The sequence below is a fragment of the Lolium rigidum genome, chromosome 4, assembly GCF_022539505.1.
Source record: "Lolium rigidum isolate FL_2022 chromosome 4, APGP_CSIRO_Lrig_0.1, whole genome shotgun sequence".
Classification (NCBI taxonomy): Eukaryota; Viridiplantae; Streptophyta; class Magnoliopsida; order Poales; family Poaceae; genus Lolium; species Lolium rigidum.
The window spans coordinates 1,587,060-1,640,331 of NC_061511.1; the positions used below are offsets into that span (position 1 = coordinate 1,587,060).

A 53,272-nucleotide genomic window follows, 5' to 3' on the forward strand; every position below is an offset into this window, starting at 1 on the left:
TCTTGTGAGCTGCCTATCATGATCAAGATCATCTATTTGTAATCCTTCATGTTGTGTTTGTTGGGATCCGATGAATATTGAATACTATGTCAAGTTGATTATCAATCTATCATATATGTTATTTATGTTCTTGCATGCTCTCCGTTGCTAGTAGAGGCTCGGCCAAGTTGATACTTGTGACTCCAAGAGGGAGTATTTATGCTCGATAGTGGGTTCATGCCTCCATTAAATGCGGGACGGTGACGGAAAGTTCTAAGGTTGTGGATGTCGTTGTTGCCACTAGGGATAAAACATCGATGCTTTGTCTAAGGATATTTGTGTTGATTACATTACGCACCATACTTAATGCAATTGTCCATTGTTTACAACTTAATACTTGGAGGGGTTCGGATGATAACTTTGAAGGTGGACTTTTTAGGCATAGATGCATGTTGGATAGCGGTCTATGTACTTTGTCGTAATGCCACTGATTAAATCTCATAGTACTCATCATGATATATGTATGTGCATTGTTATGCCTTCTTTATTTGTCAATTGCCCAAGCTGTAATTTGTTCACCCAACATCTGCTATCTTATGGGAGAGACACCGCTAGTGAGCTGTGGACCCCGGTCCTATTCTTTACATCTGAAATACAATCTGCTGCAATTGTTCTTTATTGTTCTTCGCAAACAACCATCATCATCCACACTATACATCTAATCCTTTGTTTACAGCAAGCCGGTGAGATTGACAACCTCGCTGTTACGTTGGGGCAAAGTTCTGTGATTGTGTTGTGCAGGTTCCACGTTGGCGCCGGAATCCCCGGTGTTGCGCCGCACTACACTCCTCCGCCATCAACCTTCAACGTGCTTCTTGGCTCCTCCTGGTTCGATAAACCTTGGTTTCTTTCTGAGGGAAAACTTGCTACTGTGCGCATCACACCTTCCTCTTGGGGTTCCCAACGGACGTGTCAACTACACGCATCAAGCATTTTTTTCTGGCGCCGTTGCCGGGGAGATCAAGACACTCTGCAAGGGGAGTCTTCCACTTCCAATCTCTTTACTTTGTTTTTGTCTTGCTTTACTTTACTTTATTTACTACTTTGTTTGCTGCACTTAAATCAAAACACACAAAAATTAGTTGCTAGTTTTTATTAATTTTAAATACTTGTCTTGTTCTCTATATTAAAAACACAAAAAAATTAGTTACTTGCATTTACTTTATTTAGTTTGTTTTTATTTACTACTGCTAAAATGGGTACTTTTGAGAATACTAAGTTGTGTGACTTCACTAGCACAAATAATAATGATTTCTTATGCACACATATTGCTCCACCTGCTACTACAGCAGAATTCTTTGAAATTAAACCTGCTTTACTGAATCTTGTTATGAGAGAGCAATTTTATGGTGTTAGTTACGATGATGCTTGCTGCCCATCTTAATAATTTTGTTGAACTATGTGAAATGCAAAAGTATAAGGATGTAGATGGTGACATTATAAAATTAAAATTGTTTCCTTTCTCTTTAAGAGGAAGAGCTAAAGATTGGTTGCTATCTCTGCCTAGAAATAGTATTGATTCATGGACTAAATGTAAGGATGCTTTTATTGGTAGATATTATCCTCCCGCTAAAATTATATCTTTGAGAAGTAGCATAATGAATTTCAAGCAATTAGATAATGAACATGTTGCTCAAGCATGGGAGAGAATGAAATCTTTGGTAAAGAATTGCCCAACCCATGGACTGACTACTTGGATGATCATCCAAACCTTTTATGCAGGATTGAACTTTTCTTCGTGGAACCTATTGGATTCAGCTGCTGGAGGTACCTTTATGTCCATTACTTTAGGGGCGGCAACAAAGCTTCTTGATGATATGATGACAAATTACTCTGAATGGCACACGGAAAGAGCTCCACAAGGTAAGAAGGTAAATTCTGTTGAAGAAACCTCCTCCTTGAGTGATAAGATTGATGCTATTATGTCTATGCTTGTGAATGGTAGATCTAATGTTGATCCTAATAATGTTCCTTTAGCTTCATTGGTTGCCCAAGAAGAACATGTTGATGTGAACTTCATTAAAAATAATAATTTCAACAATAATGCTTATAGGAATAATTCTGGTAACAACTATAGGCCATATCCTTCTGCTAATGGTAATAGTTATGGTAATTCTTATGGGAATTCTTACAACAATAATAGGAGTGTACCCCTGGTCTTGAAGCCATGCTTAAAGAATTTATTAGTACACAAAGCTGCTTTTAACAAATCGTTGAGGAAAAGCTCGATAAAATTGATATTCTCGCTTCTAAGGTTGATAGTCTTGCCTCTGATGTTGATCTTTTAAAATTGAAAGTTATGCCTAATAGGGATATTGATAATAAAATTGTTACTACAGAAAATGCCATCCAAGTTCGAATTAATGGGAATATTAGATTGATGGCTGAACTGCATCCTAGGTGGGAAAGAGAAGAAAATGAAAACCTAGCTAAAGAGAATAATATAGCTAAAGTTTGGACTATTACCACCACTAGTAATGTTAATGATTCACATGTTGCTACACCTCCTATTATCAATGGTAAAATAATTGGTGTTGGCAATGTTACTACCCCTAGTGCAAAGCGTGCAAAATTGCCTGAAACTGCCAAAACTGCTGAAATTGATAAAACTGCTGAAATTTTTCAAAATATTGGGGATAATGATCCCATTGCTGTAGATCATAATGGTTTAGACTTTGATGATTATCACATCTCTGAAGTTATAAAGTTCTTACAAAAGCTTGCTAAAAGTCCCAACGCTAGTGCTATAAATTTGGCCTTTACAAAACATATTACAAATGCTCTCATAAAAGCTAGAGAGGAGAAACTAAAACTTGAAACCTCTATTCCTAGAAAGTTAGAAGATGGTTGGGAGCCCATCATTAAGATGAGGGTCAATGATTTTGATTGTAATGCTTTATGTGATCTTGGTGCAAGTATTTACGTTATGCCTAAGAAAATTTATGATATGCTTGACTTGCCACCATTGAAGAATTGTTATTTGGATGTTAATCTTGTTGATAATGCTATAAAGAAACCTTTGGGGAGGATTGATAATGTTCGTATTATGGTTAACAATAACCTTGTCCCCGTTGATTTTGTTGTCTTGGATATTGAATGCAATGCATCTTGTCCCATTATATTGGGAAGACCTTTTCTTCGAACTGTTGGTGCTACCATTGATATGAAGGAAGGTAATATTAAATATCAATTTCCTCTCAAGAAAGGTATGGAACACTTCCCTAGAAAGAGAATGAAGTTACCTTATGATTCTATTATTAGAACAAATTATGATGTTGATGCTTCGTCTCTTGATGTTACTTGATACACACTTTACGCGCCTAGGCGAAAAGGCGTTAAAGAAAAGCGCTTATGGGAGACAACCCATTATTTTACTTCTGCACTTTATTTTATATTTGAGCCTTGGAAGTTGTTTACTACTGTAGCAACCTCTCCTTATCTTTATTTTATTGCATTGTTGTGCCAAGTAAAGTCTTTGATAGTAAAGCCAATACTAGATTTGGATTACTGCGCAGGAACAGATTTCTTGCTGTCACGAATTTGGGCAGTAGTCCCTGTAGAAAAATTAAAAAAATCTGCCAATTTACGTGCGTGATCCTCAGATATGTACGCAACTTTCATTCAATTTGGGCATTTTCATCTGAGCAAGTCTGGTGCCACTTTAAAATTCGTCTTTATGAACTGTTCGTTTTGACAGATTCTGCCTTTTATTTCGCATTGCTCGTTTTCCTATGTTAGATGGATTTCTTTGTTCCATTAACTTTCGGTAGCTTTGTGCAATGTCCGGAAGTGTTAAGAATGATTATGTCACCTCTGAATATATGAATTATGCACTGACCCTCTAATGAGTTTGTTTCGAGTTTGGTGTGGAGGAAGTTTTCAAGGGTCAAGAGAGGAGGATGATACAATATGATCAAGAAGAGTGAAAAGTCAAAGCTTGGGGATGCCCCCGTGGTTCATCCCTGCATATTTTAACAAGACTCAAGCGTCTAAGCTTGGGGATTCCCAAGGCATCCCTTCTTCATCGACAACTTATCAGGTTCCTAGTGAAACTATATTTTTATTCCGTCACATCTTATGTGCTTTACTTGGAGCGTCTGTTTGTTTTTATTTTTGTTTTTGTTTGAATAAATCGGATCCTAGCATTCTTTGTTTGGGAGAGAGACACGCTACGATGTTTCGTATGAACACATATGTTCTTAGCTTCATCTTTAATGTTTATTGCGAAAGTTGAACTACTTCATTCATTGTTATATGGTTGGAAACGGAAAATGCCGCATGTGGTAAATGGTTTAATGTCTTGAATAATGTGATACTTGGCAATTGTTGTGCTCATATAGATCTTGTTTAAGCTCTTGCATCATGAACCTTGTACTCATTAATGAATAACTACATAGAGCTTGTTAAAATTTGGTTTGCATGATTGATCTCTAGAGTCTAGATATTTTTTGGTTGAGGTGTTTGAACAACAAGGAGACAATGTAAAGTCTTATAATAGCTACAATATGTTCATATGTGAGCTTTGCTGCACCTTTTATACTTGAGTTTGCTTCAAACAACCTTGCTAGCCTAGCCTTGTATTGAGAGGAATTCTTCTCGTGCATCCAAATCCTTGAGCCAATAACCATGCCATTTGTGTCCACCATACCTACCTACCACATGGTATTTCTCCGCCATTCCAAAGTAAATTACTTGAGTGCTACCTTTAAAATTTCTATTCTTTACCTTTGCAATATATAGCTCATGGGATAAAATAGCTTAAAAACTATCGTGGTGAAGAATATGTACTTATGTGTCTTATTTCTTAGTAAGTTGCTTGTTGAGCGGTAACCATGTTTTACGGGGACGCCATCAACTTTTACCTTTGTTGAATATCATGTGAGTTGCTATGCATGTTCGTCTTGTACTGAAGTAAGGGCGGTTTTCAAAATCAAATGGTTTGAGTATGCATACTTGTTAGAGAAGAACATTGGGCCACTAACTAAAGCCATGATTCATGGTGGAAGTTTCGAGTGTGGACAACTAATCGTCAATCTCTTATGAGAATATTAAGCTGTTGTTGAATGCTTATGCATTAAAGAGGAGTCCATTATCTGTTGTCTATGTTGTCCCGGTATGGATGTCTAAGTTGAGAATAATCAAAAGCGAGAATCCAATGCGAGCTTTCTCCTTAGACCTTTGTACAGGCGGCATAGAGGTACCCCTTTGTGACACTTGGTTGAAACATCTGCTATGCAATAATAATCCGTGTTAATCCAAGCTAATTAGGACAAGGTGCGAGCACTATTAGTATACTATGCATGAGGCTTGCAACTTATAAGATGTCTTATACATAACTCATATGCTTTATTACTACCATTGACAAAATTGTTTCTTGTTTTCAAAATGAAAAGCTCTAGCACAAATATAGTAATCAATGCTTCCCTCTGCGAAGGGCCTATCTTTTACTTTATTGATGAGTCAGTTTGCCTATTCTTCCTATCTTAGAAGCAAACACTTGTATCAACTGTGTGCATTGATTCTTACATGTTTACTTATTGCACTTATTATATTGCTTTGTGTTGACAATTATCCATGAGATATACATGTTGAAGTTGAAAGCAACCGCTGAAACTTTATCTTCCTTTGTGTTGCTTCAATGCTTTTACTTTGAATCTATTGCTTTATGAGTAACTCTTATGCAAGTCTTATTGATGCTTGTCTTGAAATTATTATTCATGAAAAGTCTTTGTTATATGATTCATTAGTTTACTCATTATCTTCATCATTGCTTCGAATCGCTGCATTCATCTCATATGCTTTACAATAGTATGATCAAGATTATGATAGCATGTCACTTCAGAAATTATCTTTGTTATCGTTTACCTACTCGAGGGCGAGTAGGAACTAAGCTTGGGGATGCTTGATACGTCTCAAACGTATCTATAATTTCTTATGTTCCATGCTACTTTTATGATGATACTCACATGTTTTATACACATTATATGTCATTATTATGCATTTTCCGGCACTAACCTATTGACGAGATGCCGAAGAGCCGATTGTTGTTTTCTGCTGTTTTTGGTTTCAGAAATCCTAGTAAGGAAATATTCTCGGAATTGGATGAAATCAACGCCCGGGGCCTATTTTTACACGAAGCTTCCGGAAGACCGGAGGGAGACGAAGTGGGGCCACGGGCGCCGCCACACTAGGGCGGCGCGGCCTAGAGGGGGCCCGCGCGGCCCTAGCGTGTGGGGCCCCCGTGACTCTCCCGACTCCGCCCTTCCGCCTACTTAAAGCCTCCGTCGCGAAACCCCCGGTACCGAGAGCCACGATACGGAAAACCTTCCGGAGACGCCGCCGCCGCCAATCCCATCTCGGGGGATTCAGGAGATCGCCTCCGGCACCCTGCCGGAGAGGGGAATCATCTCCCGGAGGTCTCTTCATCGCCATGATCGCCTCCGGATCGATGTGTGAGTAGTTCACCCCTGGACTATGGGTCCATAGCAATAGCTAGATGGTTGTCTACTCCTCATTGTGCTATCATGTTAGATCTTGTGAGCTGCCTATGTCAAGTTGATTATCAATCTATCATATATGTTATTTATGTTCTTGCATGCTCTCCGTTGCTAGTAGAGGCTCTGGCCAAGTTGATACTTGTGACTCTGATACGTCTCCGACGTATCGATAATTTCTTATGTTCCATGCCACATTATTGATGATATCTACATGTTTTATACACATTATATGTCGTATTTATGCATTTTCCGGCACTAACCTACTAACGAGATGCCGAAGAGCCGATTCTGTTTTCTCGCTGTTTTTGGTTTCAGAAATCCTACAAAGGAAATATTATCGGAATTGGACGAAATCAACGCCCGGGGTCCTATTTTTGCACGAAGCTTCCGGAAGACCGAGGGGAAAGGAAGTGGGGCCACGAGGCGCCGACACAGCGAGGCGGCGCGGCTCGGCCCTTGGCCGCGCGGCCCCGGCGTGTGGGGCCCTCGTGTGGCCCCCGCGTTGCCCTTCCGCCTACTTAAAGCCTTCGTCGCGAAACCCCCGGTACCGAGAGCCACTATACGGAAAACCTTCCGGAGACGCCGCCGCCGCCAATCCCATCTCGGGGGATTCTGGAGATCACCTCCGGCACCTGCCGGAGAGGGGAATCATCTCCCGGAGGACTCTTCACCGCCATGGTCGCCTCCGGAGTGATGAGTGAGTAGTTCACCCCTGGACTATGGGTCCATAGCGGTAGCTAGATGGTTGTCTTCTCCTCATGTGCTTCATTGTCGGATCTTGTGAGCTGCCTAACATGATCAAGATCATCTATCTGTAATTCTATATGTTGTGTTTGTCGGGATCCGATGGATAGAGAATACTATGTTATGTTGATTATCAATCTATTACCTATGTGTTGTTTATGATCTTGCATGCTCTCCGTTATTAGTAGAGGCTCGACCAAGTTTTTGCTCTTAACTCCAAGAGGGAGTATTTATGCTCGATAGTGGGTTCATGTCTCCGTTGAATGCGGGAGTGACGAGAAACCTCTAAGGTTATGGATGTCTTGTTGCCACTAGGGATAAAACATTGATGCTATGTCCGAGGATGTAGTTATTGATTACATTACGCACCATACTTAATGCAATTGTCCGTTGTTTTGCAACTTAATGCTGGAAGGGGTTCGGATGATAACCTCGAAGGTGGACTTTTTAGGCATAGATGCATGCTTGGATAGCGGTCTATGTACTTTGTCGTAATGCCCAATTAAATCTCACAATATTCATCATGTCATGTATGTGCATTGTTATGCCCTCTCTATTTGTCAATTGCCCGAGCTGTAATTTGTTCACCCAACATGCTATCTTATGGGAGAGACACCTCTAGTGAACTGTGGACCCCGGTCCATTCTTTACATCCGAAATACAAATCTGCTGCTATTGTTATTTACTTGTTCTTCGCAAACAATCATCATCCACACTATACATCTAATCCTTTGTTACGACAAGCCGGTGAGATTGACAACCTCAGCTGTTTCGTTGGGGCAAAGTACTTTGGTTGTGTTGTGCGGGTTCCACGTTGGCGCCGGAATCTCTGGTGTTGCGCCGCACTACATCCGCCGCCATCAACCTTCAACGTGCTTCTTGGCTCCTCCTGGTTCGATAAACCTTGGTTTCTTTCGAGGGAAAACTTGCTGCTGTGCGCATCATACCTTCCTCTTGGGGTTCCCAACGAACGTGTGAGTTACACGCCATCAAGCTCTTTTTACGGCGCCGTTGCCGGGGAGATCAAGACACGCTCGCAAGGGGAGTCTCCACAATCCAATCTCTTTACTTTGTTTTTGTCTTGCTTTATTTTATTTACTTATTTGTTTGCTGCATTATATCAAAACACAAAAAAATTAGTTGCTAGCTTTACTTTATTTACTTGTCTTGCACTCTATATCAAAAACACAAAAAAATTAGTTACTTATATTTGCTTTACTTATTTCAACATGTTTCCTTTTAATTTTACCGTAAAAGACATACCGGTAGGACGTGGGTCTATAGTTGGGAGAAACAATATAGAAGAATTTTTCAATCATGTTAGTACCGTTGAAGATTTTGAAGATAGACACTTGGTAGAACTTGCTCCTAATTATGAAATTGCTGCTGCTGCTTTAGTTCGCATGTTGGAAACTAAATTTGTTAATCTCAATCCTATAATCCAACACATGTTTCTTACACTTAGTGATATGGAAGAAGGAGAAAAGAAAGATTTTGTTTTAGAAACCCTTCTTAGAGAATTTGGTGGTATAGCAAGAGAGGCTAGAAAGGTCTTTATTAAATATAAGATGCTTGGTTCTTATACCAATTTTGTTAGTATCCTTGAAAATATGGACATGGAGAGAGTAAGGTACACTAATAATATTAATGATGGTAGGGAAATCAAAGCACCAATACCATGTAAGCTCCTAGCGATGAATGAAGCGCAAGAAAATAACTATGCTTGGCTTGTTCCTGAAAATTTGTTTGATGAGAGTAGCAAGTCTAAGACTAATGAAAAGGGAGCCGCTGAAACTTATGTATCCAATATACTATGCATGGTTGATAAAACTCCAAACCCCGCTGAAGATGCATCACCTTTCGATAATACTTGATATACACTTTTTGCGCCTAGCTGAAAGGCGTTAAAGAAAAGCGCTTATGGGAGACAACCCATGTTTTTACTACAGTATTTTTGTTTTATATTTGAGTCTTGGAAGTTGTTTACTACTGTAGCAACCTCTCCTTATCTTAGTTTTGTGCTTTGTTGTGCCAAGTAAAGTCTTTGATAGTAAAGTGAATACTAGATTTGGATTACTGCGCGATAGAATGATTTCTTTGCTCGTCACGAATTTCGACCTGCCCCTTTATAGGTAGCTCAGAAAAATATGCCAATTTACGTGCGTGATCCTCGGATATGTACGCAATTTTCATTAAATTTGGGAATTTTCATTTGAGCAAGTCCGGTGCCTCAATAAAATCCATCTTTACGGACTCGTTCGTTTTGACAGATTCTGCCTTTTATTTCGCATTGCCTCTTTTGCTATGATGGATGAATTTCTTTGTTCCATTATTGTCCAGTAGCTTTATGCAATGTCCGGAAGTGTTAAGAATGATTGTGTCACCTCTGAACATGTTAATTTTTATTGTACACTAACCCTCTAATGAGTTGTTTCGAGTTTGGTGTGGAGGAAGTTTTCAAGGATCAAGAGAGGAGAATGATGCAATATGATCAAGGAGAGTGAAAGCTCTAAGCTTGGGGATGCCCCGGTGGTTCACCCCTGCATATTCTAAGAAGACTCAAGCGTCTAAGCTTGGGGATGCCCAAGGCATCCCCTTCTTCATCGACAACATTATCGGGTTCCTCCCCGAAACTATATTTTTATTCCGTCACATCTTATGTACTTTGCTTGGAGCGTCGGTTTGTTTTTGTTTTTTGTTTTTGTTTGAATAAAATGGATCCTAGCATTCATTGTGTGGGAGAGAGACACGCTCCGTTGTTGCATATGGACAAATATGTCCTTAGGCTTTACTCATAGTATTCATGGCGAAGGTTGAATCTTCTTCGTTAAATTGTTATATGGTTGGAATCGGGAAATGCTACATGTAGTAATTCTAAAATGTCTTGAATAATTTGATACTTGGCAATTGTTGTGCTCATGTTTAAGCTCTTGCATCATATGCTTTGCACCCATTAATGAAGAAACACCTAGAGCTTGCTAATTTGGTTTGCATATTTGGTCTCTCTAAAGTCTAGATAATTTCTAGTATTGAGTTTTGAACAACAAGGAAGACGGTGTAGAGTCTTATAATGTTTATAATATGTCTTTTATGTGAGTTTTTCTCGCACCGGTTCATCCTTGTGTTTGTTTCAAATAACCTTGCTAGCCTAAACCTTGTATCGAGAGGGAATACTTCTCATGCATCCAAAATCCTTGAGCCAACCACTATGCCATTTGTGTCCACCATATCTACCTACTACATGGTATTTCTCCGTCATTCCAAAGTAAATTGCTTGAGTGCTATCTTTAAAATTTCCATTCTTCACCTTTACAATATATAGCTCATGGGACAAATAGCTTAAAAACTATTGTGGTATTGAATATGTACTTATGCACTTTATCTCTTATTAAGTTGCTTGTTGTGCGATAACCATGTTTCTGAGGATGCCATCAACTACTCTTTGTTGAATATCATGTGAGTTGCTATGCATGTCCGTCTTGTCTGAAGTAAGGGAGATTTACCATTTATTGGTTAGAGCATGCATATTGTTAGAGAAGAACATTGGGCCGCTAACTAAAGCCATGAATCATGGTGGAAGTTTCAGTTTTGGACATATATCCTCAATCTCATATGAGAACACTAATTGTTGCTACATGCTTATGCATTAAAGAGGAGTCCATTATCTCGTTGTCCATGTTGTCCCGGTATGGATGTCTAAGTTGAGAATAATCAAAAGCGAGAAATCCAAAATGCGAGCTTTCTCCTTAGACCTTTGTACATGCGGCATGGAGGTACCCCTTTGTGACACTTGGTTAAAACATGTGTATTGCGATGATCCCGGTAGTCCAAGCTAATTAGGACAAGGTGCGTGCACTATTAGTATACTATGCATGAGGCTTGCAACTTGTAAGATATAATTTACATGATACATGTGCTTTATTACTACCGTTGACAAAATTGTTTCTTGTTTTCAAAATAAAAGCTCTAGCATAAATATAGCAATCGATGCTTTCCTCTTTGAAGGACCTTTCTTTTACTTTTAATGTTGAGTCAGTTCACCTATTTCTCTCCACCTCAAGAAGCAAACACTTGTGTGAACCGTGCATTGATTCCTACATACTTGCATATTGCACTTGTTATATTACTCTATGTTGACAATTATCCATGAGATATACATGTTACAAGTTGAAAGCAACCGCTGAAACTTAATCTTCTTTTGTGTTGCTTCAATACCTTTACTTTGATTTATTGCTTTATGAGTTAACTCTTATGCAAGACTTATTGATGCTTGTCTTTAAGTACTATTCATGAAAAGTCTTTGCTTTATGATTCAGCTTGTTTACTCATGTCATTACCATTGTTTTGATCGCTGCGTTCATTACATATGTTTACAATAGTATGATCAAGGTTATGATGGCATGTCACTCCGAAATTATCTTTGTTATCGTTTACCTGCTCGGGACGAGCGAGAACTAAGCTTGGGGATGCCGATACGTCTCCGACGTATCGATAATTTCTTATGTTCCATGCCACATTATTGATGATATCTACATGTTTTATACACATTATATGTCGTATTTATGCATTTTTCCGGCACTAACCTACTAACGAGATGTCGAAGAGCCGATTCTTGTTTTCTGCTTGTTTTTGGTTTCGAAATCCTACAAAGGAAATATTCTCGGAATTGGACGAAATCAACGCCCGGGGTCCTATTTTTGCACGAAGCTTCCGGAAGACCGAGGGGAAAGGAAGTGGGGCCACGAGGCGCCGACACAGCGGGCGGCGCGGCCCGGCCCTTGGCCGCGCGGCCTCGGCGTGTGGGGCCCCTCGTGTGGCCCCCGCGTTGCCCTTCCGCCTACTTAAAGCCTTCGTCGCGAAACCCCCGCACCGAGAGCCACGATACGGAATACCTTCCAGAGACGCCGCCGCCGCCAATCCCATCTTGGGGGATTACGGAGATCACCTCCGGCATCCTGCCGGAGAGGGGAATCATCTCCCGGAGGACTCTTCACCGCCATGGTCGCCTCCGGAGTGATGAGTGAGTAGTTGTTATCACCAGAATTTGACCAAGTCAGAGGTGGGCCGCGATCAAGATGGATGTGAAGAATATATATATATATATATATATATATATATATATATATATATATATATATATATATATATATATATACAGAAGAAATACGTGAATCGGCCTTTTACTAAGTTGGGCTTAATTGCCCGTGTATCTGTAACATATTAGATCGCATTTTAGTTTAGAAGTTAGAATCTTACTCGTGCACGGTCCGGTGCACGCCCACATTAGAAAGTCCGCCGGACTATAAATATGTACCTAGGGTTTATGGAATAAACAACAACCAACGTTCAAACACAAACAAATCTCGGCGCATCGCCAACTCCTTCGTCTCGAGGGTTTCTACCGGTAAGCGTCATGCTGCCTAGATCGCATCTTGCGATCTAGGCAGCACAAGCCTGCCTACATTGTTCACGCGTTGCTCGTATCGAAGCCTTTTTGATGGCGAGCAACGTAGTTATCTTAGACATGTTAGGGTTAGCATTGTTCTTCATGTTACATGCTTTCGTAGTGCAACCCTTGCATGTCTAGCCGCCCTTACACCTGTCTTAGGTGTAGGGGCGGCACCCCGCTTGATCATAGTTTGGTAGATCTGATCCGTTACGATTGCTCCTTGTTCTACAAGGATTAGTTTAATATCTGCAATAGTTAGGCCTTACAAAGGGGGGGAGGATCCAGCGGCACGTAGGGTGTCGTTCGTTGGCCCTAAGCGAGATGTTCCGAGGATCAACCTCGTGTTGGTTTTTAGGCCTTGTTTAGGATCGGCTTACGATCACCGTGCGTGGCCGCGAGGCCCAACCTGGAGTAGGACGATCCGATTATGCGGTGAAAACCCCACATCGTCGTAGATCTCATTAGCTTTACCTTGATCAAGCAGGACCACCATATATTCGGACACCTCGTCGAATCATGGGTGGATCGGCTCTTTGAGCCGATTCGAGAGATAACCCGAGAGCCGATCGAGGCTCGTATTTAACGTTTACGTGTGTGCCCTCGCAGAAACTAAGCGAGGCATCATCCACACCTTCCCGACCAGGTATAGGTCGGGTGGCACGCCCTTGTGATAAACATCGGTGCGTGCGACCAGGAGGCTTTGCGGGCCGTTGCTCTGAGGGACTGGGGCCAGCCGCAGCCCTAGTTGTTCCCGGCTCTACGGTGTTGCCCGTCTCTGCCCGCCGGTGGGTTTCTGACGTCAACAGTAGTTCACCCCTGGACTATGGGTCCATAGCAGTAGCTAGATGGTTGTCTTCTCCTCATGTGCTTCATTGTCGGATCTTGTGAGCTGCCTAACATGATCAAGATCATCTATCTGTAATTCTATATGTTGTGTTTGTCGGGATCCGATGGATAGAGAATACTATGTTATGTTGATTATCAATCTATTACCTATGTGTTGTTTATGATCTTGCATGCTCTCCGTTATTAGTAGAGGCTCCGGCCAAGTTTTTGCTCTTAACTCCAAGAGGGAGTATTTATGCTCGATAGTGGGTTCATGTCTCCGTGAATGCGGGGAGTGACGAAAACCTCTAAGGTTATGGATGTACTGTTGCCACTAGGGATAAAATATTGATGCTATGTCCGAGGATATAGTTATTGATTACATTACGCACCATACTTAATGCAATTGTCTCGTTGTTTTGCAACTTAATATCGGAAGGGGTTCGGATGATAACCTCGAAGGTGGACTTTTTAGGCATAGATGCATGCTGGATAGCGGTCTATGTACTTTGTCGTAATGCCCAATTAAATCTCACAATATTCATCATGTCATGTATGTGCATTGTTATGCCCTCTCTATTTGTCAATTGCCCGATCGTAATTTGTTCACCCAACATGCTATCTTATGGGAGAGACACCTCTAGTGAACTGTGGACCCCGATCCATTCTTTACATCTGAAATACAAATCTGCTGCTATTGTTCTTTACTGTTCTTGCAAACAATCACCATCCACACTATACATCTAATCCTTTGTTACAGCAAGCCGGTGAGATTGACAACCTCGCTGTTTCTGGTGTTGCGCCGCACTACATCCCGCCGCCATCAACCTTCAACGTGCTTCTTGGCTCCTCCTGGTTTGATAAACCTTGGTTTCTTTCTGAGGGAAAACTTGCTGCTGTGCGCATCATACCTTCCTCTTGGGGTTCCCAACGAACGTGTCAGTTACACGCCATCAGACTCCAAGAGGGAGTATTTATGCTCGATAGTGGGTTCATGCCTCCATTAAATCTGGGACAGTGACATAAAGTTCTAAGGTTGTGGATGTGCTGTTGCCACTAGGGATAAAACATCGATGCTTTGTCTAAGGATATTTGTGTTGATTACATTACGCACCATACTTAATGCAATTGTCCGTTGTTTACAACTTAATATCGGAGGGGGTTCGGATGATAACCTCGAAGGTGGACTTTTTAGGCATAGATGCATGCTCGGATAGCGGTCTATGTACTTTGTCGTAATGCCACTGATTAAATCTCATAGTACTCATCATGATATATGTATGTGCATTGTTATGCCTTCTTTATTTGTCAATTGCCCAACCGTAATTTGTTCACCCAACATCTCGCTATCTTATGGGAGAGACACCGCTAGTGAACTGTGGATCTCGGTCCTATTCTTTACATCTGAAATACAAACTCGCTGCAATTGTTCTTTCTCGTTCTTCGCAAACAACCATCATCATCCACACTATACATCTAATCCTTTGTTTACAGACAAGCCGGTGAGATTGACAACCTCGCTGTTACGTTGGGGCAAAGTTACCGTGATTGTGTTGTGCGGGTTCCACGTTGGCGCCGGAATCCCTGGTGTTGCGCCGCACTACACTCCTCCGCCATCAACCTTCAACGTGCTTCTTGGCTCCTCCTGGTTCGATAAACCTTGGTTTCTTTCTGAGGGAAAACTTGCTACTATGCGCATCACACCTTCCTCTTGGGGTTCCCAACGGACGTGTCAACTACACGCATCAACAAGCTCCACAACATCCGGTGTTCATATTTAAGTAACCTTAGAGTGCATAATAGACCATTGCAATTATACCGAGTACTAACATAGCATGCACACTGTCACCGTCAGGCTATGAAAGGGGGAATAGATCGCATCAATACTATCATAGTAATAGTTAACTTCATAATCTACAAGAGATCACAATCATAGCTTATACCAAGTACTACATGATGCACACACTTGTCAACATTACATCATGAAGGAGGAATAGACTACTTTAATAACATCACTAGAGTAGCACATAGATGATATTCAACTAGATCACAAAGCTCATGATCACATAAAGATCACATGGGGAGAGAGATGAACCACATAGCTACGGTACAGCCCTTAGCCTCGGGGGAGAACTACTCCCTCCTCATCATAGGAGTTAGCAGCGTTGATGAAGATGGCGGTGGTGTCGATGGAGATGCCTTCCGGGGGAAATTCCCCGTCCCGGCGGCGTGCCGGAACAGAGACTTCTGTCCCCCGAATCTTGGCTTCGCGATGGCGGCGGCTCTGGAACTTTTCTCGTATCGTGGCTTATTGGTATCGAGGTTTTAGGTCACCAGGGCTTAAATAGGCGAAGAGACGGAGTCGGAAGGGTTCTGGGGGGCCCACACAGTAGGGGGCGCCCCCCTCCCCCTTGGCCGCGCCGCCTTGTGGGGTGGGGACCCCCTGGCTCCCCTCTGGCCCCTCTTCGGTGCTCTGGAAGCTTCCGGGAAAAATAAGATATTGGGCGTTGATTTCGTCCGATTCCGAGAATATTTCCTTTGTAGGATTTCTGAAACCAAAAACAGCAGAAAACAGCAACTGACTCTTCGGCATCTCGTTAATAGGTTAGTGCCGGAAATGCGTAAATATGCCATAAAGTGTGTATAAAACATGTGAGTATCATCATAAAAGTAGCATGGAACATAAGAAACTATAGATACGTTGGAGACGTATCAGCATCCCCAAGCTTAGTTCCTACTCGCCCTCGAGTAGGTAAACGATTACAAAGATAATTTCTTAAGTGACATGCTATCATAATCTTGATCAATACTATTGTAAAGCATATGATATGAATGAAGTGATTCAAAGCAATGGTAAAGACAATGAGTAAACAACTGAACCATATAACAAAGACTTTTCATGAATAGTACTTCCAAGACAAGCATCAATAAGTCTTGCATAATAGTTAACTCATAAAGCAATAAATTCAAAGTAAAGGCATTGAAGCAACACAAAGGAAGATATAAGTTTCAGCAGTTGCTTTCAACTTTCAACATGCATATCTCATGGATAATTGTCAACACAAAGTAATATGATGAATGCAAATAAGAAAGTATGTAGGAATCAATGCACCGTTAACACAAGTGTTTGCTTCTAAGATAGAAAGAAGTAGGTACACTGACTCAACATAAAAGTAGAAGAATGTCCCTTCACAGAGGGAAGCATGGATTACTATTTTTGTGCTAGAGCTTTTCATTTTGAAAACATAGAAACAATTTTGTCAACGGTAGTAATAAAACATATGTGTTATGTATAAGACATCCTATAAGTTGCAAGCCTCATGCATAGATTACCAATAGTGCTCGCACCTTGTCCTAATTAGCTTGGATTTACATGGATTATCATTGCATAACATATGTTTCAACCAAGTGTCACAAAAGGGTACCTCTATGCCGCTTTGTACAAAGGTCTAAGGAGAAAGATCGCATTTGATTTCTCGTTTTTGATTATTCTCAACTTAGACATCCATACCGGGACAACATAGACAACAGGTAATGGACTCCTCTTTAATGCATAAGCATTCAACAACGAGATAATATTCTCATAAGAGATTGAGGATTGATGTCCAAGCTGAAACTTCCACCATGATTCATGGCTTTAGTTAGCGGCCCAATGTTCTTCTCTAACAATATGCATACTCAAACCGTTTGATCATGATAAATCACCCTTACTTCAGACAAGACGAACATGCATAGCAACTCACATGATATTCAACAAAGGTGTAATAGTTGGTGGCGTCCCCAGAAACATGGTTACCGCTCAACAAGCAACTTATAAGAAATAAGATACATAGCTACATATTCTTCACCACAATAGTTTTTAAGGCTATTTTTCCCATGAGCTATATATTGCAAAGACAGGGAATGAAGTTTTAAAGGTAGCACTCAAGTAATTTACTTTGGAATGGCAGAGAAATACCATGTAGTAGGTAGGTATGGTGGACACAAATGGCATAGTTTTTGGCTCAAGGATTTGGATGCACGAGAAGAATTCCCTCTCAATACAAGGCTAGACTAGCAAGGTTGTTTGAAGCAAACTCAAGTATAAAACGGTGCAGCAAAACTTACATAAGAACATATTGCAAGCATTATAAGACTCTACATCGTCTTCCTTGTTGTTCAAACACCTCACCAGAAAATATCTAAACTCTAGAGAGACCAATCATGCAAACCAAATTTTAATAAACTCTATGTAGTTCTTCATTAATAGGTGCAAAGTACACGATGAAAGAGCTTAAACATGATCTATATGAGCACAACAATTGCCAAGTATCAAATTATTCAAGACATTATACCAATTACCACATGAAGCATTTTACGTTTCCAACCAAATAACAATGAACGAAGCAGTTTCAACCTTCGCCATTAACATTAAAAGTAAAGCTAAGAACACCAGTGTTCATATGAACGAGCGGAGCGTGTCTCTCTCCCACACAAGCATGAATTTATTCAGAGAATGAAAATAACAAAACGAAAATAAAAGCACACAGACGCTCCAAGTAAAACACATAAGATGTGACGGAATAAAAATATAGTTTCACTAGAGGTGACCTGATAAGTTATCGATGAAGAAGGGGATGCCTTGGGCATCCCCAAGCTTAGATGCTTGAGTCCTCTTGAAATATGAAGGGATGAACCACGGGGGCATCCCCAAGCTTAGACTTTTCACTCTTCTTGATCATATTGTATCATCCTCCTCTCTTGACCCTTGAAAACTTCCTCCACACCAAACTCAAAACAAACTCATTAGAGGATTAGTGCACAATCAAAAATTCACATATTCAGAGGTGACACAATCATTCTTAACACTTCTGGACATTGCACAAAGCTACTGAAAGTTAATGGAATAAAGAAATCCATTCAACATAGCAAAAGAGGCAATACGAAAGAAAAGGCAGAATCTGTCAAAACAGAACAGTTCGTAAAGACGAATTTTTCAGGGGCACTTAACTTGCTCAGATGAAAATGCTCAAATTGAATGAAAGTTGCGTACATATCTGAGGATCCTGCACCTAAATTGGCAGATTTTTCTGAGTTAACTACAGAAGGGGCTGCTCAATTTCGTGACAGTAAAAAATCTGTTTCTACGCAGTAATCCAAATCTAGTATCAACCTTACTATCAAAGACTTTACTTGGCACAACAATACAATAAAATAAAGATAAGGAGAGTTTGCTACAGTAGTAACAACTTCCAATACGCAACAAAACAGTAGCAAAATAAAAACATGGGTTATCTCCCAAGAAGTGCTTTCTTTATAACCATTAAGATGGGCTCAGCAATTTTAATGATGCACTCGCAAGAAATAAGAGTTGAAGCAAAAGAGAGCATCAAAAAGCAAGTATGAAACAAATTTAAGCCTAACCCACTTCCTATGAAAAGGAATCTTGTACACAAATAAATTCATGAGGAGCAAAGTGACAAACATAGGAAGATAAAACACAAGTAACTTCAAAATTTTCAGCATAAAAAGGGGAAACTTAATATTATTAAGATGCATATAACCATGTTTCCCTCTCTCATAATAACTTTCAGTGGCATCATGAACAAACTCAACATTGTAACTATCACATAAAGCATTCTTATTCACATGCATAAAAGTATCATTACTCTCCACATAAGCATAATCAATTTTATTAATTGTAGTGGGAGCAAATTCAACAAGGTAGCTATCATTATCACCATAATCATCAAATATAGGAGGCATAGTATAATCATAATTAATTTTCTCCTCAATAGTAGGTGGATGATAGTCATCATTGTAATCATCATATATAGGAGGTAAAGTATCATCAAAGTAAATTTTCTCCTCCATGCTTGGGTGACTAAAAATATCATGCTCATCAAAACCAGCTTCCCCAAGCTTAAATTCTTCCATAGCATTATCAACAATGGTATTCATACTAATAACATTGCTACTAGCATGCAAATAAGGTTCCATAGGTTTTTAAATTTTCGCATCACACAATTTATGTCTTAACTCAGGAAATAGCTTAAAAAGCTCACTGTTAATTTCCATTATGCCTAACTAGTGAACAAGAAACAAAAAGATGCAATTGCAGGATCTAAAGGAAATAGCTTCGAGCACTCACACACCGGCAACAATACTAGGAAATAGCTTAGTATTCGGAGGATGTGAATACCTTTTACCTTACCTCCCCGACAACGGCGCCAGAAAATAGCTTGTTGTCCACAACTGGCGCGTGGTTGACGTGGGAGGTAGAAATCTCTGTGGTGTAGTTTTTCTTCATTCCCCGGCAACGGCGCCAGAAAATAGCTTGATGTCTACGCACGCTTGTATTCCTGTAGACAGTGTTGGGCCTCCAAGAGCAGAGGTTTGTAGAACAGCAGCAAGTTTCCCTTAAGTGAATCACCCAAGGTTTATCAAACTCAGGGAGGTAGAGGACAAAGATATCCCTCTCAAGCAACCCTGCAATCACGATACAAGAAGTCTCTTGTGTCCCCAACACACCTAATACACTTGTCAGATGTATAGGTGCACTAGTTCGGCGAAGAGATAGTGAAATACAAGTGATATGGATGAATATGAGTGGTAATAACAATCTGAATAAAATATGGCAGCAAGTAAACATGCAGTAGAACAGTAAATAAACGGAGTTTCGATATTCGGAAATAAGGCCTAGGGATCATACTTTCACTAGTGGACACTCTCAACATTGATCACATAACTGAATAAACAAATACTACTTTCTCTACACTCTCTTGTTGGATGACAAACACCATTCATTGTGTAGGGCTACAAGAGCTCCCTCAAGCCGGAGTTAACAAGCTCCACAACATCCGGTGTTCATATTTAAGTAACCTTAGAGTGCATAATAGACCATTGCAATTATACCGAGTACTAACATAGCATGCACACTGTCACCGTCAGGCTATGAAAGGGGGAATAGATCGCATCAATACTATCATAGTAATAGTTAACTTCATAATCTACAAGAGATCACAATCATAGCTTATACCAAGTACTACATGATCCACACACTGTCAATATTACATAATGAAGGAGGAATAGACTACTTTAATAACATCACTAGAGTAGCACATAGATGATATTCAACTAGATCACAAAGCTCATGATCACATAAAGATCACATGGGAGAGAGAGATGAACCACATAGCTACGGTACAGCCCTTAGCCTCGGGGGAGAACTACTCCCTCCTCATCATAGGAGTCACCAGCGTTGATGAAGATGGCGGTGGTGTCGATGGAGATGCCTTACGGGGGCAATTCCCCGTCCCGGCGGCATGCCGGAACAGAGACTTCTGTCCCCTGAATCTTGGCTTCGCGATGGCGGCGGCTCTGGAACTTTTCTCGTATCGTGACTTATTGGTAACGAGGTTTTAGGTCACCAGGGCTTAAATAGGCGAAGAGACGGAGTCGGAAGGGTTCTGGGGGGCCCACACAGTAGGGGGGCGCCCCCCCTTGGCCGCGCCGCCTTGTGGGGTGGGGCCCCCTGGCTCCCCTCTGGCCCCTCTTCGGTGCTCTGGAAGCTTCCGGGAAAAATAAGATATTGGGCGTTGATTTCGTCCGATTCCGAGAATATTTCCTTTGTAGGATTTCTGAAACTAAAAACAGCAGAAAACAAGAATCGGCTCTTCGGCATCTCGTTAATAGGTTAGTGCCGGAAAATGCGTAAATATGACATAAAGTGTGTATAAAACATGTGAGTATCATCATAAAAGTAGCATGGAACATAAGAAATTATAGATACGTTGGAGACGTATCAGGCATAGAGATGACAGCCGGTGGACATGCGGGGTGTTGCCTACATTTATTTACAATATAGCTACATTGTGAACTAAAGTCAGAGTTGAGGCTGGGTCATTGACGCTTATCATAGTAGGAAGTAACGCAGAGTAGTAAAATGTTCATGGTAGTAACATATATGTGCTAACATATTTACTAGGTGCAGACTCATCTTCTTTTTAGAAGTGTGATACCAATTACACTCAGCTTCTGTAACAATAAAATATCCTAAAGAAATTACAGATGCGCACGTGCCTAACACAAAAAGAAGAAGAAAAAACAAAAGATCCTACTACGGTGATATCAAATTATTGTAGCTGCAAACACAAACCACTACCAAGACAACACCCATAGTTCAAATTCTCCAAAAGTAACGTCTCTAGGAAGGAAACATGGCAACTGTCGCCCGATCATAGATCTTAGTTTTCACTCTAGAGAAGGTTTGCGCTCTCAAAGCAATGCCTTCAACAATGTCATTGTCTTACACAACCAATTTTAGGATAGACCTTGGATTTTATTTGAAAGAGATGACTATGTACTCCTCATGTGTTGCCGATCCCTCTTGCCAATGTGGCAACTGCAAGTCAACAAACACCAAGCAAAGTCCTCATCACCTTGAAGACTCACTCTGCCATTACTAGACCTCAGACCTCAGCGAAAATCGACATGTCCCATGATAGCAACAGACAGCGAAGCTCCGCGTCACTCCCTCCCCTGAAGTCGCACGGCTACAAATATGGGTGCACACGACCGAATATCATCCGATCCAACAATCTACAGGCCACGAGCGGCACTGGAGATCGCCGACGGAGCCTTTCTAAACTCGTCACCTGCTAGATCATTGAGGGATGACATCAAGCAGAACACCTTCTTGACACGAGAAGAACCCAATGACCACCTCTTTTATTAGGCAGATCGGCAGGCTCCACACCGTCGTCTGCTCCCAACAGCAGATCGGAAATCTCAGTGGGCACCACCATCACCACCCGCACCATGCGGAGATGAAGGGCTGAGCCGCGCCAAGTCCCCCGAGCCAGGCAATGTGTCGGCCTTGCGGCCACAGCCTTTGATCGGTGGCATCCTTTCATTCTAGAGAAGATCCACGCTCTTAAAGCAATGCTTTCAACAAGATTATTGTCAGACACAATAATGTATTTAAACAGTCCTATCCAAGTAGGTTTCTCCTCGTTTAATAACATGTCATTACATGTTATCACGTCATAGCAGAGACATCCCCGGCAGGAGCAAAAAAAAACCAGATTTACCAGCCTGGATGACTTGTTCCAGAGATCCAACGGCCAGTACTACACTGTGGAAAAGCTTTGAACGGGAGGGAAGGGAGTAGTAATAAATTCTCTCGGCCACGCACAAACACTCAGAAGCATACGAGCATAGCACACTTCGCTACTGCCCTCCTCCTTCCCCCACCTCCTGATCGCCTTCCCTTTGCTGCGGCGCGTGATCCGGCCAATGGACCTCGACTCCTCCGACGGCCATGCGTGGCTGCTCGACGCCCTGGCCTCCTCGCCCCTCTTCTCGGCCGCGTCCCCGCCGCCGTGGCCGTTCGGAGACCAGCATTCCTCGTCACAGATGGATGCGGCTACGGCCGCCCCGGACGAAGCCCCGAGCGCGCGCTCCGGTGAGCTCCATCTTGTACCTAACCAGTAATTTTCTTGTTCGTTTCCTTACTTCTCCGTGCTGTACGGGGGCGATTAGCGCAAGGTTGTTCTGATCGCGACGCGCGCGTTCTTTAATTTCTGCGAAAACTTCATCGTCGTGGGTTGATTCCTACAAGGCAAAGCCTTTTTCTCGTTGACTTTGCGTGCCGTGGTGTGGCTAGCTTTCGAACTTTTCTATGCGCTCGAGGTCTCAGTCAAATTGGTGCGTTGCAAATTGGATTCCACTACGAGACATCATGGAGGCCTTACTTAATTTAAAGCTGCCAGGTTAGCCAGTATATATTATATATATGGTGGGTTACGTCGGCGCATTGTTGTCTGCACTAGAACGTGCGTGTCTTTTCTTTGTTACCAAGTGGTACATGTATTATAGTAGGATAATCCTCGATGAAGTGCATTTCTGCATTTGGTTGCTTGAACTGAAGGCCTCAATGACCTTTTACTTCAGCATAGAAAATGTGTTGAAAACATGCCACAGAAAATTCAGATCCAAACTAAATAATCTAAAGTTTTAAATAGCGCGCTATCTCTTCGCTATAGCATCGCTATAGCATATTAACAAGACTCCCGCTAAAGATAAGCACTTTTAGCGCTAAATAGATTCTCTCGCTACTAGCTCACTAAATCGCGCCGCTAAATAGGGCTGAAAAATAGCGCTATTTCTCCTGCTAAGACCAAATATTTTAACATTTAAATTTAAAAATTAAATCTACTAATGTATGCATTTATGCACTACTTTTATTACTCAATCATCATAATTATTGAGTACAAGTTTTGAATCATTGAATTTCTTGTCATATTTATAGATGATATGAATGTTTGATGCATAATGTTTTTTAGAAGTTTTCTTGTTTTATAAAAAACGCTAAATGACTTAGCTTCGCTATAGCTTCTTCGCGCCTAAAAAATATCGCCGCTAAGAAGCATAGCTCGCTATTCAAAACATTGAAATAATCCACAACTGAAGATACTAAATGGACAAATTCACTTATTTTATCCTTTTTTATCAAATCATAGATCAAATTTGAATATGAAATTTTGTGGCATGATAGGTAATACTATCCCTATATAATTGTTTGTATCTGAAATTTTCATGGCCTATAGTGAGTTTCCACATCCCCCCAGGTCTAAAGAACCTTCAATTTTAGTAGTAGGACAACAATTTAAGGATTATTTCTCTATGTTCTGAACCATCACATTCACAAAGAAAGATTGAGCATCCGAGAAAAATATCCCCTTACACGAGAAATCATATTAAAACTCGGAACGAGAGTGGACTTTCAGAGAAGGTGCTTGGTGAGCACCCTTATCCAGACCGTCTATACTGCATCAAGATCAGTGCAAGTTCTTTTTGTTCCCCTCCCAAACAATTTCTTATTTTTGTATCTCTCACACCACACATTGTTTGAACTCGAAAATTTGCAGATCATTTAAACATAACAATTGGAATTTTGGATTTTTTTTGGATTTTTTATGTCATTATCTATATATGTATTTCAAGAATTAAAATTTAAATTTGCACACAAAAATTCCGAACTATTTTTCCTCCATTATATTTTTTATTTTTGAGTGACCTGCAAAAAATCAAATCGAAATATTACATAATTTGGAAGATACAAAAAAGACAAAATGGAACTTTTCCCTAAAACTCGTGGTACCAAGCAAACATAAACTTATTCATTATGAGCAGTTTTTTGCGATGAATATGGGCAATGCGTGTTTATATTTGTTATAAATATGAGGACGATGGTGTTGAACTTATTTTTTCCGGATTTAGCCTGGATTTATTTATAGCATCCTTCTATCTTGGCCATCGAACTCAACACCCTTTGATCTAAGGATCTCTAGAGTTTGCCAAAACCTTCCTTTTCTCGTCATGAGTCCATAGGATCAAATCACAATCATATCCATGTCACACTTAGATAATGCAGAGCTCCTCTCCTTATCCCCGAGCAGGGGCAGAGGTAGGAAAATTCATCAGGAGACCACATCAAAAGAGGCAACTATAAGAAGGGCCAAAGAATGAAAAGACACAAACTTTTAGCTTAAAAAACTAGGGAACAAAGAAAAAAAATCTACATGTTAGGGGGGTCGCCCCCCTGTTGAACTGTGTGCTAGGCGATTGGTGCTTCGGCACTGTTCTTGGAAAGTGGTGCTCAAATCTCAGTTTCTAGGCTAAAAACTCTAGGTCGGACCTTCATTGGCTGTACGTGGCAATGGTGGTTCTCTAGATGTTTACTTGTTGAAGGCATTGTCTGGAGATTGGACCTTCTCCATGGTGAAAACCCATGATCTGACTATGGTGGTTAGACCTTCATGGAGTCGTCACTTTGGAGAACCTTTCTCGAAGTCTAGGTGTTGCCACTGGTGGTGGTGTGTTCATGCTGTTCTGAGTCTCTGATCGCTTAGGCAGGATCTTTTTCCTTTTTATATTTGTATTTGTATATGTTCATCCTTGTAGACTATCTCTTACGTTATATGTTGCAGAGGTTAGGTGTATTTGGTTATAATATATTCCATTTATCTAAAAAAAGGAAAAACCTCATGCTTACGTAACTTTTGATTGTTACTTTATTATTTCTTACACAATTTATCACATGGAGCATTGTCTATCATGAATAAATTCATCTTTAAGAACATAAGACCCAGATTTTTACAGGTGTCCGTAAAAGTTTAAGGAGGGGTTGGATCTTGTTAAACATATAGCCAAGAGAAACGGAAAGTGTCTTTGGCTCCCAAGACCCAGTGATCTCTTCATTTTTTAAAAGTTGCAACTCGTATTTATAAGTTTTTGAAAAATTCTGAAAAATATCTGGACATAGTTAATGATGTAAGCATGAAAAATTTCAATGCGAAATTCTTTGTATTCTAGGCTACAAAAAAATGACAAAAATCTGATAAGTTATTGGCTACATCCGGATATTTGTTTCAATGTTCTTTTGAAACTCCTAAATGTGTTTGTCGAATTTTTTAAAACAACAAGATCACTGGCGCCCGGGAGCAAAAAATCTTCTCTCCAAGAGAAAGTCCTATTTTTTTTTTTGCCTTTTTGGGTAGGGCCCTTTATGTAACCACCATATTGTACCCTGCAAATATTATGTGTGAGTGAAAAATGTTGTAAGATGTTTTTATACTGTTACCCCTAAAGAGGAAAGTTACAAAGCTCTGTTGTATTCTTTTGTGTAGAGAAATCTGAATCAGCTGGTACGAAAGTAAAGAACATCAGTGGAAAATTCCAGGTTCATGTTTCCCTGGATGACGATTTTTCAGATAGCTCTTATTTCTTGAAGGAAAGGCTTACACTAGCTCTCAGGTACTTCAAGAACTCCACTGATCAGCATATGTTAGTTCAAGTTTGGGCACCCACCAAGAACGGAGATCGGTACATGCTGACTACTTCAGGACAGCCCTTTGTGCTTGACCAACAGAGCATCAGACTTCTTCAGTACAGGGCTGTGTCCATGGGATATGCGTTCCCTGTAGATGGGGATAATGTCCATGAGTTGGGGCTACCAGGACGGGTATACAGGCAGCGAATACCTGAGTGGACACCAGATGTGCAGTATTATAGCAGTGCTGAGTATCGGCGGCTTAACCATGCCATAAATAACAACGTTCATGGTACTGTTGCCTTGCCTGTGTTTCATCCCTCTGTGCAGTCATGTGTTGCTGTTGTTGAACTTATAATGACATCCAAGAAGGTCAACTATGCAAGCGAGGTCGATAAAGTCTGCAAAGCTCTTGAGGTGGGTTTGCTTTAGCCTTGTACAAACTTATATCTATATAAATTGACATCATAGATGTTATGTAAATACATTTAGGACATCATAGATGTTAAAAATACAGCCTGTAATGATGGCTGGACTGTGGTATAATATTCTCCACAAGTTTCTATTGTGTTACGTTGTGGTTAAAAGAATAATGCTATTTGCAGGCAGTGAATCTTAAAAGCACCGATATCGTGGAACATCCATACTTCCAGGTAATTCACCAAATAACTGCCATTTGAATGATATATTCCCATGTTTTATTATGACAGTAATTATTTAAAGGTTTGTTCAGATATGTAATGAAGGCTGCCACAGTGTTCAGGTAGAGATACTGGAAATCTTGACTGTAGTCTGTGAAGAGTTGAAACTGCCCATAGGTCAAACTTGGGTGCCTTGCAAACATCAGAGTTTACTGTCACATGGTGGCGGGGTGAAGAAGAGTTGCTCGAGCTTCGATGGAAGTTGTATGGAAGATGTATGCATCTCAACCAGTGATGTTGCCTTTCACGTTACTGATGCTTGCATATGGGGCTTCAGAGATGCCTGTGTAGCTCACCACCTACAGAAGGGGCAAGGAGTTCCTGGAAAGGCATTCATCTCACGCAGACCATGTTTTTCGAAAGATGTCAGTAGATTCTCCAAGATGGAGTATCCTCTTGTACACTATGCTCGCATGTTTGGATTAGCTGGCTGTTTCTCGATATGCTTGCAGAGTGCTTATACTGGTGATGATGATTATATATTAGAATTTTTCCTGCCACCTGATTGCAGAGAAGATAATGAACAGAAGGCTCTTATGGAGTCCATCATGGTTCTGTTGAGACAGCATCTTCGTAGTTTACAGGTAGCCAGTGATAAAAGCTCGGATGAAGCTTATGTTCAAGTTGATGCTGTTACTCTAATTCATAGTGAAGAAACGAAGAATACATTCCATACATTACTTGAGAGTGATATGCATGGAGGAATCGATGAGTCCGATAACACAAATGATAAAATTTCAACAGTGTCTAATAAACATCTGTTATCTGGTAATTACTCTAAATGGAATGACAACCCAGTGGCAGAACCAAGTGGCAGCGGGACCTGCAATTCTTCATTGCTTTACAAAAAGAAAAAACGAAGAAGAGGCAAACCAGAAAAGACATTCAGTTTAGAGGTTATCCAACAGTATTTTTCTGGAAGCTTGAAAAGTGCAGCCAAAAGTCTTGGAGGTACGCACAGTTTGAATTTCTGTAATACATGACATATTGATTACTGCTTAACATGTACTGTAGCTTAAATCTCTGATGGTCACCAAGTGGTCTACCATGCCAGCGTTCAAGATCATAAATTTTAAATTTGCTGTCCTATCTTTGAGAGATCATAGATGAAGATGTCATAATGCTTAAAACTTTTTGAGTAATAAAGCGCTCTTTATCGAAAAAAGATGAAGATGTCATGTGCAGACCTGTCATTGTTCCCTTGAATGTGCTCTGCCACTACCGCTGCTATTACATGAGTTCACAAGAAGTACACAGCACCCCAAACATAATAAAATTACATGAGTTCAAATTTGCGGGAAAGATCCAAATCTATTACATGAGTTCACAAGAAGTACACGGAACCCCAAACATAATAAAAATTACATCGAGGTCCTTGGACTACTGCTGCCAAAGCGAGCCGCCGATGTGCCATTGTCGCCGCTCCCTTACCGTAGCCGGCCTGACGTTGTTGATGACAGTCGGAAAGTCTTCGTGCACGTGCCCCTAAGGACCCGCGCCCCAGAGCCGAAGTCATCACCATTGAACCCTTGAATTGATCCAAATCTTCTAACACCAAACCTATAACAAACGTAGACTGGACGAGATCCACCACTCCAGGGAAGTGGCGACCACACGAATCCCCGCCCTCCTCAACGCCGCCGGTGAGATCGCCGCTGACGAGGTGGACGAGGAGGCGGGTATACCTTATTCTTGTCTCGCATAACGCCGCCATAGCCATAACAACGATGCCGGTTGACCAAACTCTAACTTTAGGGACCCTTCTGCAGCGAGCCCTATTTTCGTCCATTTCATGATTAATCTAACTAACTGAGTTTATCATGTATAATGTATACCATGACACTAACAGCCAGCAATAGGGTCTTCCTCTTGAATATGCTTAACTGAATTGTTTCTCCTTTTGACAGTATGTCCTACAACTTTGAAGCGCATTTGCAGGCAACATGGGATTTCCAACTGGCCATCGCGACAAATTGGCAAGGTTAACCGGTCGATTTCAAGATTACAGAAGGTAATTGAGGCTGCTCAAGGGTCAGAGAGTGCATTTAATGTCATCACAACTCCTGTTCCTGTCAATATTTTGGATATAGAGAAAGCAACACAAAATGGAACTGCTGAACCTTACAATCATTACAGTGAAGAAAACAGAGGTCCATTCTCACAGAATTTGCAACAAAATGGTTGCAACCTAAGCGCACCCATCTCATCGCAGACCTTTTTAGCTAACAATTGTAATCAGATTGAAGAAGATAAATCAACTAACTCGAGAAGCTCATCTGGTCAACATAGCACGCATTCGCATACTTCTGAAGGGTCCTTCCGAGGAAGCCTGGGAAACAGGGCCTCAGTTTGCAAGACATTCATAGGGCCACAGCAGAACTTGTTGAATCCGGATGTACCATTTGAAGAGCAAGACCAGCTGCTTTCTAGGATACTCCTTAAAGATTCTGTCAGACCGACTGTTATCTCTTCAGGTAGGATCGTGACAGTGAAGGCGCGTTACAATGAAGACATTCTAAGGTTTCGCTTCCCGTGTTCTGGGAGTGTTAGCGCCTTGAAAGATGAGGTGGCCAAAAGGATACCAATTGATGTTGGTAATTTCGTCATCAAATATCTGGATGATGATCACGAGTGGGTTAATCTGACATGCGATGCAGACTTAGAAGAGTGCATGGAGATCTACCAGTTATCAGGTACCAATGTTATGAGACTATTGGTCACAGACATCGCCGTCGTTTTCGGGAGTTCTTGTGGAAGCACTGCTTAATTCTACGCTTAGATATGGTAGTATATATTCTTCAGCGAATTCTTCATGAGGGTGCCCTGTTAGCCTGCTGTCAATGCTATATTTGGCTGCTTCGTTTTTTGGCTACAGTATCTAGTTCTATTTTTTTGTATAGACATTTCTCTAATGGCCAGCGGTGCTGCCAATCAAATTTGTGAGTCCGTGGTCGTAGATATCAAACATTTTTGACATTTTGATGTTTTATGGGGACAATTCAGTTTTAGTAGAAAGCATGCATCGGTTGAATGCTGAAATTTGTTGGCCAAGAGAGACTGGGTGCCTCACCCTTCTGTTCCGGAAAGCACTGAGGGGCTCCTCCCCCTTAAGCCTTTCATTTTCCCATTCAAAAAATAAATGGAAATGTGTTAGCGAAATGACTTGAATGAGTGAATGACCATGCTCTAGGATCACACAACAGACACCACATATATAATTAAAAAACTAAAAAGGAAACACTCAAATACATTTTTGAAAGGGAAAAGAGTCACCTAACTGCTTTTGTTGGCCAAAAGTAAACCGGTAGTTCAGCATCAATTCCACAAGAAACAACCAATGCCGGACAATTTTCTCACATTGCCCAACTATCATGGTACGGAGATGTTGACATCAAAGAGAGACAGAGGATGTTTTAACATGGCGACAAGTTGAGTTAATTTTGCTTAGTTGCTTACCAACAAACCAGCTGCCCACACATATCGTTAGTCCTACTCTTCCACGTAGCTGAACAACCAAAACTGCTCCACGAAACCTGACTACTTATTTGACGGCATATATATGTCACCACCAAAGTATCTGAGATCTTGTGAACCGTCTCCCCGATTACCACTGATACTGGGTAGGCTAGCAAGGGGCAATACAAACCTTACCCATTATGGCCAAGGTGCACCGGCTCATCTTCGTCGTGCTCAGGGTCGCCGCCGCTGCCGCTGCGGCAGCCGCGGCGATAATCATGGTGACCAGCCACGAGACCACCAGCTTGTTCGGCTTGGAATTGGAGGCCAAGTACTCCCACATCCCGTCGTTTATGTAAGTACCTATACTCCAGAATCCAGATATTCAGTTGCGAGATGTTAATAGCTGCAATTGACTAGTACTTTGTGGTAACTGCATTGTGTAATTTCGCAGCTTCTTTGTGGTGGCATTCGCCGTGGCCTGCGTCTACAGCCTGCTCGTCGTCCTCGTGCCGCCGGGGAGCGCCGCCTCCAGATTGGTGGTCATGACCGACGTGGTAACTTAACAAATTAACACAGCTAATCCATGAAGAAAGACAAGATAGCTTGATTGAATTCTTAACAATGCTCCCTCCAATGCGTGCGTGCAGCTAATGGGGATGGTGCTGACCGGCGCCGTCGCGGCCTCGGGAGCCATTGCGGAGGTCGGGAGGAACGGCAATTCGCACGCCGGGTGGCTGCCCATCTGCGACCAGGTGCACGGCTACTGCACACACGTCATGGGAGCTCTCATCTCCGGCTTTGTCGCGCTCATCCTCTACTTCCTCATCATCATGTACTCGCTGCACGTAGTCGCTGATCCCATGTGTCCATGCCATTAGGTCATCCTCGCGGCTGTTTGTTCGCCACTTGTTGCCGGTCTCCAATCTTTACTACGGAGTAATTATAATTTTGATGTTGGCAGAGTCTACAGATCTATTCCGAGCATCTTCTTCTCCAGTTCAGTACGACGATTTGAAAGGAAAGTGAGCAATATGTTTGTTTAGAAGAAACATTTCTCCAGAAAAATATTTTGACAAATCTGTTTTTTTCCCTTAAATACAATCCGGCCATGTAAATTTAGACAAATGTAATAGAAGTATAGAACACAGTCGTGTAAATCTGGCCAATATATGAGCCTCTTTAAACTTTCTGAGATATGTTGAAGTGTATCTACCTACAATATCAAAGGACGCGGTCGGCGTTGCACCTATCTTACCGTGCAGCCAGGCTCCACGCGGCGTTGCAGCGATGGAGTTCGAGCGGCGTTTCATGGGTTTACGTACTATAAATTTTCTTAGTTCTTTGGTTTTAAAATTTCCCAAAACCTTCAGCAACCCTTTAGGATTATGTTTTGGATTATAATCAGTTATTTTTATTTTGCAGCCAAATAACTGAGTTATAAAAAAAAACTCTGTTTTTTAAGTAAAAAGTTGTGTTGACTAGGCTAATCTATGTGTGAAATGGGGTGCTTGTCATGATCTCGAGTGCACACCTTACCGTAGCATAAAGTACTATCAGAAATTTGCAATTCACAGCGTAACCCCTAAAATACATGTATTAGTCTTCTGTCTGAATAAAGAATAAACAGACTTTTTGTGCAGGGAGCAAGCAAACATATTTTAATTTGGAGGGAATAGATGAGGGACTTGTAAACATATGCAGTACAGATGAGAAGAATTGAAAATTTGTTGATAATATAAAATATAAGAAAATTATGGTTCAGCAAGGCCTCCAGGATTAGTTCACCCATCTTATACTTTTCATATTCCATTCCAACAGTTAACTCAAAATTAAAATGATTTAAGTATAACATTCTATTAAAGAAATAGCTAGAATTTTCAATCTTTGTGTTTTCAACTTCTATTCCACACTATTAAGTATTAGCACAAGAAGAATATGCGCGGAATGTGGATATTGACATATTTTATCCATAGTGAACTCTTGGTAGTATGATGATTTTGAGATACGATTATTTAATTAAAATCTTGGTATTAGTCTACTTTTAATATTAAATTATTTATATACAGTAAAGTAATTATTATGCATACTATAAGTTTCTATAGAATATAGAAAAGTTTTATAGACATATATGGGCATTGCCCTCGCATTTGCGAGCACCACCATGCTAATTATTGACAAAAGCAAATGATAATACTTCAATTTACCAATTGTAAGTAGTTTGTTATTCTACTCCCTAGATATGATCATGTTTTCCTAATTCTATGAGCTGGAATTAGTTACACGAGAGGACTTTAGCATATGGCTCGCTGTGTGACATACTCCCTCTATTCACAATTGTACGATATTTTTAGGTTTTTTCGTAAATGCATTTACCTAGACGTGTTTTAGTGTGTAGCTAAGTTCACTCATTTTGGTCCGTATATAGCCCACTTTGAAATATCTAAAAGATCCGGTCAAAAAAATATCTAAAAGATCTAACAAATTAGTGAAGAGCGGTAGTGTTTTATTTGTCATCATGTATGTATGACATTTTTTTCAGGAACGCGCGAGAAAGCACACCTTTTTTATATAGATAGAAGAAAATCCAAATACAAGCTCCACATTACAGCACACGAGGCCAAGGCCAAAGTAAACAAAGAGACTCCTCACAAAAACCCCACTAATTTCCACCTATCCGCTTCATCCACATTATATGACAATGTTGGATACAAGAGACTGTTGTTTTCTCTACCGGTTGCTTAGGCAGTAATAGCAACCCATGACAATCATGGGACATGGGAAAGATTTCGACAACTCATGTAGATGAAAGCATGTTACTTGTAACCGAAGGAGCTTCGTGACATAGCCGAGCTGCTGATAGCTCTCAGCCTGCCCGAGTTCGAGTGTTCGTACTCGCATTCTCGTTGTGCACACAATTACCGCTATCAATAACCAGCGCTGCTGGATTTCTTCCCCTGTACGGTCAATCATTTTTACACACTACTACACTACTATTGCTTGGTTTACTGGACTCATCATCCGTTGACTTGACGGTTGAGTACCAAGAGAGCGCATACCCTGTCATTGGCCAAAAAAAAAAAGAGCTTCTTCTATATATACTGGACTCAAAGTTCAACCAGCTAGCTAGTTTGATAGATCGGCGAGCGCACAGCGAGTTCACTACGTTCCAGTCTGAATCTTACCTGGAAGCTTGCTAGGGCGCCAAGTGCAGCGATTTGGATGTCTCCCTTTTGGAAGACCGTCCTCTGCCTGACACTGTTTGCCGCATGGCGATCGCAGGTCGAATTCAGGACAATGACCTCGCGGCGCCCGCTTGACTGTGCGCAACAATGCCCTTGCAGCGGCGAGAGCTACCTCCACCACCCACACGGCCCTTACGGTCACGCACAGAAGCACGCAGAGTCGACGCAAGCACGCGGCGGCCCCATGCTTGCCACGGCGCCTCCGGGTGGCCACTCGGCGTCAATGGTAGGCAGCGACGCCGGCGGGGAGGCGTCGAGCCAGCTGCGTCTCGCCAGGGAGGTCGGCGTCCGGGCGGCAGCCGGCAGGAGGAGCAACTTCATCATCTCGCCGCTATCCATCCACGCGGCGCTCGCGCTGGTGGCCGCCGGCACGCGGGGCGAGACGCGCCAGGAGCTCCTGGGCTTCCTCGGGTCAGCGTCGCTCGACGAGCTGCACGGCGCGGCCGCGTCGGAGCTGGTAGGCAAGCTCAACGGCCTGACGCAGACGTCCTTCGCCTGTGGCGTGTGGGTCGACCGGGCGCACGTGCTGCAGCCGGAGTTCATGGCCGCCGCCGGGTCGAGGTACGGTGCCACCGCGGAGTCCGTGGACTTCGCCATGGACGCCGAGAAGGCCAGGCAGCGAGTGAACGGCTTCGTGGCGGACGCGACCAACAAGCTCATCCGCGAAGTCCTCCCTCCGGGATCCGTTGACTCGTCCACGGTAGTCGTCCTCGCCAACGCGCTCTACTTCAAGGGGACCTGGGCCCGGCCGTTCGACAAGTCGGCGACCTTCACCGCGCCGTTCCATACCCCAGACGGCACCGTCGTGCGCGTGCCCTTCATGACGACGGGCCGGTTCGAGTTCAAGCAGTACGTCGCCGTCTACCCGGGCTTCAGAGCCCTCAGACTGCCCTACAACATCGACGGCGACCACCACGCGCCGCCGCAAGCTGCGTTCTACATGCTTCTCCTTCTCCCGGACGGCGCCACTCTCAGCCTCGCGGATCTCTACGACAATGCGGTCGCGGCGCCGGAGTTCATCAAGAGCCACACGCCGGCAGACGACGTCCCGGTCGGGCGGTTCATGGTCCCAAAGTTCAAGTTCTCCTTCGAGTTCGAGGCGTCCTCGGACATGCGCAAGCTTGGAGTCACCAGGGCTTTCAACGGCGGCGACTTCTCCGGCATGGTGAGCGGTGGGGAGGGGCTCTCCATCACGGGGGTGTACCATAAGGCCACCATCGAGGTGGACGAGCTGGGCACCGTCGCCGCTGCAGCAACGGCCGTGAGCATTCCTTTGAGTGGAAGCTCACGGCCTCCGGTCGACTTCGTTGCAGATCGGCCCTTCTTATTCGCCATTGTTGAGGAGAAAACCAGCGCGGTGCTGTTTCTTGGCCATGTGGTCAATCCTCTCGCTGAATGACCACTTGACTTGAGTTCGTATAAAGTATTCCGGTGAAGGTATCCTATCTATGGATCTTGAATAACTATTTGAAAATTGTTTATGCTCAGTCGCTCAGTAGTCAGTCCCACGAGCTCGATCACGTGGCAATTTGGCAATACGCTATACGGGCCGATATGAAATTGATTTTTTCCAGTTAATCATATATGCCTACATGGCCCTGCTGCCAAAACGTGACGACGTGATCACCGCGGATGGATTCAGGCCTATCTACGGTTCTTAAAATCCTGTGTAAGGTGCTAACGCGCAGGATCCAACCTCACATCCCGGCGCTTGTGGCTATTGATCAATCTGGGTTCATTCGAGGGCGGGACATCACCGATAATTTTGCGTATGCGGCTGAGCTCGTCCAGTGCTGCTACAAGCGGCGCTCACCCACGATCGTCCTCAAGCTTGACTTCAGAAAAGCGTTCGACTCCGTCGACTGGACTGCGCTGGACCGCATTCTCCGGGCACGTGGGTTTGGTGATGCTTGGTGCAGTTGGATCAAGGCCATCCTCGAATCGGGGCGCACCGCCGTGCTCCTCAACGGCGTTCCAGGGCGGTGGTTTGACTGCAAGCGAGGTTTACGGCAAGGCGACCCCCTTTCTCCCTACCTGTTCATCATCGTGGCGGATGTTTTGCAGCAACTCATCGCTGGCGACGCTGCGCCAGGACGCCTGCAACACCCCCTTATCGATGATCTGCCGTGCCCTGTGATCCAATATGCCGACGATACACTGCTCCTCCTACGCGCCACCCCCGAGCAGCTTCTTCGCGCCAAAACCCTCTTGGATGCCTTCTCGCGTGCTACGGGCCTGCAAATCAACTTCCAGAAGTCGACATTTGTTCCCATCTGCGTTCCCGATGCGCGCGCCGCCGAACTATCCGCGCTCGTGGGGTGCGTCCATGCAGCTTTCCCCTAGACGTACCTGTGGCTCCCGCTGACGGCCCGCAAGCTCCGCGTTCAAGATCTCCAGCACCTTGTGGTAAAAATTGAGAAACGCGCGCCTGGCTGGAAAAGTTCCCTCCTGAACCGCGGCTCGCGACTGACACTCACGGACGCTGTTCTCTCCGCCTTGCCATCTTTCGCCATAAGCGTGATCCCTCTCCCCTCGACCACGCTAGACCGTATGAACAGGTGATACGTCTCCGACGTATCGATAATTTCTTATGTTCCATGCCACATTATTGATGATATCTACATGTTTTATGCACACTTTATGTCATATTCGTGCATTTTCTGGAACTAACCTATTAACAAGATGCCGAAGTGCCAGTTCCTGTTTTCTGCTGTTTTTGGTTTCAGAAATCCTAGTAAAGAAATATTCTCGGAATTGGACGAAATCAACGCCCAGGTTCCTATTTTGCCCGGAAGCATCCAGAACACCCGAGAACCGCCAGAGAGGGGGCACAGGGCCACCAAACCCTAGGCCGGCGCGGCCAAGGGGGGCCCGCGCCCCCTATAGTGTGGCCACCCTGTCAGCCCTCCTGCGCCGCCTCTTCGCCTATTTAAAGCCTCCGTCGCGAAAACCCTGATACGATCGACGAAACCCACAGAAACCTTCCAGAGCCGCCGCCATCGTGAAGCCAAGATCTGGGGGACAGGAGTCTCTGTTCCGGCACGCCGCCGGAACGGGGAAGTGCCCCCGGAAGGCTTCTCCATCTCCACCGCTGCCATCTCCACCACCATCTTCATCACCGCTGTTGCTCCCATGAGGAGGGAGTAGTTCTCCATCGAGGCTCGGGCTGTACCGGTAGCTATGTGGTTCATCTCTCTCCTATGTACTTCAATACAATAATCTCATGAGCTGCCTTACATGATTGAGATTCATATGATGATGCTTGTAATCTAGATGTCATTATGCTAGTCAAGTGAGTTTTACTTATGTGATCTCCGGAGACTCCTTGTCCCACGTGTGTAAAGGTGATAGTGTGTGCACCGTGTGGGTCTCTTAGGCTATATTTCACAGAATACTTATTCACTGTTATGAATGGCATAGTGAAGTGCTTATTTATATCTCTTTATGATTGCAACATGTTTTGTATCACAATTTATCTATGTTCTACTCTAGCAATGTTATTAAAGTAGTTTTATTCCTCCTACACGGTGTAATGGTGACAGTGTGTGCATCCGTGTTAGTACTTGGTTTATGCTATGATTATGATCCCTTGTAGATTATGAAGTTAACTATTGCTATGATGGTATTGATGTGATCTATTCCTCCTACTTAGCATGAAGGTGACAGTGTGCATGCTATGTTAGTACTTGGTTTAGTCTGTTGATCTTTCATGCACTCTAAGGTTATTTAAATATGAACATTGAATTGTGGAGCTTGTTAACTCCGGCATTGAGGGTTCGTGTAATCCTACGCAATGTGTTCATCATCCAACAAGAGTGTAGAGTATGCATTTATCTATTCTGTTATGTGATCAATGTTGAGAGTGTCCACTAGTGAAAGTGTAATCCCTAGGCCTTGTTCCTAAATATCTGCTATCGCTGCTTGTTTACTTGTTTTATCGTGTTACTACTGTTGCAATACTACCACCATCAACTACACGCCAGACAAGCTATTTTACGGCACCGTTGCTACTGCTCCTATATATTCATACCACCTGTATTTCACTATCTCTTCGCCGAACTAGTGCACCTATTAGGTGTGTTGGGGACACAAGAGACTTCTTGCTTTGTGGTTGCGGGGTTGCATGAGAGGGATATCTTTGACCTCTTCCTCCCTGAGTTCGATAAACCTTGGGTGATCCACTTAAGGGAAAACTTGCTGTTGTTCTACAAACCTCTGCTCTTGGAGGCCCAACACTGTCTACAGGAAAAGGAGGGGGCGTAGACATCAAGCTATTTTCTGGCGCCGTTGCCGGGGAGGAAAGGTAAAAGGTACTCACACTCCGGATCTCGGCTACTAAGCTATTTTCGCTGTTGTAAGTACTCGAAGCTATTTTCTTTAGATCCTGCAATTGCATCTTTTTGTTTCTTGTTTACACTAGTTAGGCACAATGGAAAACAACAAAAAAATTGGTGAGCTTTTTAATCTTTTTCCTGATTTAGAATTGTTTGATGCGAAAATTAAAAAACCTATGAAACCTTATTTGCATGCTAGTAGCGATGTTATTAGTATGAATGCAATTATCGCTAATGCTATGGAGAAGTCTAAGCTTGGGGAAGCTAGTTTTTGTGATCTTTTTAGCTTCCCATCTTTAGGGGAGAAAATTTGCTCTGATAATACTTTATCTCCCATATGCAATAACTCTAATGATGCTTGTGATATTTTAAATGCACCTACTGAAAGTATTCCGTATAAAATACCTATGAAGATTATTGAACGTGTTATGGATAACCACTATAAAGGGGATGGAACTGTCCACCCTAGAGATCATTTACTGTTTTTGCATGAATTATGCGGGTTATTCAAGTGTGCAGGTATCTCTATGGATGAAGCGAGGAAGAAGCTATTCTCTGTTTCGCTGTCTGGTAAGCGACGCATTGGTATAAATTGTTGGAGAATAGTCATTCTCTTGGTTGGGAGGAAATTGCATCTCTCTTTTATTCTAAATTTTATCCTCCTCATGAAGTGCATATTGATAGGAATTATATTTATAACTTTTATCCTCGTGATGGAGAGAGTATTTCTCAAGCGTGGGGAAGATTGAAATCACTAATGCTCAAATATCCCATTCATGAGCTACCCCGTAATGTTATTGTTAACAATTTTTATGCGAGGCTTTCAGGACAACACAAGGACTATCTGGACGCGTGTTCGGAGGGATCTTTCACAAGCAAGGAGGTTGAAGCTAGGTGGGATCTTCTTGATCGGATTGAGGACAACGGCTGAAGGATGGGAGAACGACAAAGGTAAAAAGTCAGGTATAAATTATGATTATGAATGCATTGAAGCTTTTATGGATACCGATAAATTTCGAAATATGAGTGCTACTTATGGTCTTGACTCTCAAGTTGCTGCAAATCTTTATAAAGTTTTTGCTTCTCATTTTGAATTGCCTAAAAAGAATTTTGATAAGTATCATGAACCTTTTAAAGAGGATTGCATGAAGAATGAAATTGTTGTTAATTATTGCAATAAGCATGCTCAAACTCCTAAGAATGCTATTTCCTATAAGCATGTTAATTTTTGTGGAATACATAGACCTTGTGGAATTAATCAAATCAAAGATGAATATTGCATCCATCATGCTAATGAAAAAACTAGAAAGTGGTTTAGGGCTCTAGATGATCTTGGTAAAAAAGTTTGTGTCCTCTATCCTTTTATTTGTGAAGTTTGCCATGAAGTGGGTCATTTTAATTTTCAATGCTCCTCCAATGATAATTTGAACCCAATGAGTGCTGCAAATTTGTATTGTGATGATGGAATTACTCCTAATCAGCATGATGAACTTACTTTATTTTTGGGGTGTGAAGAACTGTCGAGAAAAATCTCTTTGTTACATATGAGTGATCTTGATATTGATGATGTCCTGCATGGGTGTTTTTCTTATTGCATCGATAATAGCCATACAAATACTTACATACAAAATATTTTAGAAGATGACACCTTGCCAAAATATGATAGGACCGCCGTGTGTTTTCAACTAATTAATGAAAAGGAGGGATCCTCCCAAATTTCTTCTATTGTTTCTGAAAGTAAATCAGGTTATGCGGACAAGCCACCCTTCAAGCCTCTTCCTCCTAGAGAAGGGAACGAGGAGAAGGAAGAGAAGAAGAAGAAAAAAGGAACGAAGAAGAAGAAGAAGAAGAAGAAGAAGAAGGAGAATGAAAAGAAAGAGGTAACGGCGTATCCCCGCGTGAATAAGATAACGCTAGGTAACCGTAAGTATGTTGCTCCTAATGATTATTATGATAATGAATCTGAGTACGATGATCTTCCTATACCCTTTACCCATATTAGTGATCATGATTTGGAAGAGCACACTAACTTTGATGTTGGAAATCTCTTTGGTACTGATTATGAAAGTAATGACGATGATAGCATTATTCATGTCCCCTCAAACGATGATATTGAAAGCTCTAAGCTTGGGGATGTTGTGCTCGAAGATCCTATACTTGAGACCTCTACTTTTAGTGAAAATGATGATATCACATATTCTGGTCTAGATAAGCGCTATAGATATGGATATGACACATGTTACAATTATCCTTATAAAACTTGTCATAGTTATGATAGGCTTACCAAAAACAATTCCCTTAATATGCAACTTGTTTACCATGTTCAAATTCTTGATAATAATCCTGCTCCAATTACTATTAATGAAAAGAACTCTCCTTATGCCAAAATTAATGATACTTCTATGCATATGAACCATGATAAGAATGTTTTAAGTGATGGGTATATTGTGGATTTCATCAATTATGCTACTGAAAGTTATTATGAGAGAGGGAAATATGGTTATATGCATCTTAATAATATTAAGTTTCCCCTCTTTATGTTGAGAATCTTAAAGTTACTCGTGTTTTATCCTCTTATGCTTGTCACTTTGTTCTTCATGAATTCATTTGTGTATAAGATTCCTTTGCATAGGAAGCATGTTAGACTTAAATATGTTTTGGATTTGCTTCTTGATGCTCTCTTTTGCTTCAAATGCTATTTCTTGCAAGTGCATCATAAAAACTGCTGAGCCCATCTTAATGGCTATAAAGAAAGAACTTCTTGGGAGATAACCCATGTGTTATTTTGCTACAGTACTTTGTTCTATATTTGTGTCTTGGAAGTTGTTTACTACTGTAGCAACCTCTCCTTATCTTAGTTTTCTGTTTTGTTGTGCCAAGTAAAGTCGTTGATAGAAAAGTTCATACTAGATTTGGATTACTGCAGAGTTTCAGATTTCTTTGCTGTCACGAATTCCGACCTGCCTCTCTGTAGGTAGCTCAGAAAATTATGCCAATTTATGTGCTTGATCCTCAGATATGTATGCAACTTTCATTCAATTTGAGCATTTTCATCTGAGCAAGTCTGGTGCCATTTTAAAATTCGTCTTTACGGACTGTTCTGTTTTGACAGATTCTGCCTTTTATTTCGCATTGCCTCTTTTGCTGTGTTGGGTGGATTTCTTTGTTCCATTACCTTCCAGTAGCTTTGGGCAATGTCCAGAAGTGTTAAGAATGATTGTGTCACCTCTGAACATGTGAATTTTTGATTATGCACTAACCCTCTAATGAGTTTGCTTTGAGTTTGGTGTGGAGGAAGTTTTCAAGGGTCAAGAGAGGAGGATGATATACTATGATCAAGAAAAGTGAAAAGTCTAAGCTTGGGGATGCCCCGGTGGTTCATCCCTGCATATTTCAAGAAGACTCAAGCGTCTAAGCTTGGGGATGCCTTGGGCATCCCCTTCTTCATCGACAAATTATCAGGTTCCTTCTCTTGAAACTATATTTTTATTCGGTCACATCTTATGTACTTTACTTGGAGCGTCTGTGTGCTTTTTTTTTGTTTTTGTTTGAATAAAATGGATCCTAGCATTCTTTGTGTGGGAGAGAGACACGCTCCGCTGTAGCATATGGACAAGTATGTCCTTAGTTTCTACTCATAGTATTCATGGCGAAGTTTCTTCTTCGTTATATTGTTATATGGTTGGAATTGGAAAATGATACATGTAGTAATTGCTATAATGTCTTGGGTAATGTGATACTTGGCAATTGTTGTGCTCATGTTTAAGCTCTTGCATCATATACTTTGCGCCTATTAATGAAGAAAAACATAGAGCTTGCTAAAATTTGGTTTGCATATTTGGTCTCTCTAAAGTCTAGATAATTTCTAGTATTGAGTTTTGAACAACAAGGAAGACGGTGTAGAGTCTTATAATGTTTACAATATGTCTTTTATGTAAGTTTTGCTGCACCGGTTCATCCTTGTGTTTGTTTCAAATAACCTTGCTAGCCTAAAACTTGTATCGAGAGGGAATACTTCTCATGCATCCAAATACTTAAGCCAACCACTATGCCATTTGTGTCCACCATACCTACCTACTACATGGTATTTCTCTGCCATTCCAAAGTAAGTTGCTTGAGTGCTACCTTTAAACAATTCAAAATTTATCACCTGTGATTTGTGTCAATGTTTTATAGCTCATGAGGAAGTATGTGGTGTTTATCTTTCAATCTTGTTGGGCAACTTTCACCAATGAACTAGTGGCTTCATCCGCTTATCCAATAATTTTGCAAAAAGAGCTGGCAATGGGATTCCCAGTCCCAAATTAATTAACAAAAATAGACACTCCTCCACGGTATGTGATTGTTGGACGGCACCCGAAGATTCGGTTAGCCATGGCTTGTGTAAGCAAAGGTTGGGAGGAGTGTCATCATAATAAAACTAAAATAAAAAGGCACTCCTTCATGGTATGAGATTGTTGGCAGGCACCCGAGGATTCGGTTAGCCATGGTTTGTGAAAGAAAGGTTGGAAGGAGTGCCCTCCAAAAATAAAATAAAATGGGAGCCGCTCTTTGAAGGTTTGTCTGGTGATGGCGTGTAACTCACACGTTCGTTGGGAACCCCAAGAGGAAGGTATGATGCGCACAGCAGCAAGTTTTCCCTCAGAAAGAAACCAAGGTTTATCGAACCAGGAGGAGCCAAGAAGCACGTTGAAGGTTGATGGTGGCGGGATGTAGTGCGGCGCAACACAAGGGATTCCGGCGCCAACGTGGAACCTGCACAACACAACCAAAGTACTTTGCCCCAACGAAACAGTGAGGTTGTCAATCTCACCGGCTTGCTGTAACAAAGGATTAACCGTATTGTGTGGAAGATGATTGTTTGCAGAAAACAATAGAACAAGTATTGCGATAGATTGTATTTCAAGTAAAGAGAATTGGACCGGGGTCCACAGTTCACTAGAGGTGTCTCTCCCATAAGACAAACAACATGTTGGGTGAACAAATTACAGTTGGGCAATTGACAAATAAAGAGAGCATGACCATGCACATACATATCATGATGAGTATAGTGAGATTTAATTGGGCATTAGACCGCCATCCAGCATGCATCTATGCCTAAAAAGTCCACCTTCAGGTTATCGTCCGAACCCCCTCCAGTATTAAGTTGCAAAGAAACAGACAATTGCATTAAGTATGGTGCGTAATGTAATCAACAACTACATCCTTAGACATAGCATCAATGTTTTATCCCTAGTGGCAACAACACAACACAACCTTAGAACTTTCTGTCACTCGTCCCGGTGTCAATGCGGGCATGAACCCACTATCGAGCATAAATACTCCCTCTTGGAGTTACAAGCATCTACTTGGCCAGAGCATCTACTAGTAACGGAGAGCATGCAAGATCATAAACAACACATAGATATAACTTTGATAATCAATATAACAAGTATTCTCTATTCATCGGATCCCAACAAACGCAACATATAGGATTACAGATAGATGATCTTGATCATGATAGGCAGCTCACAAGATCCGACAATGATAGCACAATGGGGAGAAGACAACCATCTAGCTACTGCTATGGACCCATAGTCCAGGGGTAGACTACTCACACATCACACCGGAGGCGACCATGGCGGCGTAGAGTCCTCCGGGAGATGATTCCCCTCTCCGGCAGGGTGCCGGAGGCGATCTCCTGGATCCCCCGAGATGGGATCGGCGTTGGCGACGTCTCTGGAAGGTTTTCCGTATCGTGGCTCTCGGTACTGGGGGTTTCGTCACGGAGGCTTTAAGTAGGCGGAAGGGAAAGTCAGGAGGCGGCGCGAGGGGCCCGGACCATAGGGCCGCGCGGCCGGGCGGGGGCCGCGCCGCCCTATGCTCGGCTGCCTCGTGGCCCCTCTTCGTTTCGTCTTCGGACTTCCGGAAGCTTCGTGGAAAAATAGGCCCCCGGGCGTTGATTTCGTCCAATTCCGAGAATATTTCCTTACTAGGATTTCTGAAACCAAAAACAGCAGAAAACGACAGAATCGGCACTTCGGCATCTTGTTAATAGGTTAGTTCCAGAAAATGCACGAATATGACATAAAGTGTGCATAAAACATGTAGATAACATCAATAATGTGGCATGGAACATAAGAAATTATCGATACGTCGGAGACGTATCAGCATCCCCAAGCTTAGTTCTGCTCGTCCCGAGCGGGTAAAACGATAACACGGATAATTTCTGAGTGACATGCCATCATAATCTTGATCATACTATTTGTAAAGCATATGTAGTGAATGCAGCGATCAAAACAATGTATATGACATGAGTAAACAAGTGAATCATATAGCAAAGACTTTTCATGAATAGCACTTCAAGACAAGCATCAATAAGTCTTGCATAAGAGTTAACTCATAAAGCAATAATTCAAAGTAAAAGCATTGAAGCAACACAAAAGAAGATTAAGTTTCAGCGGTTGCTTTCAACTTGTAACATGTATATCTCATGGATATTGTCAACATAGAGTAATATAATAAGTGCAATAAGCAAGTATGTAGGAGTCAATGCACAGTTCACACAAGTGTTTGCTTCTTGAGGTGGAGAGAAATAGGTGAACTAACTCAACATTGAAAGTAAAAGAATGGTCCTCCATAGAGGAAAAGCATCGATTGCTATATTTGTGCTAGAGCTTTGATTTTGAAAACATGAAACAATTTTGTCAACGGTAGTAATAAAGCATATGCATCATGTAAATTATATTTTATAAGTTGCAAGCCTCATGCATAGTGTACTAATAGTGCCCGCACCTTGTCCTAATTAGCTTGGACTACCGGATCATCACAATGCACATGTTTTTACCAAGTGTCACAAAGGGGTACCTCTATGCCGCCTGTACAAAGGTCTAAGGAGAAAGCTCGCATTGGATTTCTCGCTATTGATTATTCTTCAACTTAGACATCCATACCGGGACAACATAGACAACAGATAATGGACTCCTCTTTTATGCATAAGCATGTAACAACAATTAATAATTTTCTCATTTGAGATTGAGGATATATGTCCAAAACTGAAACTTCCACCATGGATCATGGCTTTAGTTAGCGGCCCAATGTTCTTCTCTAACAATATGCATGCTCAACCATAAGGTGGTAGATCGCTCTTACTTCAGACAAGACGAACATGCATAGCAACTCACATGAAATTCAACAATGAATAGTTGATGGCGTCCCCAGTGAACATGGTTATCGCACAACAAGCAACTTAATAAGAGATAAAGTGCATAATTACATATTCAATACCACAATAGTTTTTAAGCTATTTGTCCCATGAGCTATATATTGCAAAGGTGAATGATGGAATTTTAAAGGTAGCACTCAAGCAATTTACTTTGGAATGGCGGAGAAATACCATGTAGTAGGTAGGTATGGTGGACACAAATGGCATAGTGGTTGGCTCAAGTATTTTGGATGCATGAGAAGTATTCCCTCTCGATACAAGGTTTAGGCTAGCAATGCTTATTTGAAACAAACACAAGGATGAACCGGTGCAGCAAAACTCACATAAAAGACATATTGAAAACATTATAAGACTCTACACCGTCTTCCTTGTTGTTCAAACTCAATACTAGAAATTATCTAGACCTTAGAGAAACCAAATATGCAAACCAAATTTTAGCATGCTCTATGTATTTCTTCATTAATGGGTGCAAAGCATATGATGCAAGAGCTTAAACATGAGCACAACAATTGCCAAGTATCACATTACCCAAGACATTTATAGCAATTACTACATGTATCATTTTCCAATTCCAACCATATAACAATTTAACGAAGGAGAAACTTCGCCATGAATACTATGAGTAGAAACCAAGGACATACTTGTCCATATGCTACAGCGGAGCGTGTCTCTCTCCCATATAGTGAATGCTAGGATCCATTTTATTCAAACAAAACAAAAAAACAAAAACAAACCGATGCTCCAAGAAAAAGCACATAAGATGTGATGGAATAAAAATATAGTTTCAGGGGAGGAACCTGATAATGTTGTCGATGAAGAAGGGGATGCCTTGGGCATCCCCAAGCTTAGACGCTTGAGTCTTCTTGATATATGCAGGGGTGAACCACCGGGGCATCCCCAAGCTTAGAGCTTTCACTCTCCTTGATCATGTTGCATCATACTCCTCTCTTGATCCTTGAAAACTTCCTCCACACCAAACTCGAAACAACTCATTAGAGGGTTAGTGCACAATAAAAATTAACATATTCAGAGGTGACACAATCATTCTTAACACTTCTGGACATTGCATAATGCTACTGTACATTAGTGGATCAAAGAAATTCATCCAACATAGCAAAAGAGGCAATGCAAAATAAAAGGCAGAATCTGTCAAAACAGAACAGTTCGTATTGACGAATTTTAAAATGGCACCATACTTGCTCAAATGAAAATGCTCAAATTGAATGAAAGTTGCGTACATATCTGAGGATCATGCACGTAAATTTGCTTAATTTTCTGAGTTACCTACAGGGAGGTGGACCCAGATTCGTGACAGCAAAGAAATCTGGAACTGCGCAGTAATCCAAATCTAGTACTTACTTTTCTATCAACGGCTTAACTTGGCACAACAAAACACAAAACTAAGATAAGGAGAGGTTGCTACAGTAGTAAACAACTTCCAAGACACAAAATAAAAACAAAGTACTGTAGGTAAAAACATGGGTTGTCTCCCATAAGCGCTTTTCTTTAACGCCTTTCAGCTAGGCGCAGAAAGTGTGTATCAAGTATTATCAAGAGATGAAGTGTCAACATCATAATTTGTTCTCATAATAGGATCAAAAGGTACCTTCATTATCTTTCTAGGGAAGTGTTCCATACCTTTCTTGAGAGGAAATTGATATATTATATTACCTTCCTTCATATCAATAATAGCGCACCAACAGTTCGAAGAAAAGGTCTTCCCAATATAATTGGACAAGATGCATTGCATTCAATATCCAAGACAACAAAATCAACGGGAACAAGGTTATTGTTAACGGTAATGCGAACATTATCAACTTTACCCAAAGGCTTCTTTGTAGAATGATCAGCAAGATTAACATCCAAATAATAATTTTTCAGCGGTGGCAAGTCAAGCATATTATAAATTTTCTTAGGCATAACATAAATACTTGCACCAAGATCACATAAAGCATTACAATCAAAATCTTTAACCTTCATCTTAATGATGGGCTCCCAACCATCCTCTAGCTTTTTAGGAATAGAAGCTTCGCGCTCTAGTTTCTCTTCTCTAGCTTTTATGAGAGCATTTGTAATATGATGCGTGAAAGCCAAATTTATAGCACTAGCATTAGGACTTTTAGCAAGTTTTTGCAAGAACTTTATAACTTCAGAGATGTGGCAATCATCAAAATTCAAACCATTATAATATAAAGCAATGGGATCATCATCCCCAATGTTGGAAAAAATTTCAGCAGCTTTATCACAGGCAATTTCAGCAGTTTTAGCAGTTTCAGGCAGTTTCTCGCGCTTTGCATTAGAAGTGGAAACATTGCTAACACCAATTCTTTTATTAGTATTAGTAGGAGGTGCAGCAACATGTGTAGCATTAGCATTACAAGTGGTGGTAATAGTCCAAACTTTAGCTACATTCTTCTCTTTAGCTAGTTTTTCATTCTCTTCTCTATCCCACCTAGCACGCAGCTCAGCCATTAATCTTATATTCTCATTAATTCTAACTTGAATGGCATTTGCTGTAGTAACAATTTTATTATGATGATTCTCATTAGGCAAAACTTTTGATTTCAAAAGATCAACATCAGCAGACAAGACTATCGACTCTAGAAGCAAGTATATCAATTTTCCCAAGCTTTTCTTCAACAGATTTGTTAAAAGCGAGTTTGTGTACTAATAAATTCTTTAAGCATTGCTTCAAGTCCAGGGGGTGTGTTCCTATTATTGTTGTAAGAATTCCCATAAGAATTAGCATAGCCGTTGCCATTATTATAAGGATATGGCCTATAGTTGTTACTAGAATTGTTCCGGTAAGCATTGTTGTTGAAATTATTATTTTTTAATGAAGTTTACATCAACATGTTCTTCTTGTGCAACCAATGAAGCTAATGGAACATTATTAGGATCAATATTAGTCCTATCATTCACAAGCATAGACATAATAGCATCAATCTTATCACTCAAGGAAGAGGTTTCTTCGACAGAATTTACCTTCTTACCTTGTGGAGCTCTTTCCGTGTGCCATTCAGAGTAATTGATCATCATATTATCAAGAAGCTTTGTTGCTTCACCAAGAGTGATGGACATAAAGGTACCTCCAGCAGCTGAATCCAATAAATTCCGCGAAGAAAAATTTAGTCCTGCATAGAAGGTTTGGATGATCATCCAAGTAGTCAGTCCATGGGTTGGGCAGTTTTTAACCAAAGATTTCATTCTTTCCCAAGCTTGAGCAACATGTTCAGTATCTAATTGTTTAAAATTCATTATGCTACTCCTCAAAGATATAATTTTAGCAGGGGGATAATATCTACCAATAAAAGCATCCTTGCATTTAGTCCATGAATCAATACTATTCTTAGGCAGAGATAGCAACCAATCTTTAGCTCTTCCTCTTAATGAGAAAGGGAACAATTTTAGTTTAATAATGTCACCATCTACATCTTTATATTTTTGCATTTCACATAGTTCATCAAAATTATTGAGATGGGCAGCAGCATCATCAGAACTAACACCAGAAAATTGCTCTCGCATAACAAGATTCAGTAAAGCAGGTTTAATTTCAAAGAATTCTGCTGTAGTAGCAGGTGGAGCAATAGGTGTGCATAAGAAATCATTATTATTTGTGGTTGTGAAGTCGCACAACTTAGTATTTTCAGGGTTGGCCATTTTAGCAACAGAAAATAAAGCAAACTAGATAAAGTAAATGCAAGTAAACTAATTTTTTTGTGTTTTTGATATAGCAAACAAGATAGCAAATAAAGTAAAACTAGCAACTAATTTTTTTGTATTTTGATTTAGTGCAGCAAACAAAGTAGTAAATAAAACTAAGCAAGACAAAAACAAAGTAAAGAGATTGAGAAGTGGAGACTCCCCTTGCAGCGTGTCTTGATCTCCCCGGCAACGGCGCCAGAAAAAGAGCTTGATGGCGTGTAACTCACACGTTCGTTGGGAACCCCAAGAGGAAGGTATGATGCGCACAACAGCAAGTTTTCCCTCAGAAAGAAACCAAGGTTTATCGAACCAGGAGGAGCCAAGAAGCACGTTGAAGGTTGATGGCGGCGGGATGTAGTGCGGCGCAACACCAGGGATTCCGGCGCCAACGTGGAACCTGCACAACACAACCAAAGTACTTTGCCCCAACGAAACAGTGAGGTTGCCAATCTCACCGGCTTGCTGTAACAAAGGATTAACCGTATTGTGTGGAAGATGATTGTTTGCAGAAAACAGTAGAACAAGTATTGCAGTAGATTGTATTTCAGTAAAGAGAATTGGACCGGGGTCCACAGTTCACTAGAGGTGTCTCTCCCATAAGACAAACAGCATGTTGGGTGAACAAATTACAGTTGGGCAATTGACAAATAAAGAGAGCATTACCATGCACATACATATCATGATGAGTATAGTGAGATTTAATTGGGCATTACGACAAAGTACATAGACCGCCATCCATTATGCATCTATGCCTAAAAAGTCCACCTTCAGGTTATCGTCCGAACCCCCTCCAGTATTAAGTTGCAAAGCAACAGACAATTGCATTAAGTATGGTGCGTAATGTAATCAACAACTACATCCTTAGACATAGCATCAATGTTTTATCCCTAGTGGCAACAAGCACAACACAACCTTAGAACTTTCTCATCATCTGTCCTAGTGTCAATGCGGCATGAACCCACTATCGAGCATAAATACTCCCTCTTGGAGTTACAAGCATCTACTTGGCCAGAGCATCTACTAGTAACGGAGAGCATGCAAGATCATAAACAACACATAGATATAACTTTGATAATCAACATAACAAGTATTCTCTATTCATCGGATCCCAACAAACGCAACATATAGGATTACAGATAGATGATCTTGATCATGATAGGCAGCTCACAAGATCCGACAATGATAGCACAATGGGGAGAAGACAACCATCTAGCTACTGCTATGGACCCATAGTCCAGGGGTAGACTACTCACACATCACACCGGAGGCGACCATGGCGGCGTAGAGTCCTCCGGGAGATGATTCCCCTCTCCGGCAGGGTGCCGGAGGCGATCTCCTGGATCCCCCGAGATGGGATCGGCGTTGGCGGCGTCTCTGGAAGGTTTTCCGTATCGTGGCTCTCGGTACTGGGGGTTTCGTCACGGAGGCTTTAAGTAGGCGGAAGGGCAAGTCAGGATGCGGCGCGAGGGGCCCAGACCATAGGGCCGCGCGGCCAGGGCAGGGGCCGCGCCGCCCTATGCTCTGGCTGCCTCGTGGCCCCTCTTCGTTTCGTCTTCGGACTTCGGAAGCTTCGTGGAAAAATAGGCCCACGGGCGTTGATTTCGTCCAATTCCGAGAATATTTCCTTACTAGGATTTCTGAAACCAAAAACAGCAGAAAACAGCAATCGGCACTTCGGCATCTTGTTAATAGGTTAGTTCCGGAAAATGCACGAATATGACATAAAGTGTGCATAAAACATGTAGATAACATCAATAATGTGGCATGGAACATAAGAAATTATCGATACGTCGGAGACGTATCATCCGGCAAGGGGGTTAGAGTACCCGCTACCATTCGTTGACAACAACATACACCTCTCAAAACTTTATTTTTATGCTCTCTTTATGTTTTCAAAATCAAAGCTCTAGCACAAATATAGCAATCGATGCTTTCCTCTTTGAAGGACCTTTCTTTTACTTTTATGTTGAGTCAGTTCACCTATTTCTCTCCACCTCAAGAAGCAAACACTTGTGTGAACTGTGCATTGATTCTTACATATTTGCATATTGCATTTGTTATATTACTTTACATTGACAATTATCCATGAGATATACATGTTATAAGTTGAAAGCAACCGCTGAAACTTCATCTTCCTTTGTGTTGCTTCAATGCCTCTACTTTGAATTATTGCTTTATGAGTTAACTCTTATGCAAGACTTATTGATGCTTGTCTTGAAAGTACTATTCATGAAAAGTCTTTGCTTTATGATTCAGTTGTTTAGTCATGTCATTACCATTGTTTTGATCGCTGCATTCATTACATATGTTTACAATATGATCAAGTTTATGATGGCATGTCACTCCAGAAATTATCTTTGTTATCGTTTTACTCGCTCGGGACGAGCGAGAACTAAGCTTGGGGATGCTGATATGTCTCCGACGTATCGATAATTTCTTATGTTCCATGCCACATTATTGATGATATCTACATGTTTTATGCACACTTTATGTCATATTCGTGCATTTTCTGGAACTAACCTATTAACAAGATGCCGAAGTGCCGTTCTCGTTTTCTGCTGTTTTTGGTTTCGTAAATCCTAGTAAAGAAATATTCTCGGAATTGGACGAAATCAACGCCCAGGTTCCTATTTTGCCCGGAAGCATCCAGAACACCCGAGAACCGCCAGAGAGGGGGCAAAGGGCCACCAAACCCTAGGCCGGCGCGGCCAAGGGGGGGCCCACGCCCCCCTATAGTGTGGCCACCCTGTCAGCCCTCCTGCGCCGCCTCTTCGCCTATTTAAAGCCTCCATCGCGAAAACCCTGATACGATCGACGAAACCCACAGAAACCTTCCAGAGCCGCCGCCATCGCGAAGCCAAGATCTGGGGGACAGAGTCTCCGTTCCGGCACGCCGCCGGAACGGGGAAGTGCCCCGGAAGGCTTCTCCATCGACACCGCTGCCATCTCCACCGCCATCTTCATCACCGTTGCTGCTCCCATGAGGAGGGAGTAGTTCTCCATCGAGGCTCGGGGCTGTACCGGTAGATATGTGGTTCATCTCTCTCCTATGTACTTCAATACAATAATCTCATGAGCTGCCTTACATGATTGAGATTCATATGATGATGCTTGTAATCTAGATGTCATTATGCTAGTCAAGTGAGTTTTACTTATGTGATCTCCGGAGACTCCTTGTCCCACGTGTGTAAAGGTGATAGTGTGTGCATCGTGTGGGTCTCTTAGGCTATATTTCACGTAATACTTATTCACTCGTTATGAATGGCATAGTGAAGTGCTTATTTATATCTCTTTATGATTGCAACATGTTTTGTATCACAATTTATCTATGTGCTACTCTAGCAATGTTATTAAAGTAGTTTTATTCCTCCTACACGGTGTAATGGTGACGAGTGTGTGCATCCGTGTTAGTACTTGGTTTATGCTATGATTATGATCTCTTGTAGATTATGAAGTTAACTATTGCTATGATGGTATTGATGTGATCTATTCCTCCTACTTAGCATGAAGGTGACAGTGTGCATGCTATGTTAGTACTTGGTTTAGTCTGTTGATCTTTCATGCACTATAAGGTTATTTAAATATGAACATTGAATTGTGGAGCTTGTTAACTCCGGCATTGAGGGTTCGTGTAATCCTACGCAATGTGTTCATCATCCAACAAGAGTGTAGAGTATGCATTTATCTATTCTCGTTATGTGATCAATGTTGAGAGTGTCCACTAGTGAAAGTGTAATCCCTAGGCCTTGTTCCTAAATATCGCTATCGCTGCTTGTTTACTCGTTTTACCGTGTTACTACTGCTGCAATACTACCACCATCAACTACACGCCAGCAAGCTATTTTCCGGCACCGTTGCTACTCGCTACTATATATTCATACCACCTGTATTTCACTATCTCTTCGCCGAACTAGTGCACCTATTAGGTGTGTTGGGGACACAAGAGACTTCTTGCTTTGTGGTTGCGGGGTTGCATGAGAGGGATATCTTTGACCTCTTCCTCCCTGAGTTCGATAAACCTTGGGTGATCCACTTAAGGGAAAACTTGCTGCTGTTCTACAAACCTCTGCTCTTGGAGGCCCAACACTGTCTACAGGAAAAGGAGGGGGCGTAGACATCAACAGGCCGCGGCGCGGCATGCTCTGGAAAGGGAAATCCACCTGCTCACAAGTGTGACCTGCCAGCACCTGTAGGAGGCAGATGCCTAAGAGAGAGGGAGGTCTGGGCGCCCGGGAAGCATGCAACTGAATGGGAAGCAC

The 53,272-nt window shown here is 41.8% G+C and overlaps 3 protein-coding genes across 3 annotated transcripts; all 3 read left to right on the forward strand.

Moving 5' to 3' along the window:
• Positions 1-22,830: 22,830 nt before the first annotated feature.
• LOC124707846 (protein NLP3-like) lies at positions 22,831-29,860 on the forward strand. Its single transcript, XM_047239542.1, has 5 exons — positions 22,831-22,999; positions 26,226-26,785; positions 26,974-27,021; positions 27,102-28,020; positions 28,977-29,860. The coding sequence occupies exons 1-5, from the start codon at positions 22,831-22,833 to the stop codon at positions 29,834-29,836; spliced, it is 2,556 nt and encodes an 851-aa protein (XP_047095498.1). The 3' UTR covers positions 29,837-29,860.
• An 865-nt stretch (positions 29,861-30,725) lies between these two features.
• On the forward strand, positions 30,726-31,549 carry LOC124706607 (CASP-like protein 1C1). Its single transcript, XM_047238265.1, has 3 exons — positions 30,726-30,880; positions 30,980-31,082; positions 31,176-31,549. Exons 1-3 carry the CDS (start codon positions 30,726-30,728, stop codon positions 31,404-31,406), a joined length of 489 nt encoding a protein of 162 aa, XP_047094221.1. The 3' UTR covers positions 31,407-31,549.
• A 2,198-nt stretch (positions 31,550-33,747) lies between these two features.
• On the forward strand, positions 33,748-35,169 carry LOC124707850 (putative serpin-Z12). The gene is made up of 2 exons (XM_047239547.1): positions 33,748-33,807; positions 33,931-35,169. Exons 1-2 carry the CDS (start codon positions 33,748-33,750, stop codon positions 35,167-35,169), a joined length of 1,299 nt encoding a protein of 432 aa, XP_047095503.1.
• The last annotated feature ends 18,103 nt before the right edge of the window (positions 35,170-53,272 follow it).

Excerpts from the sequence above, each read along its gene's own strand:
- LOC124707846 (XM_047239542.1), top strand. The coding sequence starts at position 22,831 with ATGGACCTCGACTCCTCCGACGGCCATGCGTGGCTGCTCGACGCCCTG. Across the intron at positions 26,786-26,973 it reads AAGTCTGCAAAGCTCTTGAG|GCAGTGAATCTTAAAAGCAC; the intron begins GTGGGTTTGCTT and ends TGCTATTTGCAG. Across the intron at positions 27,022-27,101 it reads TGGAACATCCATACTTCCAG|ATATGTAATGAAGGCTGCCA; the intron begins GTAATTCACCAA and ends AGGTTTGTTCAG.
- LOC124706607 (XM_047238265.1), top strand. The coding sequence starts at position 30,726 with ATGGCCAAGGTGCACCGGCTCATCTTCGTCGTGCTCAGGGTCGCCGCC. Across the intron at positions 30,881-30,979 it reads TCCCACATCCCGTCGTTTAT|CTTCTTTGTGGTGGCATTCG; the intron begins GTAAGTACCTAT and ends GTAATTTCGCAG. Across the intron at positions 31,083-31,175 it reads TGGTGGTCATGACCGACGTG|CTAATGGGGATGGTGCTGAC; the intron begins GTAACTTAACAA and ends GCGTGCGTGCAG.
- LOC124707850 (XM_047239547.1), top strand. The coding sequence starts at position 33,748 with ATGTCTCCCTTTTGGAAGACCGTCCTCTGCCTGACACTGTTTGCCGCA. Across the intron at positions 33,808-33,930 it reads TTGCCGCATGGCGATCGCAG|TCGACGCAAGCACGCGGCGG; the intron begins GTCGAATTCAGG and ends AAGCACGCAGAG.